Source organism: Erithacus rubecula (assembly GCF_903797595.1).
Source record: "Erithacus rubecula genome assembly, chromosome: 2".
In the NCBI taxonomy this organism is placed as follows: domain Eukaryota; kingdom Metazoa; phylum Chordata; class Aves; order Passeriformes; family Muscicapidae; genus Erithacus; species Erithacus rubecula.
In genome coordinates, this window is record NC_136685.1 from 13,981,331 (window position 1) to 14,053,419 (window position 72,089).

The following is a 72,089-nucleotide window of genomic DNA, read 5'->3' on the forward strand; positions in this document are numbered from 1 at the left end:
ACCTAGATAAGGTAGTTCTTTCCCATTTCAAACCACTAAGTTTTCACTGAATCCTTGCTGCAGTCTCAAGCTGTGGAAGTGTTTTGCATGATTAATTTTAGAAATGTTACACTCTCATAATCTCCTTAAATTTAGAATCATGTAAGTTGAAACTAGTGCTAGCAGCTGAGTAAAGTTTCTTGCTGCAGTGGTGCTAGATTTTAGGAATATTTTTCTGTACACATGGATGTTATAACAAATAAGGTAAAATCCAAGTTATAAGGTTGTTGGATTTCTGGTTTCTACAATATACACTTCTTAATTCCTGAACATTTTTATAGCAGGAATGCAATTTTTCTTTTTTTTTCTTAGTATGGCTTTTTTTTACTATTATTAAAGTGAAATATTTTATGTTACTTATTGTTTTAAAAGAAAATTGACCAGAAAACATGATGTTAATATCTAAGCAATGTTCTGTTGAATGTTTTCCATTATCGTATTTTCTCAGTCTACAGTGACTTTTCAAACCTTTTTCTTTTTACCCCATTAGATGTTGTTAGGATGAGGCAGTGGTGAAGGTGGAGGGGAAGGAGCAGGCAGCACATGCTGTGGGTCAAGGATCCTGCAGTCTGATGGTAACTCAGCTCTGCCAGCTCATTTCCCTGGCTGGCCCTGCATGTGGTGCCATGTGATCTCAGAGCTGTCTAATTCCCTCATGATCATCACATGTCTTTCTGCTCCCTTTGATCCACCACAGCAATGAACTTTTCTGTGACTTTGCCTCTCTCAGTATTTGTGAGTACTTCTTCAGGTGCCACACTGAGGGAATAAAACTCTGCCTCCAAACAATCATTAAGAGTATTGAAATACCCTACTTGAAATATCTCCCAAGACAACTCTCTCAAACAGATAACCAGAATTAATTACCTATACAATTATGACATTGACACTAGAAGGAAAACTGCCATCTCCAGTGTTCTACACCTCTAGGAATTCTTTGTAGGTTCAGACTTCTGATGCTTCCAAATGCCTTTGGAAGTGCCCTGGAATATCCTGTCAGGCCTTCAAGCTGCTGCTCTAGGATAACACAGGTTTTCTGCACATCCCAAGTCACATCAACCAAACCTCCATGAATGTCTGGGATTCCTTGCAATATCCAAAACTGTGGACAAGTGAATTCAGCAATCCAGCCTTAAATGTCTATGAACAGCTCATGGTGCTCTAATCAGACCATGGAACCTGATCAAACTCGCCGCACAGAAGACACCCAGTGGCTGCTGCACCATACTCCTCACCCTTCATTATCTGCATTCACCAGGGATGAGATTCAGCTGCCTGAGCTTCTAGTGCCACCAGAGATAACCCTGCACATCCTGCCTGCCTTCAGATTACTGCAAACCCACTGCAGAAGGGTTTGGATTTTCCATTGGTCTTGTGTCAGCCCCATCTAGGTGCCCTGGATACCACATGGAATCTCAAATATTTGTCACTAGACAACCTACATATCAGCAAGTAAAGCCTTAGCTTTCTGAAACGGGAGCTTAAACCTAGCTTAAACCTAATGGTACCTTTATTTAGGTGTGCTCATCTCCCAGGAATCTCAGCTCTAACCCCCTCTAATACAACCCAGAATAGAGCTCTTTTTAGTCATGATATTGGTATTGTCATTGTTGTGATACGTCATCCAGGGAACATCATGCACAAGGTTCTGTTTGCACCCTATGTCAGAATTATGCATCGTTAAAAATTTAGTTGTGATTTTCATTGTTTCTTCATGTGTATGGACTGGATATCCATTATTTCAACCCTTGGTTTTGGTGCTGTAAATTGGAATAAGAATGGTCGGAATTCTGGATGGTTTTTTGTTTGTTTGTTTTTTTTTTGTTTTTTTTTTTTGGTTTTTCTTTTAACAGCAATGCTACAAAGTAATAAGAACGTGCCTTTCCACGGTTGCTGGCAAGGTTCTGGCCAGCAAATCCTGGACTCACTGTTTTCTATGGCTAATGGACATGGTTTGCAAAGGCTGAGAGAATTAACCGCGTCCACCAAAGCTGTGGGAACAACTCGTGCCATCACATGAAGAGTTCACATGAGGACCATCGAGAGCGACACCGCAGCCCGATGGACACTCCAGGGCTCTGTGTCCGGCACGGGCCCTGCGGAGAGCGCACACGGCAGCCGCGGCTCCTGCCCTGCCACATCCCGATCCTGGCAGCGCCCAGGCAGGAGCAGCAGCGGAGCTGCCTTGCCGTGAGCTGCGGGGCCAGCGGACCTTGCTGTCCCGCGGTTTGCTGTGCATGCCCCGTTCACACCCGGGTGAGGCAGGGCACAGCCGCTGTCCCTCCCTGCCGGGTCCCGCACACCCGGTGAGGCAGGGCACAGCCGCGGTCTCTCCCCGCCGGGCCCCGCACACCCGGTGAGGCAGGGCACAGCCGCGGTCTCTCCCCGCCGGGCCCCGCACACCCGGGTGAGGCAGGGCACAGCCGCTGTCCCTCCCCGCCGGCCCCGCACACCCGGGTGAGGCAGGGCACAGCCGCGGTCTCTCCCCGCCGGGCCCCGCACACCCGGTGAGGCGGGGCTGGCGGAAGCGTCTCGCCTTCCGCTTCCCCTCTGCCCGGGAAGAGGCGGGCGCAGCTGCGGCCATGCAGGTCTCCAGCCTCAACGAGGTGAAGATCTACAGCCTGAGCGCCGGCAGGAGCCTCCCGGAGGTGAGGGCGGCAGGGGGAACGTGTCCGGCCCGGCTCGGACACGCGGGACTGGGCCGGACCCGCGCGGTGCCGGACGGGGACCGAGCCCGGCCCGGCCCGGCTGGGCTGCCCCGGTCCATGTGCGCTTGTGTTGGGATCCTTACCCAGAAACAGCTCCGCGTGTTTCTTACGCTAGAAATGCAGTTTGAGTGCGCGAACCTCTGACTGTAGCGGTGCTGGTCCACAGACCCACAAGCAACACAATCTTACAAGTTTTCTTGGTTAAATGGTTAAACTTATCAGTGGAATGGAAATCGGAAAATAATAAAGAAAAAAATAATTAGCGGTCTAAATGTCTTCTATTTCAAATGGTTGGGCAGACGTTAAGTGATTCTCGGATTGCTGTGTGAAAAATGAGCTCAGGAGTGATGTGTGCCTTTTCTTGCAGTGGCTCTCTGACAGGAAGAAAAGAGCTTTACAGAAGAAAGATGTGGGTGAGTTTTCCCTCGCAGGGTGCTCAGCAATACTCGGCTGTGCCACATAACGTGCAGATCCAGAGGAGACTCCTCACTGACTGATGCACACAAGTTATCCCTAAGTCACAATATAAAAACTACAGAATTAAACTACAGATAGTTATTTCAACTTCTTGTATAGATTCACATGAACACTCTGTCACCAGTGGTGTTTTAAATTTTAGACTTTAAATATTTGGGTTGTGGGTTGTAACAGAAACTCGATGGATGAATTCCATGTTGTTCCTTATGCTAAAATCAGGCCATAAACTCCTCTGTGATACTGTGCTAATCTTAGAGAGCAGGACCACATCATTTTAGCATAAGCTTTGTACACAAAATAAAAAAAAAAAAAAATTTTGAATCGTTGGAAGTATTATATGAGAAATTTACCCAAGAAAAAAATGCATAGAGGGAATGGGACATGGAATACCTTATACAAGGCCTTAATTGTGGAAGTGTACAATAAGGATTTGCTACTACATTATATGATAATTTGTTATACAGTTACTTTGGAGTAATAATTTGTTTTGCACAGAGGTAGTCTGCTTCTCAGGGTTAGCAGACTGTGTAAATCTGCTTATAATATGTTAATTATAATATTTCTGAAGGATATTCCCTGTACTTAATTAACTCAACATGCTTCCTTAGGAAACTTTTACAATGTTTTTGACTCATAGAACCGTTCTCATTCTACAATTTTTTTCCCTTTACAGATATCCGTAGAAGAATTGAACTTATTCAAGACTTTGAAATGCCCACGATTAGCACAAAGATTAAGGTCTCAAGAGATGGACAGTATATTATGGCAGTTGGTGAGTTAACAAACTGTCTCTCTAACAGAGGCCAAAAGTCCTAGGTAATCTTGGGTGCAGTCACTTAGTGTTTCAGGTAGAATTGGTAAGAGTTCATTTTAAAGTGTGGAACTGAACATCATACTGGAAGTTTACTCTTAGCATGGGATAGGATGGCTATCTTGGGAGTGGTGAGGTGGAACACTTCTCTTTGGAATACATACATTCTTAGAGTCATGGAATGGTTTGGGTTGGAAGGTGCTTTTGAATATCATCTAATCCAACCCGTTTACCATCATGGTTTATAATACAAATCAAAAACTAATAAAACAAATCTGTCTATAATACAGATAAATACTAAGTTCTAAATTACTTTTATTGCGTGTATGTTAAATAACTTCTGAACATCATTGTTTGAGTATTGTTTTATAGGAGGAGGATAATGCTGCATTTTGTAAGTGTCAAAATAGGATCCAAACATGAATACTTTAGTAGGTGTTAGTAACATGAGGAGCCTTGATCTTTCAGATTTACTGAAAGGTGTTGCTAGATGCTGTATGACATATCTGGTAGTTTGGAGAACCTGCCTACAAGTAGGGTGCTTTCAGAAACCAGGCTATAAGGTTGTGTTACTAAGAGGCACAGTTTTTCAGTCACAGAGGCTTTGGGAAGATGAGAAGACTTACAGTAGAAATACTGTAAAGTCTGTATATGTAAGACTTTATATGTAAAAAAAAAAAAAAGTACTTTGGTATTATCTTTTTGTTTAAGCTTTTTATTTCATCATTAAATTATTCTTTCAGGAACTTACAAGCCCAGGGTCCGCTGTTTTGATACCTATCAGTTATCCCAGAAATTTGAAAGATGCTTAGATTCTGAAGGTAAGTATAAGCCATGGCTGTTAGTACAGGATGTCTCTCATACATAATTCAGGTTGAACTCAAGCAGAAATTCTGCTCCCTGTGCTGAGAGGACAGAATGTACTTCAGGGGAACACAATAATGCAGAGTAAAACCATATAGTCTTCATCTCTGAATTTTCCCCTTTATTCCAATTTCAAAGTTCTTTCCTTGCTTGGAAAAGAGGGTGGGAGGGTTGTAAGATTTACCTTGAGCCAGAAAGTGTGGGGCTCGGAGGGTGCATGTGGCTGAAATCTGTGTTCTGTTTGGTGAATGTGACAAAGGTACAATGGCTGGGTGGTGGCAAGATCTCCCTTCTTACTGTTCTGTGAAGCAGTAAGGTAGGAGACTGCACTGTGGGTTGCTTTGTTTTCTCTCTGGAGCCCAAGCTCAGTAGGCGAGTTACAGATTAAAGAGAATTTCCTTGGGGGTGTTAGTTGGTTTGCTGGTTTGGTTTTCTGTTTGTTTTCTGGAAGCAAGGTACTTAGGGGTAGATGGTGGCATGGCCAAGGCTGTAATTACTCCTTGCTTGCTACTAATTTGGTGGGAGAACAACTGTGGTGAGGAAAATAAGGAGCCATGTAGACAATGGGAAAGGGAGAATCAGCTAGCAGTTAGAGCAGGGCAGGAGCTGCCACAACTCTGAGCTTTTAGGGTGCTTAAATTTAAAGAATTATGGGGTTAATTTGTTTTTTTAAGGTTGTTATGTAGGGGCTGGGTGGGAGGTTTTATTTCAGGTTTTTTTGTTTGAAGACTGGGATATTTGGAGACTGATGAGTGAAAGCTGGGATATAGGGGTGACCAAAACAATAAGGTGAGCACGTCCATTACAGAAGAATTGAACTGGTCTAACTTTCATGTGTGTGAAAATGATGTGAGAAATAAGAATTTTAATAAGAGCATGGGGGTGTTTGTTTGCTCTCTGCCTCAGGACTAGGGAGTCATGTAGGGTGAAGGAGCTCTGTTAGGATTTCAGAGAGGCTGGGAAGGGGAAGGTATGGCATGAGTGAATCCCTTTTTAAAAGAGTAGAAATCACTGTAATCATAAATGCTTGCTGCTAATTAAAGTAAATTTTTTTGAACTGGCATCTTAGTAGACTGCAGAAGAACATTTAATTTGAAGTCTAGCATAGAGTCACTTCAGGTAACTTTAATTAGTTATCTAATTTAAATAGAACCAATTTAGCTGAAGCAGCTACTCCCTAATGTTCCTAACTCAGCTCAATTAAAACTAGGCAAAGTTCAATACAGTGGTGTTCAGCATGAGTAGGAGCTTTTACATTTGTGACTTTTTTGAGCTTTACAACTTCTTCTGTGGAAGTGCTGACCTCTTGGAAGGACTGCATGTGCAAGTTTATGCATGTATGTCCAAAGTGATGTAATTTTTTATCATCATTGATGGATTACCAAAGCTCCGTGGACCACACACACACTGAAAACCATTTAATTAGACATTCCCACACCCATAAAATGCATGGTTGAGCATTGGTTGAGGAACATATCAAATATACAAGAACAATAAAAGGACTACAGGATGCTTCATATGTTCCTAAAGTTTTACAGAACTGCTTATGGTTTTGCAAATCAAGTTACATAATTAGAGATCTTACTGAAGATTAATGCCTGCATTATGCAGTGACACCTGTGGGGAATACTTACATGACTAAAGATTAGCATGAGTGTAAATGTTTTCAGGATTATGCCAATGTTTGTAAGTAAGTTTGCTTGCTTAGTTGACTCAAAATTCTCTTGCTCTCTCTTCTAGTGGTTACGTTTGAGATTTTATCAGATGATTACTCAAAGGTATGTTTAATAGTTTTCAGTGTATAAGTGAAAAAATTGTTTAGTATGTATATTAAAATGCATTTTCATATATAGTAAAGGCAGTCAATCAACACGGCTTTTTGGAACAAAAATTGTTTTTTTAGAAACAGCAAACAGGATAAACATTTTTTGGTACCTATAAAATTTTGTTTGTTTTCTTTGTGTCTTTGTACTATAATTTACTTCACCACTTTTAAAGTAGTTTGTTGGAGGGAAAAACTTCAAATAGTGATCTATCCTGCAAGCAAAATAATGTGAAAAAATTGAATTAACTGTTCTTTCTGGGCTAACATTTAGTCACCATCCATTGTGACTAGTGATGCACACATACACTATTTTTGGATAAGTTAACAACCTGATTTGTCAGTGTTTTTATAGACATGATGATTATGAGCATATGAATGAGGAGGGAAGTAATGTTTGGATTTTTTAGTCTTATTATTAATTTTATTTCTTTTTAAATGAAGTGCTGTACCTGAAGGAATCACCTTTTTTTTCCTGTGAAAAGACCTTGCCATTTCAGGTATAGGTTTGTTTTAATACATACTGCTGTTTGATCAGAGACATGATCATCTAACCTTGTGGCTTTTTTACATTTTTCCTGTGAGTTTTCCAAAGAAGTACATGAATTCAAGTAGCAGAAGATAGTGACTGATACTTTACAGTAGTTTCCCACTTGTGTGTTGGTGGAAAATATTTGTCTGTACATACCAATATAATAATTTTTGAGACTGAGGAACTTGCTATGTTCCCAAATGTTTCTGACTGGTTTTGAACAGAAAGATGTGTTTGTTTTCAGCTGAAATGGATGCTATACTTGAGGCTGAAGCCCTGCTTTTTCAGCTTCATACAATCTTTATGTTTTCAGTTTTATTTTACTAAAATTTAAGAAATTGTCAGGAACAAAAATATAGCTGTCATAATGTTGTGGACATGTTAGAAAGAGGGAATGATATTTGAGAAATTACACTTGAAATTTTTAGAATCATAAAAGTATCAATTGGAATGGGACCTTAAAATGTCATTTTAATATTTGAACAGTTCTGTCAAAATCTGCAGGCATGGTGGTTCCACAGATTTACTGAATAAATTGTTGCAATTCTCCTCTACCTTGTCTTAAAGAATTTTTAGTTCCTGCCCAGGAGAATCTGAAGTTGTTACTGTTGCTGTTGCAAAGAGGGATTTTTTTTTTTGTACTGTCTGCATTCTGTCCCTTGTCTGTCTTGGTAGCCCTCTTGGTGCTCTCAGTATCCTTTCATAGCCAGGGAAAATAATGTCTCTCCAGATCTGTTCCTGCCATTCCTGGAAGGTTGGTTGCTTTGAGGCTTATTTGCATTTTCACAGTGAGAGCACCTGTTTTCTTTTATACAGATTAGTACATAAGGCCAGTTACATTTATGTGCTTTTCTAAGTCTTAAAAGTCTTAAGTCTTTTTTTAAGCTTAAAAGTCTTAGGCTTGGACTAAGTTTTATATGGAGAGAGTGGTATCTTTTTTTCTCACAGCCTTTTGCCAGGAGACCTGTATTTCCACATAGTATTTTTGCCACATACCGGTGCCAATGCTTTTCCTACCCTCAGGTTGTAGTTTTCTGGTGGTGACCAAAATTAATTTAGTAAGAAGAAAAAACAAACACAATTTACAGTGAGCTGTATCCACTACTAATGAAAGAGAACACAAATATATTCAAGTCCAATATTGTAGAAATTCACGTTTAAATAGAAAATTATTAGTGGTAAGACAATTATTAGGAGAATGTTTAGATGCTTTTGGCAGCTATAAAAAACTTTATAAAATCTTTTTAGAGGGAGAGTAGGTGAGAAGAAAATTCACTTTTTTTGTTGGAAGTAAACTGCATCTTCTCTCTTCTTTGAAACATGTTTTTGATGACTTACTGGTAGTGAACTAAGAACATGTGATACCGATATTTTAAAATTAAATATGGTTTATTTTGTGTTCTTATAGTTTATGTAGCTTCTGTACTGCATGGAGATGCAGACATTCCTTTTTCTGCAGTGATAACAGAGAAAAGATTTGGTCTGTGTATTGTTTCCAACAGATAAGTAGTTTTGTTTGTTTGAAGCCTCCAGGAAAAAGCATAAAGATGTTAGACACACAAAGAATAAAGTGCAATGTGAGCAACATCTCTGTGTAGCATTAGCTGTGCAATGGTATCTGAAAATTCACATGAAATTTTAGTTGAAATTCTGAAATATGATACCATCCTTTGTCTTGGACCAAGATGAGTAAGGCCATGAATAGAAGTTGAAACACTAGGGTTTCTGATATCAGAAAAAGCACACAAGTAATGAGGGACTTAATAATAAATAAGCATGAAGTGCCAGTCCAGGTCTGTATTTTCTCCATGTCTCTCAAGGGAAGAATATGCAGATGTATAAATAAGGATGACAGATTTAAAGTAACTTAGGTACCTCACTTGGCCCAAGTTTCTTATCTTTGTTTGCATTGCTAACTATGTAATTCAGCAGTAGAAAATTTTAGATATTCACTATCTACTGCTTTTAGAAGATGCGTGTACTACACAGGCTAAACTGAAGTATCACTTTTCTAATCCAAGCTAAATAGGGATGAGGCTCAGAGACAAAGATTTGGCTGTGATTATCAGGCATGGCTTGAGTTAGGGCCAGGCCAGTGTTCCTCCACTGCACAGTGCCTGGCCATGGTTTGAGGTACAGCATGAGTGCCATAGGTGATGTGGGTGATCCAGTCTCTGGGTGGCAAGAATCCCTTCCTGTGTGTATGTGCCATGCTAGCCTGCTATCAGGAGTGTAACAGCAGGACCTGGCCTGTTTTATTTACTGAGGTAGACTGAGATCTCTAGTAATGCCTCCCTGTAGGTTATTCCAGGACTGAGATGTTTGTCTAAGTTTCAGAGAGAAACAATGTTCTTACTCAGTTGGCAAAGAGCAGAAATGCAGAACGATCATTGGTGTCATTTATTGGAACACTGCCATGTGAAGCTCATGTGCTCATGTGCTTTGTATATGTGAACCTACTGGTGTCTGCACAGCTTTGTATCTGGGAGAAATCACTAACTAGTGTCTTGAAGGAAGTAGAAATGTTCATTTTGGTGCAGCAGAATATGAGATAAGTGTGCTGCTTCTGACTGCTCAAGTTGCTTTCAGTGTGTCTCATTTACTCTTGTGAATATTCATATAATCTGTATTAACAAAACTTTTTTGCTTTGGCTAGTGAGAATGATGAAGCACTAGTTGATTCTATCATTTTAGTAGAAATTGTTTGAATAAGTTGTGATAAGCCTGTATGAGTTTGAAAAAAGTCACTGAAGTTTGTGATGTAAGACAATTTGAGGAGATCCTTGTCTGTTTTTGTATGTTTCAGTGCTTTCTGTTTTATTTTCAGATTGTCTTCTTGCAGTGTGGCAGATTTGTGGAGTTTCATTCACAACATGGCCATTACTACAAGACAAGAATACCAAAATTTGGTAGAGATTTCTCTTACCACTACCCATCATGTGACCTGTATTTTGTAGGAGCAAGGTATTAAGTGGAATATTTCAGTTTTCTTAGCAGTGTTTTCCAATAAAAAAATGAACATTAAAACATTAGAAAGTTAAAAAGTGGAAGTGGCAATTTCTTCCAGATTAATGAGGGAGACTGTGAAGAGTGGAAAATATGGGAAGATTTAAATTAATTCAGTTTCCCATGCTATTTTTAAGCTGCTTTATTCTTTTATTCTTAAACATGTATATCATGTATTTTCAAATTTGTCTTAAAAACTGCAGGTCAGTGTATTGTTTTAAAATCAAAACAAAACAAAATTGTTAAGCAGTTAAGGAACGAAAGGAATTTTTCTTAAGAAAGCAAAATTGAATAACTTTTCCTATCCTGGTTGGTGTTTTATTGCTGTGAAGTGTGAGTTAAATCGCATAATTTGGTTTCTGAAAAGACATAGTAGAAATCAAATTAGATCTTAGGGTTTCAAACAAAGTAAGTAGAAATTCAAGATGTAACTTAAATCACAGGAAGTTAAAAGATCCTGAGAAATGAGTTAATGTATCTTTTGCCTGGAAAAATAGTAATTGGTAGGATATTGAAGTATAATAAATAAATGGTGAAAGTGCACATTTTTCTCTGTATTTTGAGCACTGAAGTATATGTTTGTCTTGTAAATTGTGAATTCTGAAAATTGTGTGTTTGGCAAAATTAGGCTGTGAATAAGAATCTTTACAATGCCTCCAAATGTACACCAGTGTTTTTCAGTATTCGTAAAACACAAGAATAATTTTGGGTTTTTATTTTGTAGTTCTGAAGTGTACAGGCTAAATCTGGAACAAGGAAGATTTCTGAACTCCCTGCAAACTGAAGCTTCGTAAGTTGGGTGTAGTGCATGACCTCTGTTCTTACCACAAGGTGGAAGCAGACTTCCAACATGCTCTCCACCAGCACTGTCTCTGAACACTGCCCAAATGCTTTGCAGAGCTGAAAACAAACATATGCTGAGTCTGAGTCTCATTTCATTTTATGTTCTGTATTTTTTTTTTTGTTCTAGTTTTTATGTTTAATTTAATTTTCTTTTGTGGATATTTTAAAATTGCTTAATATGGACTAAATAGGTATTATATAACTTGGTCTTACGAGCATTTCATTAAAACTTTGCCATTATTACTCAATTTAGCCATCATATAGAGATCTACCCACAGGGTATGTACTTTCCCAGACATGTCTTTGTCCTTCTGCTCTTGAAGTAGCCCAAAGAGAATTTTTATATCTCCAGCATGTGTCTGATTCTTTTGAAAACCCTACCAGAGTAGGAACTGAGCTTTTTTCATGTGGGGAGAGGCAGATGGAAAGAACAGACTTCACTAGATAGAGTGGCTTGTTGGTGGGCAACAGCTGGTGTTCAGTGGGCAGAATAGCTTAATGGATGAAGAAGTATTTGGGAAGGCACAATAAAGAACTGAGTAACAGGAGAAAAAAAGGGGGGAAATCCTGGAATGGGAGAGGTAAGGGTATGGAATAAAATCTGGATTAGGAAGATGAGACTTAAATTGTGAGAAGGTTTTGAGGTGAGGGAGTTGAGTGGATGAGTTATGGAATTAGATGTAGAGAGCTTTGAATGGAGGAAGCTGGAAAGGACTGGGATAAATGGTGCAGAGAGAAATATTTGTACTTTGGAAGAATTGTTGGTGAAATAAAGGGCTCTTGGGTGCTCTGCTGAGAAACAAGATACTTGGGTGAGGGAAAGGAGATCATTGGTCAGAGAAGATGTTGGTGATGTAAGCTGTAGAACATAGGTAATCACAAAGGTCTTTTTACATAATCAGAATCAGAATCAGAGATTTATTTAGGTTGGAAAAGACCTCTAAGATAACCAAGCCCAAGCATTAACCCAACACTACCAAGTCCACTGCTAAACCATGTCCCCAGATGCCTCATCTACACATCCTTTAAATACCTCCAGGGATGTGATTGAACCACTTCCCTGGGCAACCTGTTCCAATGCTTGGCAACCCTTTCAGTGTAGAAATTCTTCCTTGTATCCAATGTGAACCTCCCCTGGCACATCTTGAGGCCATTTCTTCATGTCCTGTTGGGTTGTTTAAGGATAGAGTGGAGCAGAGTGATGTGGCAGGGCTTAGTGGTAGGTGGTGGATATGGGCAGGAACACAGAGAGCCTCAGAGCCCAGGCTGCTGCTCAGGGCACGGTCATATGAATACAGATGAATTTTCTCAGGGGGGTCTTGAAAACTCCAAAGATGGAAATGTCTCAGTTTCTATGATGAACACATTCCAGTGCTTAATTATCCTTATAGCACAAAAATATTATCCTTACATCCAGTTGGAACCTCACCTGTGTGGAGTAATCAGTGCTGTCTCTGGCTCCAGATTGTTAGTAAGCTCCCTGTAAATTATGTGTCCCTCCCTCCAACTCTTGCTTTTCCAGGTTGAACAGTAGTGTACATGATTACAGAAATCTTATTATTTGTTCAGGTGTTAAATTGTTCTGAGGTCATTAAACTTGCTTCTTTTTCTGTTGTAGAGAGAGTAATGTCTGTGATATAAATCCTGTACACTTCTTGTTTGCGATGGGGACAGCTGAGGTAAGTATTTGCATTCCTTTTATGGAAAGGACAGTAGCATTTGTTTCATTTTTATATTACTTTGCAGGAGGATAAGAAGAAATCATGGACCTAATTAATGTAATTGATCTTATTTGCTATGTTAGATATAGATATGTTAAAGATGACTTTTCAGAGCACAGTGCAGATAGAATATCAGAGTTACTTGGTTGCTGAGCACTTGAGATTTTGCAGATGGGAGCAAAAATAACGTTCTCTCATTTTGCAGCGTAGCCATCTGTAGAAATTAGCTGGCATGTGTACCCTATTAATCTTAAGAAAATTATCGTTAGTGATTTTGATTTAGATTGCATTGAAAAAACTAGAAATGAAATATGTGCAGTCTGTATGTCATTATTAAAACAACTCATGTCAGCCTAGGAAATTTTGTTAATTATTCATTAGATTAGATAATTCATAATTTTATTTAAATATTTTCAGACTACCAGGCATTGCTGCATAAACTTGAACCATATTTTCTGAATTGTTTAGGGCAAAGTGGAATGCTGGGATCCTAGAACTAGAAATCGAGTTGGGCTGTTGGACTGTGCTTTAAGCAGTGTGACAGCAGACACAGAGTGAGTAAAGGCTACTTTTTCAAACTGTGTTGTTCTGGATTTTTCAGAAGTTTTGCTTTTAGAAATAAATCCCACTTTGCCTTAAAATGACCTGCCTGTTCTCTTGTTATTGCTAGTGTGAATAAAGGATTTTCTTAGTCATAAAGGAGTTCTCTTAGGCACTATTTTTATATACAAATACATGTTGTAAATGTAAAGAGGCAGCTTTTTGAAGTAGTATTTCTGAGTGGTACCTGTGAATTATTTTACTATTAGCTAAGAATTAACTTGGCTATTTTTTAACATTAAAAAAAATTTTTTGCACGCTTTGTTGAAAGAATGCCTAACTGTAAACATTGTGCTTTGCAGGATAGAAGGTTTACCATCCATTTCAACACTGAAATTTGATGGGGCTTTGAATATGGCTGTTGGAACATCTACTGGGCAGGTAGATTTGACTTCATCTACCAGAGTTCTTATTAGATTCTGCTCTTGCAATTCCCAGTCCAATTCTATCATACATTGAGTTCAGTATATATATATTACTGCAGGTATTTATTAGACCCTAAATTACATGTATAGAGTAGTATTAGTCAAACTGCAATTTAATTTTATCAAATGCTTGTGCTCTTCAGAATTTTAAATCATCATAGCCTACATACTATGTAGCTTCAGATTTGCATTTTTCTTATGACTTGAGTCAAGTATGTAGGGAAGTTGCTGCTTTTTGGGACTGTGAGTACCATCTCAATGCAACATACGTGCTCTCCCTTGTCTTGATGGTGGCTAAAAACCAGAAATTACTGTTTTTCAACTGCTATTTTTAGTGTCTTATATTGATACAAAGAATCATTGCAATTCATTTATTGTTACCATCATATTTGTAAAGGGAAGTGTAGGGATTGTTTCCTGCCTTCATCAGTATTTTCATGGATTTAGAAAATTGTAGCATCTTCAAGAACAGATATGTGTGTGTGTGAGAATTGTATTTGCTATGTTAGTGTACATGTCAGACAAATTTTATTGTAGATTGTTTTCTGATTAAATAAACTGATAATATTATTTTTTCCCAAAGTGTGCTATTCACACTTTACATATAAAAGATTTAATTTTCTCAAGTTCCATAGGAAGTTTTGGAGATAAAATAACAGGTTTCTGGAAGACAGGGCCTGTGCTCTCTACTTCCTTAACATAAAAAATTGCATTCTGGGGTGTTTCACTGAGAGAAAGTTACATTCACTGAATCTGGAAGGGAGTCTGAAAATTTAATCTTGTAACAACAGCATAAGAATCTGGGAGTGAAATATTACTAATTATGAAATACTGAGAGTATTGAAACAAAAAAATGGTTTGTTTTTTCAATAGAAATTAAAAAGTCTTTAGAAAGATGGTAAGATCTTAAATTTATTAATTTTTCTAGATGGAAGCATGGTGATGTTAAAATAGCTGGTTAGAATAAACCGGGCTCACTTGTAAGTTATTTTCAGAATTTAAAATTATTTTTTTAATGTAAATCCTGCCTATGTATTTAAGTAAAATCTCAAGTTTAGCTAAATGTTTAGTGAAGATCTGATGGGCATGACTTCCTCATGGTCTTACAGTGTTATAAATTTAATTTGTCTCTTATTCTTCAAGGTCCTATTGTATGATCTCCGGTCTAGTAATCCATTAATAGTCAAAGATCACTACTATGGCCTGCCTATTAAATCAATTCAGTTTCACCATCAGTTGGATTTAATTATCTCTGCAGATTCTCGAATCATAAAAATGTGGAACAAAGATACAGTAAGTAGTTTATGTTGCTCCATTCAGGTTTTTTAATTTTTACTTGATTTGGTTTGAAATTTTTTTGTTAGTTAGTTAGTTAGTTGTTTTGGAGTGCTTTTTGTGCAGCTTGATTAATTAGGCTGAAATTCAGTTCAAGAAGTTGAGGTTTTAATGTCTCCTAATTTGCATAGCATTTTGTCCTGTCTGGCTAAATCAACATCTGGGAAGTTATTCAATAACCTGTCAGGTATAAAGGTATAGTCTTAGGGAGTTTTTCACTGTTTGTACATGTCTGGCCAAGAGGCTTCTTTCAGGAGAAGGATCTAAACATAAAAAGTAGTATCTTAGCCATTGGCTTGGTTTGTATATTTTTAGCGTTCTTGAATACATCCAGTTACGTTTTTTCACCAGAGAAAACAGTCATTCCAATTCTCTGCTCAAAGTAGGGTTTATTTCAAAGGTAGATCAGTTAGTTAAGGACCTGTTAAAATCAGATACTGCTTGTTTTCTCAGGATCCTATTTGGATAATGAAGCAGATACTATGCATGGAGCCAAATACCAGTGTGTCTTACACTGTATTTGGGGATTATGTTGCAATGGGCAATGCCTTTATCCCTGCCCTTTTGACCTCTAAGTGAAATTGAAATCTCTGATTTTCATTGTGCTTTTTTCTTTATGTCATGCTGTCCTCTTTCTTACCTTTTTTGTCAATGAACCTTATAATGAGTCTATAGGGCAACATATTTTGTTACCCCATAGATTCATAGTAGCAGTATTGTAACTTATTTTGGTTTGAGGGGATGTCTGTAGTCTCCCTGTTCCTTCTAACAAACATGCTCCATCCATGCTTTTCTAACTTTATAGTGAAACATAAAGAGAGTTGTAGTAGAGGCTTTTTTTCTAATTATTTCATGCAGTCACTTCAGTATTGTTGTGCTGCTTTATGAACTTTCAACAGCTTCTTTTTTTCTGTGATCACAAGTGGTTTTTTGTAAGCTCCTCTGCAGTTAATTCTTATTGTTTGAAAGAGCAAATAAATTATTGGCTGTTATTTAAAACAGCTGCAGTGGCCTCTCTCCATTTTTCCTAGGTGTGTATATTTCCCTTCTTGAGAATGAAACACTGTAAGGTTTGTCAGGTGGCCTCTGGTGGGAAAAGGGAGGGTTTCTCACCGCTGGAAGGCAAAGATAGCTTTGGACTCTTTCCTAGAGTATGTTCCAGCTGGCTCCACCTCTCCCAGATGCTGGTTCCTGACTATCTCTGGCTGGGAACCAAGTGCAGAGGCAGACTGGGGTGGAGAGCATATGGCTTTGATACCAGAGTAGCCCCATGCTGAGACGTGCCTTGGGGTGGGGAGCACCAGGCTTTTGTCTGCTGAGGCCGGGTGGAGGAGGACTCTTCTTAATCATCAGGGAGAGACCAGAGGTGGGTGGGGTAACAGCATGTAACTGGGAGAGAGAGGAAAGGCCCAGAAAGGTAGGTGGGATTGCTGCAGGGAAAGAAAAAAAAGAGGAACAGGATCAAAATTTGCCTTGTTCCTGTCCGTCATTTAGAATTGTGTAGGCATGTAGTTTCATGCTTCAGGTTAGGTCGTCCAGTTGTTAGAGACTCTTCCTTTACTGGCTGTTTTATGTGTTGGCTTATATGAGCACCTGTATTTTGTCTGGGTTTTTCAGACTGTGTTCCATTCTTAGTATTTTGAGAATGTTTCCTGCTTTTACCTCTTTCTTAAGTAACTTTTATAACTTCAATCCTGATCTAAGCTACATACCACTGCATACTCTTGGTACTTGTATTTTATATCAAGACCTCTTTAATACTGAGTTTATAAATCATAGATTAAGTGCTGAGCTATATTTCATTTCATGTAGACATTAGTACAGTGCAAGAACCAAGTTCCAGATTTAAATTCCACTCCTAATCCATTTTTTCAGCTAATCATACTTAGCAATGTAAAATTATTTAAAACTACCATGATCAGAGTTAAAGAAAGTGAGGGTTACACTGATAACGTGTCAGAAACTTGTGGACCTCAGCCCCACTTTTGCATAAAATAAAGTGAATCTGAAATATATTTTCAACACAGAAGTATAAGCTGAGAAATCAGAGGTGCCACTGTACATTGCTGTGTCTTCAATTACGAGTAGGCTGCACTTCCTTGTAAGAGATCAAATCAGAGATAAAATATAATACTGAGTTCTTTGTGTTATGTTCAGATATTAATGACATTTTATTGTTCTGCAAAATCTGTTCCATCTTTATTCCATGGTGTTTCTTAGCTTCTGTAGCAGTTATTATTAATGTTTAGATTTACTGAATTTAATTACATTGCTTGAAGTTCTTTATGATTTATTTTCTTCCTACAATTTCAGGGAAAGATATTTACTTCACTGGAGCCAGAACATGATATAAATGATGTCTGCCTTTATCCAAATTCAGGTATGTTAAGTATATTAATGTCTTGCTAAATTCAAAAGGAAAAGCTTCTTAACCCAAGGTGTGGTCTCTATTTCTGTTTAAGTGATACGGTTTAGGTCTACTTTTCTCCTTATGGCAGAACTCAGAATAAAGGTTTATTTGTCAGTTAGTATCCGTGCTTCCTTTGCATCTGTATTACATTGGAACCTCTTTGCAGTTTGAAGCTGCTGTGCTGTTAATTGAGTGATTGACCTCTTTTACTCTTTCAAATATCTGAAGTGACTCATTTCATAAGAATAGGAATTGTGGCCTATTGTCTTGAGTAAGTCCCAGATGAGTTAGAGCTTGCTTTCTAGAAGTAGGAAAAATGTTTTTACAGCAAGTTTACAGTTTTTTTTCAAGTATTTCAAGGATTTGATCTTTCCTTAAGTACAGCAGTTAAATTATGCCATCCCTTAGTTTTAATACTTTGGTTTGAAGTGTAGATTCCTAAGTACACAGATTTGCATGGTTTTTGTAACTGTTATGTTTAGAGACCAAAACTGAGGATCACTTTTAGACAAGGTTTCCAGGGCTTAATTTTTGAGTAAGAATATTTTGCAAAGTGGTGGTTGTATTTGGTTTATACTTCAGATTTGGTTATACTTCAAATTGCAACTGGACTTAATTTTCTTGCTTAGTATGTGTTGCTTTAGTTCTTAAGAATGGTGTGACACCTACTTCCTTTTTAGAAAGCAGTACTGTAAAAGATGAAATAGGTTAGGACCACTAGGATGGCACAGAGCAAAAGTCTTGAAATAGACAAAGACAGAACAACTTTGATTCATTTGAGCTTGCAGCTCAAATTTAAGATTTTAGATAACTGAGTTTGAGATTTCTAGCAAGTTAAAACTTATCTTTGTCTTTTCTGCCAACTTCAGTTAAGAATATGTTGAATTTTTTTTTCTTTTTTCTTTTTTTTTTTTTTTTTTGTGAGATGACCAATTAAATTCTCTTCCCTCATAAGGCAGTGGGCATTTTTGACCTTATGAGCAGAGTACATGCCATGTCCCCTGGTTGAATGTATGAGTTGATGTGGTTGTATTTGAGAATTACTGTGTGGTAACAGGGTGGACTCTGCATCCTGGAGACAGAAGGTAGCTACAGAGAGATCATTGGAGTGAATTGTTTTCAGCATTTCACCCAGGTTTCACCTGTGAGCTTATTGATTCCATCTAAAAGAGAACTTGGCAGCAAATTAATGTCCACACAGCATCAATGAAGAGCTCATCACAGGGAATGGAACTGAAAAAAGTTATTTGTCAATGTAGAATCACAGTGTAATTTAGGTTGGAAGGTACCCCTGGGAGTTGTGTGTTTCCTACTCAAAGCATGGCCAGCTTGAAGTTAGATCCAGCTTTGAGTCTGATCAGGTTGCTCAGGTCAGGTCAAGTTTGATTATGTCAAGGATGGGCATTACTCAGCTGTAGATGCTCTGTAGCCTCTGTGGAATGCGGACATGCCTCGTGCTTTTGCAGAAAAGATTTTCATGAGATTCTGCAGGACAAATCTTGTAGCACAAAGAGCTGAATGCACACGTCTCCCTAATGTTGTTGTTGGACATTGCTTTTCACATGATTGAGATCAAGATTGTGCAGTCCAGTTCTGTATCCCACATCCCGTGCTTAAATGAGTCCTGCTTTTCTTAGTCTTTGTAGGGGAACAGGTTGATGTTTTTTTAAGAACTGTTGTGGGACGAAAACTGGGTTGTATTTTAGTCGTATGGAGACAGGCAAAAACTAGAGCATGTTGCAGTGGAAATTGAGAGATCTAGGGTAAGAGGTGGTACATCACATGTTTTTAATATATACTGTTGGACCAGAATTTAAGATGCCTAGAACCACCTCATGCTTGTCCAGAATTTAAGGAATAATCATGTCTGAAGATCTGAAAATAAGGAAATACTTTCATTAAGACAGGCTTGCAGTTGTGGAAAGTTGGAAATACAAGGTGATTGCAGTATCAGTATGGGTTTGGCTCTTACTGGTGCCCATTCTCAGAGCCCTGCTAGATGCACAGCACAGGAAACCCAGGACATCTTTGCCAGCTTGTGTTTTAACACTTTGTGTCACTGCTGCTCAGAAGGGCAAAACCTCCTTTTCACCCTTATTGGAGAGATAAGGATTTGATGGGTGGACTGTTCAGGGGGTGAGGAATTGGTTGGACAGTCTCATCCAGAAGTGCAATAGTCAACAGCTCAGTGTCCAAATGGAAGTCAGTCACAGCTGGTGTCCCTTAGGACTCTGTATTGGGACAAATTTTATTTAATATCTTCATTAATTATGTAGATAGTGGGATTGACTGTACCCTCTGCAAACTGGCAGACAGCACCAAGCTGAGGGATGTGATACCATCCAGGGATAATTGGACAAGCTTGAGAATTGAGCCTGTGGGAATCTCATCCAAACCGAACTGTTCTATGATTCTATAATTCTATCAGTTATGGTAAACTCAAGATCAGTATGCTGTGAACTTGTTTTTTTTGGTGATAGTTTTGTCATAGTTGGGTATTTTTAATTAAATTGTTTTACCAACCAGCATCAGTATTAGTACTTTTCCTAGGATGCAAACCCTCTTGTATATTTGACCAAACTACATGATGACAACTTTAGTGGATCTCTTAGTAGTCTTAATATCTTCCTCTGATCACACATGAGCAGAATGGGGCTAGGGGAAAAAAAGATTTACCACTTACCAAGTAGCCTTTAGTCAATTTAAGTTGTAGAATATAAATGTAACTTGACAGTATCTTGAGTGTATAGGAATCTGTGCCTTATTTGTTTCAGTTTCTGTAAGAAAAATTAAGAAGTAGAAATCTGCATTTTCTAAAGCTGCTGCTCTCACCTATTAACACTTCATACTCCCATTTTCATTCTTTTACATTCATGATACTGTATTGCACACCATTTTCCAAAGGTCTTACTAAAACTGAAAAAAGGCTCTCCTTTATTTCCCTTCTACAGTAATCAAACTAGGCTATTATGTAGATTTTTAGGGTATGGTCTCTCTTCCCATAAAAATTGACTAAAACTAACAAGCTGAAGCAATAAAAATGTGTGGGATAGACTTCAACTTTCAGAGTTGTTAACTTTCTTTCATTCTTCTATTCCCTTGTATACACTCATATACTGTTCCAAAGTCTGGTCTTGTTCTGCTTTAATTATTGGTGGCAGACTCTCAAAGAGGAGGTTTTATTTTACTGTCATCTTTGAAGCACCTGCAGAATTTATTTTTGTCTTTATTTCTAATGATTCCTATTCAGTCAATGGAAAGATGCTTTGTCTTTTGGAATAGTATTAAGTATGCTGGTAGGGGAGCATGAAACTTGTATATTGTATTGGAGTACTCTGTGTGTGTGTGTGTGTGAGTATTCAAGTATCTGCTATAAATTCTTGCTTTTTCCTTAAATTGCCTGCAAACCTCTCCAGGCAGTTTTTTGCCTGTTTGCTGACTAAGCTTTCACAAATATCTTGCTTTCCTGGGAAAGCAAGCCCCCTGTTTTCTGACACTGTAAGTCCAGCTGCATTGTATATTTATAATAAAGGATTAGGTAGGAAGGATTACTCCACCCATGTTAATTGCATTCCTCTAGTTGGGTGTAAATTATATTTCTACCCTCTGGGTGTGTAGTAATTGACCCAATTATTCATAGTCTCAGTGGCATATGTTACTGTTCTTTCAGATCAGAATGTTATCTAATTTGATGGCACTTTTCTTCTTCATAATCAATCTCTGGTATTACAGCTGATCTGTTGATCAGCTACATTGAAAAGACAAAATTGAGATAAACAAAAGTACATGGCAAATGTTCTTACTGCGTTTTTATGTAGAAAGAAATTGAGAGTGTTTTTCATTTTGAACTTACATGAAGTCTTGTGGCAGTAGGAGATTTTTCACAGATTTTAGTATTCCTACAGTATTTTTTTATATTCAGAGTATGTAAACCCCTTATTCCTTGGGTATCCAAAATACCCAAATATCTTGGGTATATTCATAGATACTTCAAATTCTACATTTGCCCTGCTTGGTTATAGCACTAGTACTACTCCTTTTGAAGCCACAGTATCCTATATCTCATTTTGGGTTGAGAAGCTGCTGTTGTCTTTATTTCCCAAGATAAAATATGAATGAAGGTATAAACCTTGTTATAATTTATGCCTCTGTTTAGGTGTGTGTTTAAAAATAAAACAAATAACCACATGTACTAATACCAATGTATTAATAATGCAATTTTATGTCTGATGTAGTTTTTTACTGCAATACTAACTGGACTTGTTCTGAACACTGTTAAGGGATGAATTGTTTATATTTGTTATGAAAGTTGGCAGCCTGCACTTGTCACAGCTTAATGTTACTTAAAGTGGTGCTGAACAATTGAGATAGAGGACAAAAGGGAATGAATATGCAGAAAATTAAGTTTTATTAATTAAGCAGATATTGCACCTTTCTTACCATGGTAATTTCATGCAACAATTTATTACAGGTCTTGATTAATGTCCATTGCAAGCCAAGAATATGTACTTTATGAACTTTTAAAAGAAATAGTATTATCCTCTTGTGATCAATATTTTTAAATGTGGAAATCTCTTTTTAGGAATGCTAATGACTGCCAATGAAGCCCCTAAAATGAATATCTATTATATACCAGTAAGTAATCCAAGTTGTTGCTGATATTGCTCCTAAAGACACAATTGTTTGAAATTCATATCTACATTGTCTTGAGTTGTCATAATTAAGTAAATTTAGGTTAACCATAATTTATTAATGTAACATGTTGAATTACTTAAAAAACAACCGGTAATTTTCCATTTGCTACCAGTTTCAAAACTGATTAGTGGCTGCAGAAAATTCAGGTGAAGCTGTTTTTATAACTGATGAAAAAGAATTCCTAAATAGGGACTATGTTTTTCAAGATAATAACTTTGTTTTGTTGTGAAATACTTCATTTGTGTCTTTAATATGTGGTGTACAGTGACATAGTCATAGCAGTAAATATTCTCCTCTGTTCTGACAAAGAAATGTGATTGTGTTACTTCAGGTATGGCTCTTGACTGTAACTTCTGCTCAATGCCCTTCTTCAAATGCAGCTTTTCACAAGATAAGCTTTCTTTGAAAGGCTTAACTGTAGGTTTAACTGTATGCTTTATCTCTGTAGGTTGGTTTTAGGGAGACTTAGCAGCAAGCCTTCTGGTGTCAGGGAATGCTACAGAAAATTACACCTGCATTTCCCTCTTGGTTTAGTTTCTACAGTGCATTCTCTAGAGGTTTTCTTGTCCTGATAGAAGATAAATAGTAGGATTTGTAAATAGCTGCCCAGACTTTAAAAATACGTACATTTTATTCTCATTTTTTACAAACTATAAAATTTATTAATATTGAAATATATATTTAACTATTTTTAAATGAGCCAAAAGTCTTCATTTAGCTAATCAATTTTAAATGAATGTAAATGTAATTTTTTTCAGTTCATTCTAGTCATCCCCCACTGCCATATCCACTATGTGATCTTGATAGGATCTTGATTAAGTTCAGGTTGGAGATTTATGAGTTGACATTTCTCTTTGTGGAACAGAATATATATACATGTTTTCTTTGCGTGTCTAAGCACAAGAGTATCCCCCTCTAAGCAATTGTGTAGTCTGATATATTAATTTACATTATTAGATTTTTGCATTTAGAGAGGTGTGGCATTTTATACATGAGTTATATCAGGTTGTTCTTTGGATGTGAATTGCCTGTTTCTGTAGTTCAGCTCTAACCAGCTCACATTTTGTTAATCGCACTGTTCCATGCTTTGGATAACAAAGGGGGACAATAAATATTTCTGTATTTATGACAAAATATTAGCTGTAGTTAGAAGCTGAACTCTTTCTTTCTGTTTATCTCATCCTTTGTAAGGTTGAGAGAGTAGCTCTCCAAGCATTTTTTTTCTCTATAATCTTTTTTAATTAATGAATTAGGGAATAGAAACTCACATATTTTCAAAGTCTGATGCATTTTTTAAAACTGGAATGGACTAGTTAATAAATTTAAATAATCCAGATGGAAAAAGCATTCCTTCTGTCACTAAAGGTAAGGTTCAACTTCTCTCTGAAAATTGTGCACTGAGATTATTTTTTATGCAGGTGTGCATGATACATGAACCTGACAGCTGTAAGTCAGCTATTAAAGGTTCACATCCAACTTAGCCAAAAAGTTATTTCATTGTCTTGATTGTCACCGGTGATGAATGTTTGTTAGAACTTGAGTATTCTTGCACATATTGTAAATCAAAATGAAAAATACTTACTTTTTGCTCTCACTGACACAAATCTTATTCTCGTAGAATCCTCTGTGAGTATTGAATTTGTATTTCTGAAGTCAGACAATTAATTTTTAGTTATGAAATATCAGCACTCTGTTTTAGATTTCATATCATACTTAGAGACAATATTGCAAACTTAAATGCTAACTAATACTATCTAGTATTTTTACAGCATGCAGGCTATTCCAATGAAGTTTAACATAAATCTTGCCCTAAACCATCTTCCTGTGTCACCATCCCCTGATTTTTGTTATCTGAGTCTGCCTAAACTTGTTTGGTTAATACCTTTTTATGGGTTTTACATTCACAGTGACATGAGTATATAAATGGACCCAAATGATAAATGTTAAAGCATAAATCTAAATAGAAGTTTTATTTTTAAGGTATTGTTGTATACAAAAAAATTTAATTTTTTTTTCAGAGGCTACTGCGCAGACTAAATTTGCTCTTCAGATCAGCTAAACTTCTCCAGTTTTTGTCAATGGCTTTGAGTTTGTTGTTACTTTTTTAGCTGACAATCTGTAGTTCATTTCAAAACATGTAATTCTTACCTTAGACAATAGAAAAGTTAAATAGTAGTGAGAAAAAGTTACTTTGAAATAGAGACAGAAATCTCACAGTCTGGTCTGACTTTTTTACCCTGTGCCTTTTTACAGGCAAGATTGAAGGGTCTGGCACAGCCCAGTATTGTGTAATTTTACTGCATTTCCTAAAAATCAAGTATGTAGCTCACTAAATCTGTTTTTGTTGGCTGCTTTGTTTATTTTTTAATCTACCTTTTAAATGAAGAAAATATAAAATGGAGGACTTGTGTCAGCCTTCAACTGCTCCAGGACATTTTTTATTAAGGAAAACTTAATGTTAATAACGCATTCATGTTACAGTTTTATTCCTTGATCTTCCAGGCTAGTTATTTGAGCTCAGAGTTGCACACCTGTCCTTTGGTTTCTCTGTCGGTAGATGATTAATACATGGTTTTTTTTCTATCCTTGGAAGACTTACTAATTTCCTTGCACAGGCAAAGTTAAGTTTAGTTACATGGGTCTTTGGAGCAAAACTTTAAAGAAATTTATTATTTGATCTCTTTTCATGGTGTTATTTTCTACCTTTTTCTAAGAACTAGAATTCGCAGTTTTTATAATAGTAAATTAATCTTCTCTTTATTTGTTTAAGGTAGACTTGAATACAGCTGGAAATTTGTCCTTTGTCTTTGAGATGTTGACAGGAACTGAGTTATAAGTCTTGATGAATTCCATAACAGAATAAATGCCTGGGAGAGAGGCTGTTAACTGTAAAGGACAGTAATGTAAATAAAGTCCATTCAGTTGTCTGTGCCCATCATTGGCCTGTAGCACTAATAATTATTCTCTTGTGTTAAATGCTTATTGGAACAGCTATAAGGAATTGCCATGGCCATGATGGAGGAGGATACTTAAAATCCCAAATGTATAGTGCTGTGCTCTGAAGGAGACAGACATTCACAGTGGTGGGAGTCTTGCAGAGCAGTATGTGCACAGATGGGAGCAGACAGACCCAGCGTCCCTGTCCCTGGTTGGAGTTGGCCAGACAGTGCAGGACAGTGCCCAGCCCAGCATACCCAGCCTCTCAGCAGGTTTTATTAGTGTGGGCACAGTGCTGTGCTAACACAGCTCATGACTGGTGAACTGGAGCTGGCTCGTGTCTGGCCAGCTTGGAATGTGCTCTGGCTGAGCTCATGTCTGACTGAATATCTGTGTACGTGTGCCCGCTCTCTCCATTGTTAATGCCAAAGCTAAATTTCTATTTCAAACCCCAAAAAATTACTGTGTCCTGAACTTCAGCATTATAAAAGATTATGATACACTGAGTATCATAATATTGCCTGTAAGAGAAATGGCATGCATCAACTTTTCCTACGGAAGTTTCATCAGGATAGGTATGACAGACTAGGAATGTCTGAGAACACTGCATTTCATATTAAAAAGTAAAAAATCACTGCAGTCTTTTCCTTTGTGTGCAAAGCTGTAAGTAGAGGAAATGCAAGGTGATTTTTTGGTTTTCTAGAAAGGATAGGCATGTTTGCTTTTAAATAGCAAGATACCTTATATAGGTACACAGTGCAAAGTGAGCAAAAAGTAAATTGAATCTCACCATTGAAATGAAATGTTTGTGTTACATAGGTAACATCTTGACTGGCTTAGCTTAGAGATTTTGTTTTTGTTTTATTTTGTTGGGCTGTAATGAGGGCAAGTGCCTCTGAATTCCTGACTGGAATTGGGCTGTTTGCCATTGGTTTAATAGCTAACTTGCAGTTTATGAAAACATTTGGAACCTGCTTCTTGCCAGCTGGCTTCCTGGTACATCACTTTGATGTGTGCCTGGGGAAGGTTGAAATGAAAGTTGTGTGTGCCTTGGGATAGTTTTTAGACTACTGACTCAGAAACATAAGTTGATTCAATAGTGCAACCAGGTCCTGGCCAAAGAAGTGAAGAGAGGCAGAAGTTCCACTGACACATGGTGGTCCATTGGCCTGGGATCTAAGATGAGTCAGATTCTCTTTAACCTTAATTGAGGCTGTCATGTTCCATGCAGTACAACTTCTCTTTGCAGGTTGTACAGAAAATCCCCCACATGCCAGCTCCTGGGTGCTCTGGGTGGAGAGCAAGGGCCATAGGTGTTAGTCTGAGTGTTTACTTCTGGTTACACAAACATGTCTGATCTTAGCACAGATGTTGCAAATCAGTCCGGTCTCATTTATTGGACTTGTAAATTTGGGCTACATAAATATACTGAAACTGAAACTTGCTGTATTCATTAGGTTGTTAAGAGAAGAGAGCAATTAAGCATGTAATTAATTGAGTGTAATATTCTGTGTTCTGGATTTTTTTTACTTTTCCTGCAGTCTTGGCAGAACACTCCCTGTTGAGGCTAGAAGCAATGTACTTTTGGTGTAGTGAAGATATTAGCGCTTTAAGAAAAAATAAATCCTGGAGCATCTCTGGCTTCTTTTCAGGTGGTTTTGGAAAATAATTTGATATCCTAGCACTCTTCTAGTTCAGGGCTGTTGGAGTTGTAAACTGGAAATGTTTCAAGAGCAAGTATTTCTTGCCTACTCAATGATTCAGTGTCTCCAAGAGTATAAGGGTTCTGTTTTTAATACAATACCTACTTTGCACATGTGACTGTCCTTATTGCTAGAAATATCATGAATTTTATCCTCTTAAAATTGAGTGGTTTTTCAGCTAAACCAGCCATTGCTGGTACTTCTTGTCTTTCACATATTCTTTAACTAAATTTGTTTTCCCTTTACTCTTTTTTTTTTTTAACCTCTAGTCTGGTTTAGTTACTGTTTTAGCATCTTTTTGTTTTGAGTATTCATAAAAAATGTTTATCCTTAAAAAAAAAATGTTTTCCTTGGATTTAGAAAAAAAATAATTTTAGAAAATGTGAGAAAAAGTTTTTCCTTAGTGGTTAACCCTGAAATAACATAATCACTGATTAAGGCAACAAATCCTATTAGCTTACATGTTTTCATTTAATGCTGTGGATATTTGATTAAACAAATCTGTAGAGGGAACTTGGACTGAAGGAAATACAAGTGAAAGCAGTTTTTTAATACCTTAGTTCATCCCCTGTGTTTCTTTCTGGATATTTGTTTGGAGTAGTTCTAGAATGTAAATTAGGGATGGATATGCTTTGATCATAGGTATCCAGATGAGCTGCTTCTAAATGGTTGTGTTGACCAAAGTTGTGTTCAGTTCACTCACAGATAGAAAAAGCATTTATCTGAAATAGGTAAGTATTTTCTGTCAGTCTGTGACAGGGTGCCCTCACTAGTTCTATCCAAGAGGTTATGACTTGTCTTTACAGACTGCCATTTTTCACTTTATGAGGTTTGGGAAGTTTCCCCTGTGTTGTACTCTCCACTTAGTTCTACAAGCCTTTCAGAACAGTTTTATCATTCTGAGATTTACATTCTTATCCATTAGGGATCTGCTGACTTTTTTTCTCTTTTGGGTCTTTATATGATAGGAATACAAACCTACCTGTCCACACCTTGTATCTCATGCCTTTGGGGCCAGTGTTCTGTATAGTCAGCTGTCATTCACATAGTTTGTGGGTGAAGTTAGAGTTACAGTGAGACCTTCTGTATAGATTTTTGGCTTGTGTGGTAAAAGCTATGAAGCAAATGATGCAATTCTTACTATATTAGTGTTTGGCATTTTGACACTAATAGAACAGATTAGCAGTAGAGGGCAAGATTTTGATTTCTTTTAGAATGTTTTTTTGTCTTCTGACTGGCATTATTAGGTCATTCTGCATAGGTGCTGCCTCAAATGTTGTCTTGAAGATCATATGATGGCCCTGTGTTTTTTAGAAGACAGTTGTTCATCTTGTTCAATACAGCCCTTCCCTAACATGTTTTTGGTAAAGTGGAAAGCAACCATGAAACTGGCTTGTGCTGGGAGATTTTTTTCTCTCCTGAAACAATATGTAATGTCAAAAAATATTTCACAGTCTGGGAGTATAGTATTGTAAAATAAAATGGTAGTTGTGACATAGGATGGAAAATTTTGGTCTTAATCTTAGTTTGTTCATTTTGAAAACTGTAAAATGACTGGAAAGAAGGATTGTTATGAAGTAACGTATTACAGTTGAGCTTCGGGGCTGCCAAGTGTCAAAAGAAGAAAGTTTCCATTAATAAAAAGGTACTTGAGTGTATCTCTGGCCTTTAAACTAGTTCTGAGTCTTGATATGTCAATCCTGGAAAATTGTGTTTTTCATCCAGAGCAGTCTAATCCTTTACACACAATAAAAGAAAAGTCTGGTGAATGATACATGACCTATCTCACAGTATTTACAAGCATAGGAAAAAAGTTGTTTATCTTCACAAGCAGAAATGTGAGCTTCCTACTTTTAACCTAAACCCTTTCAAAGTGAAAAATAACACCCTGGGCTTACTCCCAACAAAGGATATCCTCCATTTCCCATGTGCTGGCTGAGAGACACAGCACTACTTGTCACATATATATAGAAGGAAAACACCAATGTGTGATAATCAGGAAACAATTTCTGATCTTCCTGTAAAACTCGTTTTAGATGTTTTCTGGTACTAATTATGTACTAGTTTGACATCATGTCTAGATTAGGAAGTTGTATGAGCCCTGCTTAGTGCTGTTGTGGCTGTTAGTGTACTAGGCAGCACTTCTTCAGTATTTTTTGGACAGACAGCAGCACACTGACTGTAAAGTCATACATAGAGTTTATGTCAAACTCTTCACAGAGCACAGGAGAACATTCTTAAGAGCAGAAGTTGTATGGAATTATACTGGGTGATTGCTCTGACCATTGCTAGAAGAATCACATGCTTTTCAGTGTTGTGACTGTTTCTCAAGCAGTTGGTGGTAATGGACCTCCTGTTCTTGAGTTCTTATTTTAAGAAACATGTTTTGAGGGGGGAGTGTGCTCTCCTTTTGTTAAGTCTTGAGTATCTGAAAGATATTTTTTATTTCTTAACTTGGCCTTTGGGCCATCTACTCTTCACTTGATTTCTGAAAATTTAGAGGTGCAATTGCTTGGCTTCAGTCAGTGAAGAGAGAGGCAGTCACAGATAATGAAAATGTGTAACTGCTGAAATGAAGTTTTGTACTATGCTACATGTCTATCAGGAAGTAATAAGAACCTAGAGTGTTTTAGCTTTTGGATCAAAAAGCCAAAGCATGTGAGAATTTTCTCCATGCAATAATTTCAACTAAGTCTTTATTTCATTACATTTGAAAGTACAGGGTTACTGTACTTCTGTGTTGCACTCAGAATTGAAAGATGTTGTGAGTTATAACTATTTTGTGCATAAATAGTAAGTTATGAACATTTAAGATTCCTATCGCAGAAGACCATAGAAGGAAGTAACACTATTACATATATGAAAGCTTTTGAATATTTATTTGGAAGCTGCTGTCTACTTAAAATTATTTCTTGAGTTAAACAAAATTTCTTTAGCATTATGCTTTGCAATGAAGTTGGTTTATGCTGAGCTTATATTCATTATCTGTCTGGAGGAGCTGCACATTCCTAACAGGTAGTTGCTTTTCCTTCCCTTTGTGTTGTCTGGCAGTTGTCTGCATAAACTCACAGAGAAGTCTTCCTCCCAGTTTTGCAAAAAGCAATTAAGCTGCAGTGGTAGGGAGGTATTAGAAACTCACACATTATTAGATTTCTGGTTGTTTGTCAGTCATGTAAGGTAGACAAAGAGCTGGTTTTGCCATTACCTTTGCATCTGTAGCATTTATCAAATTTCCCTAAAATGCAGGTTATCCTCCAGTATGTTTTGTTTTAATGATTGTATTTATGCTGTAACATTCCTTGGCATCTGGTGTGTACTGTAAGAATTCTGTTGTTCCCAGCCACTTAAAAGCATGAGAGGCAAGATCCTACACAGTTGAGGAGTCTTCCTGTCCCATCAAGAGAAATTGAGAAGGGGACATGCTGGAACTTGGCACTTCTAGCTTATTTTTGGTGGCTCTTACCTGTTAATTTAGATTGCCATGGGGGGCTATTGCATACATACTAAAATCAATGCATGTGTTACTCTAATCAATGTTAGTAGTGGAAGTTTTGTCAGTTGATGGCCCATGCTTTTAGTATTGCAAGAAGTGCCATTATGTTTTGAGAAACAGATTTCTGAACATGTTGGAACAATTAAAAACTGTGTAGAAGTTCTTTCCTTGTTTAAAAGGAAGGTTCAGACAGTTATGAAGTTTCCCACTTAACCATTGCCTTGTCTGCCTCTCCTGCAGTCACAAATGCAAGGGAAGAACTTTGTGAGGAATTTATTCCTTCTAATGTATCATGATAGGGTGGAATTTTTTGTTAGACTTTGTAAACTGTCAAGATAGTATTTGTGGGGGAGATTGTGCTGGTTCAGTGACACAGGGTTACTGAGCAGTAAATTGACTTCATTAAGGTTCTGATGAGTCCCAGAACCAATGCAGAGGAATTGGTAAGAGCACTTAGTCAAATGTGATGGGGAATGGAAGATGTGGATGGCTGAAGTAAAATGTGGTTCCTGACTTACTGTCAGCATGGCATTAGATCAGCTGATGATACAGGATCTGCATGATCATGATGATACATGATCATTTTTTTTTTTCATGGATAAAGAAAGAGAATCAGCACGTGTCCATAGGTAAATAAAACCTGGGAAGCTGAAGTCATTGCACAGTATTAAGGCAGTTTGCCTCTCTTTTTACAGCATGTATGCTATAGAAACTGCTGTGTTAGAATAAGGACAGACTTTTGGTAACTTCTGAATTGCTTCCAGGTGATATTTTTGGGAAGGTGCTTGAGGTAAGTCATGGTTGTAATGCAGACTTTGAGAAGCAACTCTCCTCTTACCTTTTGGGCTTCATTTGATTAGTTGACTTGATGTGAAAATAGTGTGTTCTTGTACTTCAAGTTTCAATATATCTTTCTGACTTCACATTGTGTCAATATTTAAAACCTGTAGGGAGTCTGATAAATAACAGATCCATAGCAATACTGATGAAGTGTTTGTTTTATGTATTTCAGAACATGGTAGGGACTTTGGTGGAAGCATCAGACTCTACTGTTAATGCCATGGCTGGTATACCACAGATGAGAAGTGTCCCTTTTTAGCTCTGTCATGTGAGGAAGAGCTCCTCTGGCAGTCTTATTTACAGTTTTAAGGAGTAACTTTATTTGCTTGAGGGTGGTTTTTTTCCAACATTATGAGCAACATTGTCTCCTTCAAAACATGGTGGCTTCACTCAAAGCACTCACTGTGAAAGCTGACCTGTGACTGCACTGTAGTGCTTGTCAGACCAGAGAATATGAGATTTAAAAAAACCAAAAACCCAAACCACCACTGTAAAGCCAAGCTGCTTAGAATTAGAAAAAGAAATACTTACTATCTGATAACTACCAGGATGGAAAGATTTAGTATCTCATTCCTAGAAGATGCGTGCAAGTTCCTGCAGCAGTTTTTGTTTAACACTGGGAAGATAATAAAAGCAATGTTTCCTTTAAAATGCTCTCTCAAGAGAAAAACTTCCAAATAGTTGATTTGGCAGCTTCCATAGCATAGTGAAAGGTAGGAAAACCAACTATTCAACCTCTCTGATTAATGAATGTGCCAAAAATGTCTGGATGCACTGGAGTTAAGATGAGAGAAAAAGCCAATTCATTATATAGTTCAGAGAAATTTATGAGTGTGTGGGCTTAAAACCAACTGCAGTGCTGTTGTCAGTAATATGCCAAAAAGGGAGAATGAGATATTTAGTCTTCTCTTGGTCATGTCTGTATTCCACTGAGCTCCTTGATGTCTTTAAAAGCACAAATCTATACCATATGATATAGGGTGAATAAAAGCATGAAGTTATGAAGAATATATGGGAGATTTGTTTGGAGTTTATTCCCCAAACCAATTTAATTTAGAGAATCAAAAAATCAAATAATTTTATTCAGCCCATTAAATAGAATTATGAGATTAACAGGACATAATTGGAGTTGACTGTAGAGCATTCATAGGAATAATGAAGATTACAAAAGAATGGCAGAATTCAAAATGACAAATTGTTTGGAGCATGTTGGTTGCTGTGGAAACGCTGTGTATGGAAACACAGTAGACAGAAACATAACAAGATACTGTGACCCCAAGGCTCCTTCCTAACCCCAGCTGATCTCTTGGGCTGGCTGTGGTTGAAGGCCAGAAGCACAGCAAGAACAGAGAGCTCCAGCTTTCCACATCTGCAAGATAGAAATAATCCATCGGGCTTTTTAGAGGTACCAGTTGCAGTTGATTTAATGTTAACTATCAACAAGGTACAATGAGGTGTTCATTCTTCCCTTCTCAATGCATCTAGATGGAAACTTTTCAAAGTTATTACATATTGAGATCTGTGTAATTCTTAAAATTAGAGAACAAAACATTGAAAACAATTCTCTTAAAATGAATAGTAATTAATATTTCATGTAATTGCATTAATTAAATTTGGCTATATAATTAGGGAGCTAATTATGTTTAAAATGCAATTGCACTTTTCAATCACTGCCCACACCCTGGGGATCATCGTTTTTTTTTACCTCTCTCATTAGACCTTCTATAATCTTTCACCTGTTGAAAGGTGTGATTGAAATGGAGAATATGCATGCATAGATGTGCATTTGCTTTCTCCAGCAGTTATATCCTGTTAGAGGTTTTAAATGCTTTATATTGTGCCATTTCATTAAAAAAACAAACAAAATTAAGATTTTATCGTTATTATTTGTCTTCTCCAAAAACTTGTTTTTGTCTCCAGTAGGTAAATACCTATGTGAAGTCATTGAGTCAGATATATAAAATATATTTAATTTCAAGAAATGATAGTCTAGAAAATCATCTCTTTTTGTTGAAATGTTTTAAGTTTTATTTTTGGTTTTGTTTTTTATTGGGAATGTAGGAATGGAGGAGCCACTTTGAATTGTGAAGTCAAATCCCATCACATCACAAGCACACAGATTTTATAATGTTTTCCTTGAATATTTCAGATTTAGTCTGAAAATTAGTTGTTAGTTGTTCCCCATTATCTCCATTTAAAAGGCTGTTGAGTCACACTCCTCTGGTGCTTAAGCTCAGCTCTAGTTTACATTGTCTCTGTGATGTATTTATTGTGTAAGCATTACTGTTTCAGAAATCGTCCTTGCTGCCTTTCACAGTCCTTGCTACAGTTTGCATTCACGTATACTGGAGTTGTACACAATGTCTCCACCAACTCATTAATCATTTTACACAATGTATGTACACAGAGATCTGCTGAAGACCTTAAATATATGCTATTTTTGTTGTAATCACCATTATTCAAATAATATGGCCGTGAATTAGTTAGTATATTTTTGCTACTTAGTAATGGTCTTAGTCAAAATGCATAGAAGATACCACAAACATAGATTTTTGCCAGAAGGTTTTACTTCTAAAATCCAAAAGAACAATGATAGGATATATTTTCATGCTTTTTTTGTTACAAACTGTATCACCATGGTGTGGCCTTAGAGTTACTTCTTGTGAAACTAAAATTTTTGTGCATCTGACTGCTGCTGTCTCATGCAGCCACAGCAAATAATGCCTCTGCTTTCCAAAGCCTCTGGAACTGTGTGGTTGAATGATGTCCACATACATTAAGTTAGTCTTCTAGAGGGAATCCAGACAGTCTGAACTTTCCTAATTCTACTGAATAATATTAAAATCTAATTGATCTAATTAATGCAGTAAACATTTTGCATATTTTTGATTCCTAAAATAAACCAGTGAAGATTGAAAGGGTTGAGTCTTACTGTATTTTGACATCTTGTTTATTGCTGAAGAGTTTATCACTGCCTTGTTTGAAATCTTCCAGGAACTTACTGCTTAACATCCAGAAAAACAGATTTTGGAACCTGTTTTTACTCCCTGAGAAGCAAAGAGCAACTGTTCAGTCACTCCTGTAGAATTGGTCTCAAAAACCTTCAAACAGGTTCTTAACAATACTTGTCTGGATGTGCATTCATTGTAGTTTAATTTAAATCTCTTGACATCTGTCTGTGGGAGCTTCTACACATCCCGGTCTTCTTTTAAATTGCTGAGCATGTTTAATACTAGTTAGGATTACGACAGGTTTTTTTTGCTCTCAGGACTCTGCAGAGCTGACTGTCAAACTATTGAGTGGTGTTTAAAAGTGTACAAGTGCTGTCTGGTGTTCCAAATTCAAGATATGGAACATCTCTTGTGGGCTGGGGATAATACCTATCCTAGGGTGCATTAATTTTAGGAGAATTACAGACCAGTGACAGGATTACATTTTCTACAGAAGTGCTCAGGAATTAGGCATGGCCATAAGAACTATTGTTATACATTATACATGCAAGACTTGTGGTGCCACAAGACTACGAAGTCAAACATCTTGTAAAATAGAGGACAAAGAGCTGTGATTTTTGAAGTTATTTTACAATATTTAAAAAAATATTTTTCTGTGAACATTTTTCTCTTCTATTTCTTGGTCACTTTGGTCTCAGACTTGTCTCTGCTCAGTTGAGTGCTAGAGCACTCGTATTTTGTGTCTTCTATGTGTAAAGTGAAGAAATATTCTAATGTATATAAGAAAAAATTGATATTAGGTAGCACAGTAATGTCTGTTCTTACCTGTCACTTAAGTTGCATGCAATTACCTACCTCATAACATTTTCTTATTCATGCTGTGAATTTCAGTGTGTTTTTCTTTGTGAGGTGTGGTAGGTTCCTACCTTTCCACTCCAAACTGTCAAGTGTATTGATGGACCTACACAAACTGCACAGCTTTGCTTTGTTGTGGTGGCTGTAACAGGGACTGCAGACAAGGCTGAGGTGGTGCCAGTGCTGGATGGCAGCAGCTCCAAGGGGTCCCAGGGGAGTCCCACTTGTGTTGCAATGTGGTCACTGTATGGAATGTCATGGACTGGGGCAGACAGGCCAGTTTCACTTGTTCCACCTTGTCCCTGGAGGTGCAGTGCAGACCAGCCCTGTCAATTGTTGTTTGTACCTGGGCAGAGGAATGGTGGGTTCTTGGAGCCTGGCATTCTGGAGTGCTTTTAGCATCATCCTGGGGTCGCTGTTGCTTGACAGTGGAGCATTAAATTCTGGAGTTAAAATGCAATAGCAGTTAATTCTGTGCAGGTTTACTGTTGCAGGAGAAGGGCGTGTCTTGATTATGTTCTTGTGGCTGATATTGCTTGCCTTTTCTGTTTTTGAATTTCTTCCTAAGCTTTAAAAAGTGTTTCATTTTAATGCACAAAACAGAGCTCCTAAAGTGTCCTAGAATACCTAGAATAAGTGGTTTCAGTGGAGTAGGAGAAGGGGAAATAAGGTAATAAAACATACACAGATATCTCTGTAGGGTTTTCCTTTCTGTCAGTTAACAGGCGAAATTTGAATAATGGTTGGACTTTCTATTTTTTCCTGGTATTCTGCCACTTCTTTTTTCCATTATCTCATTTCCCCCACTTTGTTTTCTAAGATCTGATCATCCAACTCACTCCATAGATTATTGCGAATGATCAGCTTTTTTGACCTATGTGTTTCATGGCACAGATTATGCCCCATGAAGGTTTTCACACTCAGTATCAGGTGTTGAGTATAGGAGAGAATGTTGTCCTTAAATTTTATTAATAGAGAAGTTTTGTTTAGTTAGTAAGCAGCTTGGGAGTTTTTTTTAATAAGAAGGACAAACTGCTTCTAATGCAACAAAATTATGTAGGTAAACTTAAGGTTCTTCCACACCAGTCATGTTTTTTGATGGTCTGGTAATGAGGAACAGATAGCTGATTTCTTAAGTGGCATGAAGACTTTTAATAGATCTAGACTGCTTCTTTTTAATATAAAAGCTTGGCATTTAAATAAGTCAGTTTGGGGAAAATAATACAAAAAATTAAAATCTGGATGGAGACAAAAGCTTTTGAAATGTTGGCAAGAAGTCAATCTGGATGTTATATATGTCATTTATTTCTGGTGCAGACATGGGGATTTTGGTTAATTAAGTAGGAAAAATGTTTCTTGTTAGTAACATCTTGGGAATTTCCTTGGAAGCTCTTGGTAATTGGAATGAAATATGCAGCATAGTAAAAAAATGCCCTTTTTCATTTGGCATGTTATGGTTCTCAGCTAGAGCTGAGATCTTAGGAAGATAAATCACATTTAATACAAAGACAATAGTAGTCTAGAATAAAATATTATTCTCTGGAGTGTTACAGACAAGAATATGTTTGATAGAATGTTATGGTCTAGAACACAATTTTACAGGTTTTTTGTGTATAGTCTTCAAAAGAGGACTTTAGAATTAGGAAAAAGACTTCTTAAATGAGCAGCATTATCTCATGCAGTTATTACACAATCCCTTTAAAACAAAGTATATGTTAAATAAATAAAATCACTTCTAGTTGTTTCCATAATTAAATAGGATCTTAAAATGTTGTTGTATCACAAGCATTCCTATGCTTGACTGCAGTGCTTTTAACATCAATTTTTAGCAAACAAATCAGAAACCTCATTAAAAGTCTCACTATAGGATTTAACTGGTCACTTAACATTCTAAAACATCATCTGATTTACACTAGAGAGAGAAGTGCAATGTTAGATTTTTCCATGCTGCTAACTCACCTACTAAAATAAGACTTCTGGAACAGCTAAGTGTGACTGCCTGAGTCAAGATGGAAAGGAATTTCCATCAGAACAGCAGGAGGGAAAAGTGGAGGGAGCTGATTTTTAACTTGGGAAATTGGAGGAAGCTTATATGGAAAAATACATTGATAGTGCTACCTAACATTGTGCAAACAAATCCTTTGCCTCATCATGGAAATATGCAAGTATTTTTAATATTTCCTATTATCTGTTCTTACAGTCTGGGTTATTCCTGAATAAATACATGAAATGTATCTGTGGTGTTATATTTAAAATAAATAGGTCAGAGTAGGATTTAACATGATTGCATAGTGAACCTAATGGGTTCAAGATCCAGAAGCACTTTACAAATTAGTTGCTACCTACTGCCTTTAGTTTGCAATTTCTTCTATAATGTTTGACTCTAAGCTTTTAATAAATTAATCAGACTGGGACCACTTGAAACAGTTAAACTTGAAACCTCCAGACTGGCTGGTCTCAAATGACCTAAATCTAAACAACACTTACATAATCTATAGTACTCTTTGTTGGTAATGCAAGCAATAGGTTTAATTGTCTTCTCTTAAGTGCTGTGGGATTAATTTGCTGTTCCATTACAGCATAGTAGCCAGGAACCTAACTGTAGGCTTTTTTTGTAAGAAAATGCAATGTTACAACTTTCCGTAATATCCACAGGTTTTAGGACCTGCCCCAAAATGGTGCTCCTTCTTGGACAACTTGACTGAAGAACTGGAAGAGAATCCAGAAAGCACTGTTTATGATGATTACAAATTTGTTACCAAAAAAGACCTTGAAAATTTAGGTAAAACACTTATATTTGCTCTTTGGCTGACTTCTTTGTTCAGTTTTTGAACATTTACAAATCTGAGTTTTGTAATTTCAGTGTGATGTATGAGGACTGTTGTAAATTCACTGACAGTAGTTTCCTCTTGTTTTCTTGGTTATTAATATTCCAGACTGATGTCTCTAGGTTCTTTGATTCCCACCCAATTCAACAGTAGACACTTTTGTTTATCATATTTTTATCCTAAGAAGGTGATATTTGCTGGTATAATATCTCTGGGAATCTGCTGTGTGTGCTTTCATATGCCACATGGAAGGCATAGGAAGAGAAGTTGGTTTAGTTTTCAAAATATTTTGAGGTGCTCAAAATAGAATTTTGAGGCTGCCCTATTTGAATGTAGCAAGTTTCAGAAAATGCAAATCATTCTAGGGCTAATAGTTTCAAGAAATTGAAACACTGAAAATTACATAGCTGAGAAGGTAAACAACCTTCTCCTGAGGCAGTTGTCCTTTTTCTGTTATGTGGTTTGATCAATGTTTTGCTCCAGTTTACTTAATTTACCTCTGACTGTGAGTGTTGGGTTTGACCCAAGACAAGCCTCTTTAATTAAAATGATCTCTCTATCACACTAAAAATGTGGACTATGGACTTTCAAAAAATCCTCTGGAATTCTTTGTGAACTTCTGTGGAGTGTGGTGCATGTGGGCATTTTAAAAACATGCTCAGTAATGTGTATTATGACAAGAAACATGGATTTGGTTGCTCTGAAGAAGGTTAAAATTTTTTGCTTGCCAAAATGATTTTTATTCCCAGTTTTACTTAGTCTTGATGCCATGATTGTGACCATTAGATTGGTTTTTGCATTGGCAGTGCTTCTTTGTCTTAAGGAAGTGAACTGGCTGGCTTGGAATAGAGTTCTTTTTACGTAAAAACTCTTTGAAATTCTCTGGAACTTTTTCCTCAGGCCTTACTCATCTCATTGGATCATCATTGCTGAGAGCATATATGCATGGCTTCTTCATGGACATAAGACTTTATCATAAGGTAAATAAGGCTGAAGTTTTTATATTTATATTTTAACAATAAAATATATGTGCTGGGGGTTTTCTTTGTCTTTTTTGTGTTTGTTTGTTTGCTTTTTTTTTGTTGTGGCTGGGTTTTTTCCATCCCATAGTGGACTGTGTCCTGTATTAATGGTATTTTCTTTTTACTTTCTCCTGCTTGTTTAAAGGCAAAAATGATGGCCAACCCCTTTGCCTATGAAGAATATAGAAGAGAGAAAATAAGGCAGAAGATAGAAGAAACACGTGCACAGAGAGTTCAACTGAAGGTGAATCCTAGAAACAAATAGTATACTTTGGGGAAAACTGTTCATAAAGAGTAATATTTTCCTAAGTGTATCTTAGAGATGTAGTGACTTAGGGTTTGATTCTGTTTATCATTGGACACACAAAGAATTTATAGAACTTCTTGAATGGAAACATAACATTCCCATACATGTGATTTTGAAAGGCTGGTACCAAACTAAAAATGCAGCTCTCATCTCATTTGCCACTTGAGCAGATAATCCACTGGTAAAACTTTGCATTTTCTACTTCTGTCATTAAATTACATAAGGCATTTAGACATGACACTCTGGAAAGAGATACATGAAAATTGTATTGTGTTTATAACTAGTAACTTTGTAAATTGGATCTGTTCAATATAAAAGGAAAAAGAGTTGCTTTTGAAGTTCTCAACCTGATGCATTAGAAGTTAAAAATAATGTGTAAGTTCTTAAATCTTCTCAGAGTGCAGTTGCTTTACTGGTATCTAGAGATAGTCAAAGAGCTCTGCAATTGTAAGAATATAAACCATGTAGGTTGCATGTGTAAAAGGCTAATTTATTAAATGCTTTCCTCTTTGTAGAAACTCCCCAAAGTTAATAAAGAACTTGCACTCAAACTTATTGAAGAAGAAGGAGAAGAGCAACAGTTGAGTAAAAAAAGAAAACAAAAGGTGAGCTCTTGTTTTGGTGAATTCTCTAGCTGGGAGTACAGAACTCACAATGATTACAGATTCTTTATTTTTTGTTGTTGCTGTTTGGCCAAACAGATTCAAAATACCATTGTTTCTGTTTCTTATAAATTACTTATTCTGGTAGGTGACTTTAAGATGGAATTGACTGTAGCTGGAGCATAAAAAAAGAGCATATAGTAGCTTAAAGCTAAAAATGATGAAATACTATGTGAAGGTAATACAGGTTTCATAGGACTCTAGAAGCTGGTTAATGCAGCCTCAATACCACAGCTGTTAAATCAAGACTTGTTGTTTGCATTTGTTTTTGGTATTTTGGTGATGACAGGATAGATGCTGTCTATGAAATTTAAGACCCAATTGCCTTTTTTTGTGCATACAGTTAAATTTATTTTATAGAATAGCTAAACATGCAACAGGAGTTCTTCTCGATGTTAAAAGTAATCCATTTCTCTGCTAAGAGAAGTTTTAATTGAAGAAATTGGTGAATGTTTAATGGGAGGGGAGGCTTTTTATAGGTAGCCCTTAATAGGTGCTCATTCTCACAGGAATATAGCAATCATGAAATCATGGCAGACACCAACTGCATGTGATAAGTAATGAAATCTCGTGTGTTAAGGTTTGTAGGAAGGATGAACTACCACTAAAAAGATAAGTGGTGGTGGAACTTAGATGCAAACTTAAGCAAATAGTATAATGAAAATGAGAGTTCAGTAGCTGGGGACAGATTTGTCTTGGAGTACACGGAGATTTTGTTATTAAGAGGACTAAATAGAGTGTATATAAAAATGTACATTCAGGTTATTTTTGTGAAACAGTATTAAGAGTCCTATGACAGGCAGTTTGTTTTAGGCTTTGGGATTTAATTTTTGGCTGTGGTTGGAAGTTCCACATTTGTGTCATTTTTGTGATTGAAATTTAATCTTCTTGTTTTCTGTATCCTTAGTTCCACCCTCCTTTATGATGAAAACCTATGCAGTAGTGGGATTAATGTGCTGGTATAAGTTGAGCAATGTTAAAAAATAAGCATTTTCTAATAAAAAGCTATGCATGCAATGATTTTAAAATGATAACTGGTCTTCTCATAAGATGAATTAGTAGCTTGAACTGTTCTGAATTCACCAGTAGCATAATTTACACTGAGTTCATTTTACTTTGACATGAATTAAACTGCCTTTTCCATTCTGTGTATGAAAGTAGTGAAGAAAAAGTGTTATAATCTGTAAAACATTTCCTCTGAAGTATTTACAGTAAAATAATAGTAGCATTGCGTAAAGACATGTACCCTTATAATTTGTTTTACATGTTGTAGGCACATCCCCATCAGGCAGTATATTTGCCTTGGAGGTACTGCTGATTAGTCAGTAGATATCAACATGTCTCCAGACTAGCTGGCTGAATGTATGAGAAACATTTATTTGAAAATATTAGTAATTGGGTATTTAAAGTGTCTGTACTGTGCATTAAAAAAAACTTTTGCTTACAGGTAGCTTAAAACAATCATTGTTAAAATACAATAAGCATAAATCTTGATTTTTATTTAACCTGGAAGGATAAAGCAACAGGCATTTCATATGCTGGTTATTAATTCTGTTTAATTAAGAAAAAGTGTTACTTATTTTGTTAAAGTCTATTTCAGAATTGTCTGACTTGCTCATGCTTTGCTTCTGTTCCAGAATCTGCCCAGCCTCCTCAAAGATGATCGTTTTAAGGTCATGTTTGAGAATCCAGATTTCCAGGTGGATGAGCAGAGTGAAGAATTTAGGCTACTTAACCCACTTGTTTCTAAAATAAGTCAGAAAAGAAAGAGGAAGCTAAAGATCTTAGAAGAACTGGAAGCACAAGGAGCGGTAAAACATTTTCCATTTGGATTAAGAAAACTCCATAAGCTTTTTTTTCCTCTGTTTCAAGCTTTCAAACTGTTCACTCCAGAAATTGAGGCAATGCAAGAATGTCTTATTAGCTACAATAATTAAGTGTAATTTATAATGTTAATCAACTTCTTTGATGTAATACTGTTTTTGCACAAGCATAGGTTTGAAAAACATAAAATATGCAGATGATAACAACCTTGTAATGTACTTTTAAGCTTCATTTGCTGTTCCTGCTTTTGTTCAAAAGTTGTAATTCTCTTCAGCTGTATCTATCTACAAGCTGTCACAAACTCTGCAGGAATGATTTGGAAGGAAAATTAGTTAATGATTTCTTATTTTATACTATTTTTGTCTGCAGGAAGAGGAGGAAGAACCAGAAGGAAAAGCAAGTGATGCAGAAAGTTCTGAGAGTTCAGATGATGAAAAAGGCTGGGTTGAAGAGGTCAGGAAACAGCGCAAGCTTTTACGCCAAGAGGAAAAACTAAAGCGGCAGGAAAGGCTCAAGGAGGATCAGCAAACATTACTGAAACCTCAGTTTTTTGAGATTAAAGAAGGAGAGGAATTCAGAAGCTTCAAAGACTCTGCCAAAAAACAGAAATTAATGAAGTAAGACTAATGTTCCCATTTTAATAGGTGGGGGTGGATGATTCTCAAGTATTTCTCTACAGTGCGGGCCCACGATGTTTTGGCTTGGAAGCACTTGCTAGTAAAGCTACATTTGGTGATCCAAGGGTATAACTTAAAGTGACATATAACTTAAAGTGAGCTTTGTTTTATAGGTAAACAAATACACAAGTAGCACAGAGACACAACACAAATGAAATGAGTAAGATACTACCAAGTCAGACTGGGGGATCCATTACTCAGTGTTGGTGAAGTGCTGTTCTCACAGCTAACAGTGATATCTTGTGGACTGATTATATTTCTCCACCATTGTCATTATGAGGTTAACAGGCTGGATGCTTTTCATCTGAATATCTAAAAGGATTTAGAATGTTACATGAGTAGTCATTGTTTTGGGTTTAGGATCAAGATGGATCAAGATGGTAAAAGAAATACTGTTTTGTCTGCGTGTTTTTATGGCATCTAGAAATTTTCAAAATCTACACTGTTCTTGTAGTGTCATGACTTAGTATTTCTGTTTTTCTATTTGCAATACAAAATACCAGGGTAGGAGGGTATTTTTTAAGTGCAGGTTTTTTTGTTTGGGTTTGTTGGTTTTTTTCATTTCCTTAAATGGATGATCATCTGAAATAATGGATGCTTGGATAAGCATGTCAAAGTAAAGAAAGAGGACTTGGCTTTGAGGTGCTCAGTGGCTGCAAATCTCATTGATTTAGTTTTTCTAAAGGGAGTTGAGCCCTTCAGAAGATGAGATTTAATAGCATTTTATTGTTTGGAGCGCAGACACTCGTTAAACCTTTCAAGACAGTGGCTTCAAAGTTCTTGCAGCACAGCTAGGGCAGAGCAGAATTCTGACTAATGGTTAGAAATGGTTTGTTGGGCTAGATGGATCTTGTAATAAACATTTTGGTTTTATTTAGAATGAAATTATACAGTCAAAGAAAAGAAAGTGAATAATATAATGGGGCTGTTTCTTTATGTCACTTATGACTACAATCTATGATGAAAATCTAAATCTATGATTTATGATGGAAATTTTCAGGAGATACATGAAGAAACACTTGATAAATTCAACCTTTTAACTAGGATGATAATGTAAAATGTTAGCAAGACAGTGTTCATATGGTAGTCAGATGGTCTATGATTTCCATGTTGTACCTGTAAGACCTCTTTTAAGTAGAAATAGTGGTGTTTTATAAATGGGGATTTATAGCAGTCCAGCAGAACTAATTACCATGTTTTCCTTAGCTGTTTTATATCAACAAGTAATTTCACACAAGGATTTTTCTTTGTTCTTTTTATTGAATATACCCACTTATTCCGAACTTCTAATTTCCTTAGATAATTCCATTAACTTTGTTCTAATTATTTTGCTTTTTTATTTTGTGCCAGAAGATGAAGCAACTTTTTGTCAGTTTTTCTTCTTTGTCAGGAGAAAATCTACTCTGGATACTCTGACAAAGTTCTATAGGTTAAAAATATTTTTTTAATGTTGTGATTAGGTTTACAATCATTTTAGCTGTAACTTGAAAGGAGCCTGAAACACTGGTCAAATGACACTATTTTCAGTGCAAGTGAAATACTTCATTAAAAGGTTGTATAGCTGCAGCCTACTTATATACTGGGCTTTTGTGCAAATTCAGCTGCTAAGCTCTAAAGCAGATTCTCAAGGGCACTCAATTTGAAGAATCTATCTTAAGATTTGCTGCTAATACATCTGGTAGATGCACAGATAGGATATCACATAAAATGTTAAAAAAAAAAAAAAAAAGAGAGGAATTTGAGGACAGAATAGGATGACCAAAAAAATGAATGTGGTAGCATCACTTCTTTGTTTTCTGGGTTGCTGTCATTGAATTGACTTACATGAGGGGTTTTTAGCTTTGTTTAAGCAATTAGCTCTATACTCAGTGATCACTTTGTGTTCATCCAAGCATTGTTCTCAGTATGGAGTTTGGTGTTCCTCAAATTCTTAGAAAAAATTTGAAAATCAACAGCTGTTGCATTATCTGTTTCATATAATGCATATCTGATATGATTTTGTAGTCATAATGATTTAGCTTGCGTTGTGAGCTAACTTGTTTGGTTAAATAAGCATTTTTACATAGCAGAATTTTATGAATAAATATGTTTAGTGCTGGCCTTATTCAGTGATAAGTAGTCAGCATAATAGTAATTAATTCAAGTAGCATATTGAAAACTGGTAAGGCTGTAGTGGCATGTACAATCTGGTGAGGCTGGCATGTTTGTCTTGATTTGAAATATCCAAGTTACAGAATGATGGTCTGTGACCAATATAATTAAGTACCTTAATACCTTCACTATGCATTTAATGGCTAGATGTTCTTTTTTTCTCTAATCATATAATGTTCTACCTGAGGAAACAGTTTATGACTTATATAAAACTGGGTGTTTCTTTTGACATGTTCCTGACTCAGCACGGCTCCAGGCCCAACTTTTAAAGCAGTGGTGTGTACTATAAATTCCTTCCTAGACCAACAGTCTACACATTTCTCTGTGCAGGAAAGCTGCAACATTTGGTTCTATAAAATAACCTGTCTCAAATCAATCTACATTTAATTTTCCTGTTTTGTACTCTTACACTTTCACAGCAAACCTGCAAATCCTTGCTTTCTTGCCCTACAACATGAGTTTCCTACCTAGTAACTTGAAAGGAAACCATAAAAGGAAAGGATTTTTATCTGTGTGCTAAGAGATCTTTTGATTTACTTGATATCCCTTTAAAGAGTATGTTACTGAAGTTAAAACATGTCAAAATCAAAAACTATAGTAGTCATATTTTATAAAAAGTATGACAGTTAAGGTATGTATCTTCAGAGGTGGCCAAGAAAGCCAACAAAAATATAGTTAGCATTGCTAAAGAGGTATTCCTGTTTTACAGCAGGAAAAGTCCTGAAAAAACTGTCTTTTATAATGAGGGGAAAAAATTGCATGGGTAATTTTTTTGTTTGGTTTTTACACTAGGGCAGGGGAATTTGCTTCTCATAATGCTGTGAATGTATCCCATGAACTAATTTGTTGAGAAAGATGTAAAAAGCCCAGCCAAAACAAAAAAAACAGCTGTTGTTTGTGTATCAGTATGTACAATTCACTGTCAATTGAGGTCTGCACATTTTCAGATAAATAGAGCCATACCTATGTTTTTTCAGTAAGATTACAACCCCACATCATGTTGCTAAAATCTACTCATTTTAATTTTTTCTCCTGACTGAAGCAGTGTCTAGGCAGTCATGCTAAATAATTGCTGGGTAGTAGCCATATATCTCCAGTTCACTTTCAAAGGGGAGAAAAATGGGACTTCACTTGAATGTAGAAATCCCACCACAATGTTGGTGACTGATCTCCTGCCACAGTTAGCTCTAAGGCTTAGCTTGTCTTTCCGATTCACACAGATGGAACAAGTTTTTACATGTACTCAATGAAAAATATACTACAGAAAAAAATACAATCAAAGTACCTAGTCATGAGAAATAAAGTAGTTCTTGACAGTAATTTTTCATTGTTAATCTGAAAAGTCTTTGTTACATAAAATGGCTCATTAACCAAAATTCAGTGGACTTCAGAGACTTCACGCATAGGTCGCAGCCATGAGTTCTTCATGCCCAGTAAATGCCATTGACTTTGGTGGCTGCTATTTTTTAAAATATATTATCTCTATTTTTATGATTATTTATTTTCCATGTTTACACTTGTACAGAAAATGTCTCTTGGCCTGCTTCAGAAAGAGCTAATGAGGCACTAAGAGCATCTCAAATTGAAGAAACTAAATTTTTTTTACAGTTAGGGGAATGTTTTCTAAGCACATACAGAGTGAGTTTGATCATACAAGCCATGTCACATTCTCAGAGGGTGCTACCTGTAGGTCCTACATAGTAGGAGAAGAGTGAGCCATGCCAGGGCTCACAGGTGCCTTTAGGGAGGCTGGCTGGAGCCAGCCCTGTCCCTGCCTGCCTGCCTCCCCCTGAGCTGGAGGCTGTGTGGGAACAAGGTGTTTTTCCACTCCTCAGCTGTTCCAGTTTACAGCCCACCTTAACTGAAGTCAGCAAGCATCATATGAAATACCAGCTCCCAACCTGGAGCAGCTGGGGCATGTCCATGTGTCTTGCTTTTGCAGGGCATTAACTTCCAGTGAAAGAACTGAAAGCACTGTCAGTTTTGACCACACCACCTACCCCTTCTCCACAGAAATTGGAGTCTGGTGCCTGAGGGACAGGCTCTACACCAGTTTGCTTACAGAAATTCAGTGATAAGCACTGTGCTTGAAGGCATATGCTTCCTGGCTGGGCCCAGTCTGTCTTTATCACACTCTCTTGTTTATATTGTTTTTTTATTCAGAAAACTACTTAGACTGTTGTGGGCACAGTGTCCAAACAGGCATTTGTGTTTGGATTAAGTACTGAAGTGATTGTTCCGAGATTAATTCATTCCAGTGTATAGTCAAGCTTACTTCCTGCCCTCAAAAGTGTTTCCAATTCAGAAATTATAAAATTTCAAGGAAATGAAATATATCTAGCCTTACATTTTATTTGTGCAGTTTAATATCACCAACTTTTTTGGACATTTCATAGAAAACTATAGCAGTAGAAGGGTGTGGTTTCTTTCTCAATTAGAGTCATGTTACTTTTTCAGCAGCAAAAACAATGAACTTTGCATAAATTAAAAGTGTTTTTAATGAAAGCAGTATCTGAAGGAAAATATTTGAATTTATCTTTATTTCTGTTTCCTTAATGTTTATTTTTTTAGTTATGACATTTCAGGTTTTTAGAGAAATTGAGATTAGTTTTGACTGCACTATCAACTTCTGTTATTGTAAAAACATGGTAAAAAAAGACTAATGTTAGTTTTTCTCTGCAGGAAAACTCTTGAAGATCGTTTAAAGCTTGAAGAAAAACTTGGCACACTCAATGTGTCTGATACCACAGTAGGCAGCAAACAGGCAACATTCAAATTAAAGAAGGTGAGATATATATATATATATATATAAAATTTTTAAGATAATCCACAGGTAACTTTAGTTTTTGCATGAAAGAACAGGAGCTTAAAACCATCAAGCAAATGTCCCTCTTCATTTCTTTATAAGATGCCAACTCTTCAGGTTCTTGCCAAGAGAATGAAAACCTCCAGTACTACTCTGTGTTTATCCTGTATAACTCAGGCAACACTCATAAAGTCTTAGGTTCTGGTGGAAAATAATTGCTTGCATCTTTTAATTGTCATTTGCAGAGGTACCACCAGATGCTTGTGGTTGTGCCTGACTTCAGTGCCAGCACTGATCAGATCTCAGTCTGCAGATCCAAATGCAATTTAGGGTGCTGCAGTTCAGGCTTTCTCTCAGTTTAGCATGTTGAGTGGTCTCAGCATGATAGAAGCAGAGCTCCAAACCAGCTTTGCTATTGACCTTATGAAACACAGGTCACAGGAATGAGCTCTGCTCATATACTGCTTGTCACATTCCATATGGAGTGTGTAGTTGACTGCTGCTGTTTCCCTTTCCCAAGGGTTTTGATTTTTCAATTCTAAAGAATTTTGTAGATTGCATGCTGGTGATTGCTTTATATTATGGGGACAGTTAAATAAATGCCTGTGTGCATCTGCTACTGCTGCAGTACACTTAGGGATTTTTATACTCAAAAATTGCTTTAAAACCGAAGAGAGGGTTCAATTTAAAAGCAGATGACCCATATGAATTGATACTTGACCTGACAAAATTATTTTGGTTAAAATGGTTTTCCTCAAGTAGATATCTTTGCTATAGCATATTTCTCCTTACCACTGGTCAAATACTGTTCTCACTGGTAAAACACTGTCACAAAAATGGCTAAGTAGTTATATAATTGTCAAATTGGATATGCCTGAGGGAAAAAAAAAAAAGCAGATTTGTTGACCGTTTATGCCTTCCTTACTTTACTGATTATTATCTGTTTGTATATGTCGTTTTTAATCTTTTAAAAGGTTCTTACAGATGTCCTCTTTGTTTCCTATATTGCTGGAATTTAAAATGTGGTGACTGTGGATTAAGTTGCAAATTCCTCTGCAGTGCCATGTTGAGTAACCTTTCTGGCGATTTTGCCAACTCTGTAACTGATGATGTCTTGTAGCTTATTTAATTGGCTTTGCAGGGCTTCAAAGCACAGTATTTTTTACAGTAGCTTTAACTTAAGAAGTGCAAAGTCACAAGATTTCTTACAGTTGGTGGTGCACACTAAACTGTCAACTTTTACTGACAAATACTTGGGAGCAAGGTAGACAGACCTTACAGGAAGAAGACAGACAGCAGTGGTTTGGAATGCCACTTTTACTTGATTCCATCAGATAAGATACAACTTTGAAGGTTTTCTCTAATTATGGTGCTTCAAATGTTTATGGATTTTCCCAGACTGTTTACCAATATTGCTTTATTGAAATATGTAGACATTAAAACAATTTTTAAAAATCTATTTTTAAAAAAATAATGCATCTGCAGTGGAGGATATTTTTTCCTATCAAGAGAGCAACAAAGTAAGACTTACAAGTCTTCTCTCAAAAAAACACTCTGTGTATATCTTCTGAAGTCCCAAAGAATGAAGGAGGGAGAGCTAGGAGGAAGTCACAGTATGCAGTCTTGGCACTCCTTTTCAGAGGATGAAGAGTTGGAATTGACAAGCCAAAAAAGGGATTTTGGTGTCACTTTAAACATCAGCTTCCACTCTATGATGCCCTTTCCTCAAAGGGCAGGTGTACTTAGGAGTCAGTGGAAAGATTTAGTAGGGAAGAGAATTGTCCTTCCATAGGGCTGGTGTTACTTCAGCTCTTGAGTGGAACTGAGGCTGGACTTGGCTCCTGCAGGTGTGGTGTGTTGGCAGCCTCCTGATGCCCAGCTACCACTGACAGAACCAGTGATGAAACTGTTTGTCAGTGATATTTCACAGTTTAGTTTTCAGAAAATTTGAATATGGTTCCTGCAGTGTGGTAGTTTATTTTTCAATTTCAATGTGCTTTATCATAGCAAACAGATCTAAAAAAATAGCAGGATACCAAAGTACTTACACTACTAGGTCAGTATGGAAGATATTTAAAAACTCCAAACCTTAAAATTTCTAATGCAGATCAAGGTCATTCAGTTTCAGTACACTATGAGTATCTGTCAATATGAACTTAAGTAAGATTCATTAAGACTCTTTCAGAAGAGGTCTGGAGACAGAGAGAAGCTACCTGTATTTTCTTGTTGCTCTGTTTGCAGTGAAAATGAGAATTAATAAATTTCATCAAAGTCTAAAGACCAGTAGCTTTTCCTGCCTTGATACCAGTATGGGCTGATTGCTACATTTGGTAAATTGGTTTGTATCTCACCTCAGCCAAAATGCTGTCCATGCAAGCAAACCCCTAGCTCAGCTGAATGGTGAGACTGGGGGAGGTGAGCTGGTATGGATGCTGTTGGTTAGAGAATGAGATGCAGTGGGGATGCAGCTACATCCACAGTGGTAATGCTCTCACACTGTCTGTGCAATTGTCCTGGGCTGCTTGAAATTGCTCAGATTGCTGGAGTGCTTTTTGACATGGACAGTTGCCTGAGCTTGGCTGGTTCAAGTCTGCTAGTTACATTTTATGCTTAGTTTAAAGACAAGCTTTAGTCTTCCAAAGAAAATAGTATTTTGTGGCTCTAAGAGCTATTTCATCTACATGGTACATCAAAATATCTTCCAACATGTTTTTGATTAAGAGAAGAAACATTAATAGATCATGTGCCATAGGAGCAGAGATTTAGAATTACTTTAATGTAGAAAGTCTTTCTAGAATTGCATACAGAGTATCAAACACTTTCAAGAACTCCTAAGAATACATTTTAGGAAAGTGTATGTTCAGCAAATTTAACTAATTGTTCTGTCTTTTTAAAATTAAATTGTGCAATATTAAGCCTGACAGATTTCAAGAAGCATTTGGACAATACTCTTGGGCACATAGTGTGATTCTGGCCAGGGAGAATTCTGTAGGGCCAGGGGTTGAATTCAGTGATATCTGTAGGTCCCTTCCAAATCAGTTTATTCTATTCTGTGATTGTGTGATTAAACTTGAAAACACTGGTTAATGAAAGTAGATACTAAGTAGCCACAAATTTGGATTGGTGTTCTTAAGGGTATTTACATATAAATTCTGGAGTGTAGTGTTAAGCATTGGGGTTTTTTTATCTGAAATACATTATTCACTTTTTTGATATCTTTATGTTAAACACTGGCTCTGAAAGACTTGGAATGATAATGCCTAAGGTTATCTGGAATTAACAGTTACAGTCTGACACAAGATAGCATGGGGCAACTAATGGTAACATTTTCAGATTCTGGCTTGATATATTGATACTGGGACAATGAGGTGATGTGTCAGTTTACAGGAACCTGAGTCTATTTTTGTTTCAATATTCCAGTCAGAGCAGCAAAGGAGGCAGCAGGAAGCTGAGAGACGACATCGTCAAGAGAGGAAAACTCTTCGGCGCTCTGCCAATCATCTCAAGAGCAGACGTGGAAGAGGACGACTATTTCATTGATCTCTGCTCTTTTTTTAAGAAAATTTTACCTAATTTTTCATTTGAAAAAGGGCTTTTTCAGATTGGCACACAGTACCAATGGACTTGTATTTTGATTCATTGGTGAACACAAAACTAGAACTTCCTAAACCTTGTGTTAATTAATGAAAAGTTTGTGAAAGTTAAAGTACTGACCAAAGGACACTATAAATATGGTCCATTATGAACTGTATTTATTCAGAAATCACCAGTAACTGGTTATTGTGTAACCCTGGATGTTTTCTAAATAAGAATTTATGTATACAATGAGGCTGCCTGTCTTTTATTTAACTTAAGAACTGTGAGTTTCAGTTTCTGAAATCTTTGTGACTGCTTAGATAAAAGATCACGGGTAAGTTATTTTGTCTAAAAAATTATCTTTACAGGGGCACAACACATTTTTTTGGTTCTTGAGGATGACACACAATTGTTTTTCAGAAACTGACTTTGTCTTTATATTCTTGGGTTGCCTTTAGTAGCAAATGGTACAAACGGTTGTCAGGAGGACGATTGAGAATGCCTGATTTGGGTTCCTCTGGGTCATTCTGTAAGGAAACCTCTCTTGCCACACCAGTTTACAAAGGGGAAGCTCAGAAGGAGGGTAGTCCTATTAACTTAGATTTTGTAAATATCCCAATCCTCATGTTTCTGTTTTGGAAAGTCAGCCATGGTTCAGAATCGATCCAGTGTTATATGTTCATATAACAAGCACTTTAGGACAAGGCCAGCAGTTTCCTATGCTTCAAAAAAAGAGTTTAGTTAAATAAGTTAAAAAAACCCTTGAGCCTAACTATGTCACTATTTAGAAAATAAATTAATTTTTACCTTTGATTCTAAAGGAATCGTTTTATTGCTTTTTAAAAGCCTTTATGAATTGCTTTTTTTCCTAGATAAAACCTGAACTTTAGATCCAACAAGAATTGATGAATCTCCCTGTCACTGTTAATCTTTTTAAGAGACTTGCAGGTTCTTAGGTGTTTTGCTATGTAAACCAGAGAGGTATTAATCTGCTCATGTCTCTTGGACAGTATTTATAGAATCTTTGGAATTACTTCAGTAAAAACCTTGGTTTCTCATAGCCTTATATTTTTTTTGGTTTTGTGTTGTTGTTAGATGATAGGAAAAGAAGCCATGTGGGTAATTTTTTTTCTCCCTGACTTAATTTTACCTGCTTTAATTCCTTCTGATTTTAATTGTACTGTTGCCTTGACTTTAAAAAGGCCCTTTCACCTGATATTTTTACCTTCAAAAACTTTCATTGTAGTCTTCACCTCTGCCCTTGCATTCAACTAAAGGATGAGTCTCTCAATACCTAGTTTTTTACCTCTAGCTGTCAAATTTCTGCCTTGTCCATAAGCTTCTCATGCTTTTTATTTTGCACAGAACTATTCAGTTTTCCAATGTCAGCCTCACCCATGCTGTAAGTACCATTATTACTTCTCCTTAGGCACTGAGAAAATATGAATGCAGTTGTGGTTGCTTTGGGGTATGTCCCACTTTTTGGAGTGCTGTCCTGTGACATTCAAGACTTTGAAATCCAAATGCAAGTTAAAATTTGTACTGGTGCAACATCTTCCCCCTGGAGCAATATGTTATCTCTTAGAAACTGTCTGTGTGTGATTCTGGTGTGCTCACATCATACAGGGGCTGTAGGAATGTGGAAAGGTTAACAATGGAAACTGGCCTCCATTGTTGTTGATAGAGGGAGAGTTGAGGACTGAGTGGACAGAGCTGGCATTGTAAGAACAGGAATTTGGCAGAGTTTATTCCTTCTCATGGTGGGCCTAAATCCCATTTTATTTGATGTAGAGCTGCCTTTAATGGTTGAAGGCAGCTGTATTTCAGCAATGATTTTTGTGGGCTGTCAAGAGCAGTAAAAGCTAAATGTGGTTGATCTGCAGGGTGGTAATGCATTGGGTTTGAAATGGTTTACTTTCAGCTTAAAATGAGTGTATTTCTTGTGTTTTGAGATTCTTCTGACTGACTGGTTTAAGTCAGTGTTTTGCTTTTCATGCACTTCCATTCATAATGTAAGTATTAGTATAATATTGACCATGTTTTTAGGTTGAATTCTATGTGATTAAAGGAATATGCTTTGTACTGTTAGATAGAAGTGCAAAACACCTCCTTTGACCTGCTGGCAGTGCTCTTCCTAATGCATCCCAGGACACCACTGGCCTTATTGGCCACAAGGGCACTGCCAGCTCATGGACAGTTTGTTGTCCACCAGCACCCCAGGTCCTTCTCTGCAGAGCTGCATCCCAGCAGGTCAGCCCCAGCCTGTGCTGGTGCCCAGGGTTATTCCTCCCCAGGTGCCAGATCCTGCATTTGCCTTTGTTAAATTTCAAACTGCTCCTCTCTGCCCCTCTCCAACCTGTTGGGGTCCTTCTGAAGGGCTGCATGGCCCTCTGGGGTATTGGCCACTCCTCACAGCTTTGTGTCAGGGAACTTTTGAGGAGGCTTCTGCCCCTTCATCCAGGTGATGAGTAAGTCAAACAATATTGACCCTTGGGGGACACCACAGTGACAGCCCCCAACTAGACCCTGTGCCACTGATTGTGACTCTCTGGATCTGCCATTCATCCAGTTCTAAATCCACATCACTGTCCACACAGGGACCTGGCATGAAGCATGTTTAGATTGTTGAGGCTGATTAAGCACTTTAACAGCAGGTTAAAGCTGTTCTTGAAAAACTCTGGGGAAGATTGGAAGTTTCAGTAGAAGCTGGCATATTAATGCAACATCATTGCAAATGAATTAACTTCCATCATGCAACCAAAGCAGGCATATTTTAAGTGTCAGCCTGGGTTTCATTAATGTTTTTCAGTCAGCAGTCACTTCATTTTCCTTACTGCAGGAATCAGTATTTATCCAGAATTGCAATTCCTAGAAGCTGAGCAGCTACTGGGATCCTTTGTGACATTTAAGATTCATACTCTTAAGGTAAGTGTGATCAGCTGTAGCCTCATGGAAACACTAATTGTTTCATACATGTGAGAACTTAGAGGTGAGAATCACTTTAAAAAACTCACTATAAATAAATGTACAGATAGTGGTTATATGTGAGTAAAATGCTGGTGAGATGAAGGAATGACCTAGGTCTGATTTGTCAGCTGTATTTCAGTACTTTTTTACTCCACAGGTAAAATGATTTATATCAGTTAGGCTATTAGTCATTCAACAAACATTGAACCAAAACTAATTATCTAATGTTCTTTCCAGAAATTCTATTACCAAGCCAAGAATCATTCTGTGTTCCTGTGGCTGGTATAATTGTTTGAAGTTAAGAGCATCTACCAATTTAAATGAAACAGTTAAAAAAATTTACTGTACCACACACTGCTGGTTTTTAATATCTGAACAAAAGAAACATGATTTTAAAATACTACCCTGCATACACAGCAAGTGTGTGTAAAATGTATATGCCTATTTTTACACTTGTGGGGTTTATTTATGGAGCTTAAAGCAGGTTTGAGATGTCAAGCTTCAAGGAGGAGTTGTGAGAGAGGATGGAACAGTTTTCCGATTATTCCATCTTGTTTTTCAGCAGCCTTTTATATTTGTATTCTTCATGAATCCAGGTTTGAGAATGTGCAATATAATGTAATTCCAGGGAGAAAGAACCATATTTCAGATGCAGGAATACAGTGAAGCAGTGCAGCTCCTTGCCTGGGTTGTGCAATGTCCATGAAAAGACTTGTGATGTTGGATTAAACAACTGCAGGTGTAGATGTCTGTGTACCTTCAGGTGTAGTGGAGCCTTGCCTGTGGAAGAGGGATGGTTTAATGAACTTTAGAGGACCTCTCCAGCCTGATTACTCTATGAATGTTGTAGGCATAAGGAGGAAACATGTATCATTAATTGACTGGAGTAATTTCCCCCCTTTGTCTCATCTTTCCACTGAATCACTCACTAGTTTTATCTTTTTATCTCTTTCTTAAAGATTAAGTACTTCTTTTGGCACTTGTCCATAGCTAATATATTTTGTCTGATCTTGAGAAGTATGGGGATTTTAAACTGAATGAATGCACATAAATCTATTAATAAATTTTACCTCTTGATCATTATCTCTGTATTTCAAAGCCCATTTTACTTAACAACTAACTCTTTGTGTTGAACATGCAGTAGTCCTATCACCAAAACGAACAGTTTGTAGTAAAATCTGCAGAAAATAATCAGATTTAGCACCACTTATAGTTTACGCAACTGGAAGAGAAGGAATTCCTGAATTTTAAAGAATCTCTAGGTCATGGAATCATAAATTCATTTGGGGCAGAAGGGACCTTAAAGATGATCTAGTTCCAAGCCCCCTGCCATGGGCAGAGAACCTTCCACTAGCCCAGGTTGCTCAGAGCCCCATCCAACCTGGCCTTGAACACTTCCAGGGATGGGGAATCCATATATGCTCAGGGCAACCTGTGCCAGTGCCTCAGCAGCCTCACAGTAAGGACTTTGTTCCTAATATCTGACCTAAACCCACCTCCTTTCAGCTTAAGGCCATTCTCCCTTGTCCTGTCTCCACGCTCACTATGTGCCCATGTGCAAAATCCCTCTGCAGCTCTCTTGAAGGCCTCCTCTAGATACTGGAAGGTGCCCTAAAGTCACCCCAACCCTTCTCTCTCCAGGCTGAGCAAACCCAATTCTCAACCTGTCTTCATAAGAGATGTTCCAGCTCTGTGATCAAATTACTGGCTCTTCTTTTTTTTTTTAATTTGACCTAGATCCTTAATCTGCATTAACCCTAGCTGCAAATTTCTGTTGATAAGTGACACATTACTTTGTGTTTGTCCTTTAAGTGATATTTCCATACAAAATACTTGTGAGTGTCCTCTAGTACAGACTGGTTTGCACTCATGTACCAGCAGAGCTAAAATAGGTGGGGTTTTGTACAAGTGAGTGAAAATCACGACGACCAAATCATCCATATTAGTGTAAATTCAGAAATGTGTCTGCCTGTTGCTGACTGTTTTTCAGCATCTCCATCTTCTGTTCTTTGCTTAGTGTTTTAGATTATGGAGCATATCAAAGAAGAGAAGATTCACCCTGAGCATGTTCAGAAAGGAGTAATTTTTATCTTGCTCTTTGAAAAGGACTGGGTGCTGCACTTTCTTTGACAGCTATATTCAATTAAAGTTGAAGGACAATAATTTTGCAATAAGATCAGGTACAAGTTGAAATGCTCTCATTCAGTGGGGTTATGCTGAGATTTGGGTCAGCTTACCTGTGCAAGCAAGGCCTTTTTCCCATTTAATTCTTCATTGAGTGGGGACAAAAGTGAAAATTCCATTTCCTCATTAAAGAGAAAACTAGGCAGTTAAAGTGGGAAATACCAGCCCAGCCCTAATCAGAATTTATACTCCCAATTCCTGGAACCACCCTTCCCTTCCCTACAGCAGTTTCTGACAAAGCTGCTCTCTCTCTCTCTCTCTGTCTCTCTCTCTCTTATTATCTCGTTTGAACATCTGGCTCTTTGTTCTGGAGTGCCTCTCTCTCTACACTCTACTTTTTTCTGTTAATATCAGCATCTCTGGTACAAATTTGTACAGATAGAGCACAGATTTGAGAACGAGCACTAGAATGGTAATAGTAGACTGGCTGTGTATGGGCACATCTTGAGCAGAAAGATGAGCCTGGAGATCCAGAGAGCTGTGGCTCCAGAGGGGATTCAGAGAGCTGGTGCACACTGCTGTACATGGTACTGGCAGTAGGCAGTGCAGTGGTGCTTTTGCCCCAAAATCCACTTCTGCTCTGTGTGTATCTGTACTGCTAGCTCTCCTTCACTAAGGTCTAGGTGTTTTAACTGGGATTGGTGTGTTTTGTATTTTTTTTAAAGAATTTTACCTGCAACATTATTGTATAATTGCAATATAGAGTTATATACATGTAGTTACAATATGTACAATTACACAAAGCATTTAGCATTCTAAAGCATACAAATTATATATTTTCTGATTTCAATCATGAATATTATGTCCTTTCTATTTACCAGCATTTATTCTGTAAATGCATTTTCTTCTGTTTTTTAACCTTTATGATATTGCCATAATATGGAGTGCATACAGCATGGGTCATAAAAGACCACATGCCTACCTGTGAGGATTTAATCATCTTATGCAAGTGACAGTGTTGTGAAAAGTAATTATCTTGTCTGCTGGGGTTCTGCTTATATTCTTGTAAACTGAATCAAAAGGGAAGTTTCATCATAGGTACTTTGTTTTTTCTCCTTTCCCAGATGTAAACTGTAGGTTGCACAATGGGACTATGACACTTGCTCTGAAAATGAGGCAATATTTTAAACAGATCTCCACAGCAAATAAATATCCTCCATCAGAGATATTTTAGACAGGTTTCAACAAATCACTTTTGCACAGTGTCATGGTAACTGCATTGCTGCAATTTAAGTATCACTAGAAGAAGAGTGTAGATGATCATTCTCCAATTCTTAGGACGGGGCCTGACACTGTTCAGTTCACAAGTACAGGCACAACCAGGAGCATTGTGTAACATCTCCCATGTGCCTATAGTTGGGGACTGGTGCCATTCATCTGCAACTTAGCCTGTAAGGGAAGACATCAGAATGATTGGTAACTTCAGAGGCAGTTATTCCAGCAGAATTCAAAGGTGATAATCCTTTGTTCCTGTAATCTGTCTCCCAAACCATGAAAGGTTCCAGCTAAAAACTGGAAGATGGAAATTTCTCCAGAGCAGAGGTGAGGCACAAAGCTATGTCAGGTATTCAAGAAATGCTTGCCCCTGGAGTGGTGGAAAGGAAAGCTTCTTCAGTGATGGCATTTGGGATAGATGTGAGGGTAGGGCTGCCAGGATATGCTGGATAATGGTGACCAAATCAAGGAGGATTTACTCCCAAGCAGAGAGAGAGCACTGCACCTCAGGGTGCTGCAGGATGAAATGACTGAACAGTCAAGGCAGGTGGCTCCTTCCCTCCAAGGGATCTCTCTTTCCCTTCTAAATGATGTGTACATGATGTTGACTGGAATGATTTCTAGAAAGTAATGCTCAAAAGTGGATGTCTGCCTTGGCCTCTAGTGATGTTTACATGCTTCCTCTTCATTGCAGAAAAATTGACCTCTAGTGTCAGTTATGCCACTGTTTTCCTTTGTCTCTGAAGATCTGGGGAATCAGAGCTCTTTCCTTCAAAGAGGCCCTTCCCATGAAAGTGAAGGAATTTCTCATAGAAAGAAATAACTTAGAAAAAGTCACTGTTTGGTAAGGCAGTCAGTAAAGCAGCTGGAAAGAAAGGGAGAAGAGAGGAGATAGGGAAAATAATTTGGGATTTGGACAAATGTTTCACTTAATACATTCTAATATTTAAAAAAAAAAACAAAAAAAACTTATCAATGAAAATGTCAAATTTTCAAGAGCTGAAACTAATCTGCTCTAATTTGGGGTTTTCAGTGAAAACTTTCAGTGTTTGATTTTGTTGCCATTTTCCCCTGGAAGATACTGTCCTGTCCTGACCTGTGATTTCTTGCACTTCAGGGTCTTTTAAAAACTGGATTCCTCCAGCCAGCATGGCAAGGCTGGTACAGCTGGTCAGGTAGAAATAGCAATGTAAACTTTTTCAAACATTTCTTCTGGCTCTGCTGCCCTCCATCTCCTGCAACATCTGGAATTATTGGGGGGTTAGATATTTGGGCACTCTGATCACAAGGGCTAAAGTTCTGGGCTGTCTGAACCCTTTTTATCTTCCCTTCCTCCTATATAAGCATGTTTTTGACACCTCTTTTTATATTTTCTCCTCCCTCTCCAGTTGAGGAGGGTAGTGATAGAGGAGCTTTGGGACTCCTGGTGTCCAGCCAGCATTAAACTGCCACTGAGAGACAACCTCTTCATTTTTTCAGTCTGTCTTAACTGGTAAGTTTTGACAGCAAAACAATTTCTGCACTAAGTAGGCATAGTAAGAATGAAAATTATTATCAATGCTGTTTTTCCCTAGTGTAGTTGGAAGTTGGTGACAACTAACAGATAGGAGTCAAGTGGAAATTATTTCTTAATCACAGGAAGCCTTGGAGCTTCTGAATTTGGGACCTCCCTGCTTCTGGCTTACTTCATATATCACCCTCATCTAGATTATTACACTGAGTAATGCATTTTAGGGCATCTGTACAACTAACTTCAATATACAAAACAGGCAGAAGAGCTAGATGGTCTTAAGGAGCTGTTATTATGTAAGGTACTTGTGCAGCCAACCAATTTCTACTTTATGAGCTTGTGTTACTCCCACAGGTCAAATTTTCTGCTTCTTGGCTAGGACAAGGATTGGGACTGTCCTGTGAGCTTGCTCAGAGTTCAGGGTGCTCGAATCTCCAAACACAGTTCAGAAAGTCCCAGGACAAGTCTGTCCTAAGATTTTGGCAACACCCATGCCTCCAGCCTTCCCACTACTGTGCATTCTCTGAGCAATCTTCCTGCTCTTTCCTGAAAGCCTTCTGTATGTCACTGCATTTTAAAGCTTGTTTATCTAGAAATATCTTTAGTATTTCACCAAGGTACCACAGGTTCCCAGTGGATCCTAGGCAGTGTTCCTCACAACCAAGCTGAAAAGTGATAAAATCAAAACTTTCCATGACAGATTTAACTTTATTCCATAAATACTACAGGTCTATAGAAGTAAAGTTGGCCACTGCATTCAGAGAAAGCAGTATTAAGCCCTAAGGCAGAAAGACATAAATACACCAGGGACAGTGACTATTCTGGGACACTTCAGTCAGTTTCTAAATCAGATGATGTGAATGCCTCAAAGCAAGAAATTTGAAAGCTATTCCATTTTCTTTGAACACTGTTTTGCATGGGGATTTCAAGCATTGAAAGATAGAAATTGTTATGTCAATGGGATCTCACGTGTTTTAACTGGAGAAGCAGTGATAACATGTGAGCAAGCTGTGGTGCCATACTTCAAATCCCTCAACAACAGACCTGTATCTCGGGTGAACTAAACCAGCATGTGATCATTAAGCTCTTAGTTGGGTGCATAACTACCCAGAGGCAGAGAGAGCTAATCTGAATGATTGGTACATAATTTTTATTGGCTCTCATAGATGCTGTTTGCATTCATTATAGAGAACCCATTGCACAGGATGAACTATTATTGAATCATTTCTTAGAATTATCAAGCATAAACCAGCTTTCATCCCACATGCAGGCTTTGAACTGTTACTGAATAGTTTTTTAATTCATTTTCTTTGGCTTTTGTTCCACCTGCAGATCAAGCGACATGCTTGCTGGCATTGGAGGAGCTTTATCTGTGTTGAGATGATGCTGGCTGTATATTTATTGTGACAATGACAAGGTGCTGCCTGGCTTACTGGTTGCCTGTTGGTTTGGGTGCTGTTGAGGGGAAGGAGTCTGTCATGCTGGGGTCAGGGGAAGTGGCTGTGTGTTAGAACTGCCTGGCTCAGAGCTGCCTGGCCCCTGATGGTGGCTGGGCAGAGTAGACCATGGTTTCTGCTCTGCCTCAGAGACCAAAGTCTAGCAGGCTGCTCTGCTTGGAAAATCAGATCTGCTGTATGCTTTTCACAAACCCTCTTCCTGGTTGCCAGATAATCTCCCAAGGCGGAATGAGGATGCAGGGAAACACTGAAAGCTGTGTAAGATTTCTTTCACACACATTCCCAAATCAGAAGATGTGAGATGAAGATGGTGTCTCAGAACTAGCATTGCAAATCATGTCATGCAAAGAAAGATATAAGCAAACAGTGGGTTACTGCATATTCCCTTATGTCCTCTTTAAAAATACCTGAAGATTTATGTGAACTATAAGTTGTTTGTTTTTTTTTTTTTTTCCTCCCAGGGTCTTACTCTGAGGTCTTCTGTTATTAGCAGACAAGTGGTATTGCCAGGAAAGTTGTTGAACCTCTAACTTTCAATAGTGGTCATCAGCCTTAAGAGTGTAAGACTGGAGCTGCATCTTACCACAAATACCCAAGCCTGGAAATCCCTTCTCAGAGGCAAAACAGCTTCTAGGATCTGACTAGGTGCTGTGAAAAAACCTGAGAATGCTTTCCATGGCCATATCATGCTTGTTATGAGGCTGAGCAGTCTGAAGTGTTTGATGGCTCCTGCCCAAGTCAGCCTCATAGTGTCTGCCACATATGAGTAACACCCAGTCTGTGAACCACAAGTAAAACCACTTCAGTGTAGCTCCATTAAGGTATGTTCTGCAAAAAAATTGAAAAGAGCTCCCTGCAGTCCACAAATGCCTTCTGCTTCTACAAGTCCTCTCCTTTTCCTATGCAAGATCTTTCCTTAATGCTTTTGAAACCAGAGCAACAAATGAAAATATTTCCAACTTGTTTTAAACTGTTGCTGATAACATCTGAAGTGATTAGAGAGTATGTTTCTTTCATTTGTTTATTTTTCATTCATTAAATGGATGGGGCTTTAAGCAACCTGGTCTGATGGAAGGTGTCTCTTGGAACTAGATGATCCAGAAGTTCCTTCCCACCCAAACTATCCTATAATTCTATAAAAACACAGGTATAGAGCAAAAAATTAGACCATAAAGGATGTGTTTGTGGAATAAAATCTTGTTGGAAGAATGCCAGTATTACTGCTTGTAGTCTTGAAGGTGGTATTTCTGTCAATGTGCTGGAAAAGAGCCTGACAGGACACTTTTTGCTGTTTCTGATTTTTTTTCTGTTTAAAACTGTTGTTTTGACCTGTTTAAATGCTGACCTGAATTCCCCAGATTTTTTAGGCATTCTCTTGAAGGATTCAGGCACCATTCACAACAGGCCAGAAAACTGTTGCATCTTTCACAACCTGACTGGAGAAGTCTCCATGTCTTCACCCCTGAGCAACAAGACTTTTGGGGATAGGGCTCAGCAAGCAGGACAGGTGTCCTTTACAAAAATTTCAGCTTGGATTGCAGAAGGAAACAAAGGTTCTGCAGCCTATGGTTCAGACATCCCCTTGTGAAGCATTATTCATTTGTACAGCTGAGGAGACTTCCAGAAGCAATTCTTTGTCATGTCTCTTCTTTCTCTCTGCCCTAGCTATGACAGAACTTTGGATAGATTTGTCAACTGTGCCTGTGAGCCAGCCTTTGGCTTTCACTGAAGACAGAATAGGGAAAAATTGAATTTTCCATTTTCTTGAAATCAGTTCAAATCAAGCATTTTCAGTTCCTAGCCCACCTACAATAATTTTTGTTCATTTTTCTGTTCAGCTCTGCAAGTCCCTTCTCTCTTCCCTCCCCCAATAAAATTTACATGTTCTTAATCCAAGGATTTACTTACTTAAGCAACTACAGAGGATCCTGAAATGGCTTCTCCTCCAACTGCTTTTTCTCCAGCTGGAGACAATTACCAATTTGTCCAATTCTCACCACATATATTATTAAGATCAAAGGCAGACCTCAAAACATTAGTAACTAATTTCAGTGTTATAGTTCTAATAAAATAAAAGCAGGCCACTATTAGGCAACATCTCTTTTGTATGTGGTAACTTCTTCATTGAATTTTGAGGTTTTCTTCCTTCTCAGATAGAATTAATCATAGTTGCAAGTATCTATGGATTACTGCTGCTTTTAAATTTGAAGCAGGGTGGCAGATGGGAGTAATTTGGATATGTCCCCAGCAGGAGCATGGAGACAAGAAGAGTGTCAATAATTTGTTTTTTCTCATTCTAATAAAATTCTGCATCCAATGATAAAAACTATTACTGCAAGAGTCTCCTTTTATCACAAAGCTTGCTAGCAGAGCTTGATCTATTCTATACCAGTGCAAGCAGGAGGAAAAGAAAATGCTGCAGTTCAGTCTTCTGGAGAACAGATTTGGGCAAGCATGGAAGGAGGTAGAAGCTGGATTTACTGTGATGCTCTGCTGTGAGAACCTAGAATGCAGGAGCTGTTCAAAGGGTTTGGAGAGGGAAAGGTGAGCACTGATTCCCTCTGTGGTGCAGATCATCTAAGCCTTAGACTTGCCACCAGTTAGCACAAGCAGACAGGAAAATCAATGATGATGAGAGGATTCGGTCTGAAACCACCTCACCTGACTTGTGTGCAGTGCTCAGTCAAGGCTGGAGTAGCACTGCTCTTGCCAGCAAGATTCACAGCCTAGGAGGAGCTTGTCCCTGGGGCAGCTGGATGGGGCTACCCAGGAAAGAGATGTTAAAGATAAAAGACACAGGCACAGGAGCAAGACCTAGAAACTGTGAGAACCTAAGATCTATCTTTCCATCTCTGCTGGGGTGTGAACTGGAATGCTGCACTGAAGATGATCACTGACATTTCCTCCTTCATAGTGAATGTGGCAGCTGCTTTCTGGGCTGTCAGTGACCTGTTGTGAGTAACCTCTCCTTGGTGTGAGCCTCCAGGAGCTGGGGACACTATGAGTACCATGTTGCCATACCTCCATCAGCAAGCAGTGTGCACTGCAGCTCTTGGCTTGGCCAGGGTGATTTTTGTCACTGAATCATTTTGCAGCACCATTCTCCTCATTGTCATCCCCTCAGACTGTCAGGCAATGGATGAGGTGACATGGTGGCAGAGTGTGTGAGTGCCTTTAGCTGGTCTCAGTGCCTGTGTGTGACAGGCTAATCCCCTGTGCATGGGCTGGGTAGCTGGGGTGCTCTTGTGAGCCCCATCTGTCTGGATGTGCTGCAAGATAAAGGGGATGTCTTAAACCACTGTGGTAAAATTTGTTAGTGCAGTTCTGCCAGAGCCTGGAGTTAAAAGAGACCTTTTCCATGTAGCAATGCCAGAAAAGATGATCACAAACAACTGGCTGTCACGGGGCTGCTCTGAAGTCCCAGTTTTTGCAACACCCCAATTTAAGCAGTTCCATTCCCCAGTGACTCTGAGAGTACCACTCAACTGGGAAAGAGTCCTGCTCACAGGGAGAGCTTTGCTGGAGGAACTTATGTTGTGGAGCTGCAGCTGCTCCATCAGTCAGCATGGAGCAAGGCAGCCACTGCCAGAATCTCTGCTCTGGCTGCCTGAATCCACATCCTTGGGTTGGGCTCTTCTGCCCCTCCAGGGTCAGCCATGGAGCAAATTGTTCTCTTGAGATTTTTACTGGGATGTGAGTTTGATATCATCTGTTAGACCTTTAATCTCCAAACAATGTTTATTTTTTTTTAAGCTTAGATAATACATGTACTAATAATTCTGCAAATAGGTGTGGATCTGGATTTTCCCCTTTTTCACAAATGCAGCATTATAGACTGGTTGTGACCTACCACGGCCATGTTGTGTGTGTGATATCTTATGTCATTATAGTCCCAGAGGGTTTCTCAAAGCCTAATCTGAAAGCTGATTTATGGCAGCCCACCTTGACCCACATGAGCCATTAGCTCACTTCTGACTCTTTGCTAGGTTTCCTGACTTTCTGCCTGATGTATTTCAGAAGCAGAAGGGAAGGATGGGATTTCTGCTGAATATAGGCCAGCTCTTCAGCCAGTCACTGGAGTGTTGCCAATTCTTGCCAGATGGAGATTGGGCACTGGCTTTGTCAGATGAAATGTTGCCCAGACAAGATTCAGTGGCATCTGGCTAGATATTCTTTGCTTCCTAAGAGATTTTCTATTACTTATCCCAAATGCTTTGGTTGTGGATCTGATGATATCTGACTATAGCTTTTCCTCTAGCTGCTTGCAGTGAAGCATTTATGTACACACAATCACAGCAGATAAATCTCTTAGAAAGACATAATCATAATCCCTTTAATCAGCACATTGTTGTAATCCCTTGTAAACAGACTTGCTTCAGTAAACCTTTTACTAGGTCAGTGTCCTCACTGATCTTTTCCCTCTTCAGTTTTGTTCTGTGTCAGCCATGTAGCAGAAGGTGTTTCAGAGAGATCAGGAAATTAAGTGTTTGTGTGTACAAGCAGGAGCTGATAATATGCTGGTAATATGATGATAATATTGCACATATATGCTATTTGGTGATAAGGAATCTAAGAATAGCAGTCAAAGATATGTAGGAAGAATGCAAACACATATTCACTGTGGTTTAATACATGGCAAATTCCAGTGGCTCTGATCCTAGGGCATTTCCAGCATTTACAACATGCTTTTGTTTGTTTCTCATTCACATTTGGTGCTGCTGACACTGCAGAAGTTACTGTTGTGTTTCTACTCACACACAATGCTCACATGTTACTGTAAATGTACCTGTGGGAATGAATTATTGAAAGAGCAGGGAAGGTGAATTACACACCTGCCTCCAGCAAACTCTCCTTCTTTGAGTTTATTCAGTTGCTGTAGAATCAGTAAAAACATTGCTAAAGGAAAAGTGATTCATCCAAAGAGCTCTGACAAGAGGTCAGCTCTCACTCCAAAAAATGAATGGGAATATCTCAACAGAGGAACGCCAGTGGTGTTGCCTGCCTGGAGCTCATGCTCTGGCCCTTCTCACCATCCTGATGTTAACGCTTTTGCACGAATTTTTTAAAGGAGAGTGTTTCTAAGTCTGTGCTAGGGCTTTAGCATGCTGACTACTGCATTGGAGGCAAAGCAAGGAGAGCAAGCAGTGTCTGAGAAATTGGTGGGGCTCTTCTAAATTGTCAGATTATATTCTCATATCAGTCAAGGGCCACAAACCCCAAGTCTGCGGCTTCCTGGAGAAACCAAGGAAGTTTGATGGGAAAAAGGAGTGCCTCAGGCATCCCAGGATTTGCCTTAGAAGAGAGGACAGTGTTAAACCCATTAATGTTTGCTTTCTTTCCCAATTTATAGGTCAGCTTTAGCAGGCCTGCACGCACTTGAAAATTGAGTGACAAGCTGCGTCCAGTCCCGTGGGTCTTACTCATGGGGCTCGTCCTTACTCATCACATCGGCCCCCGCAAGGCCCGTGAGACTGCTCCTGCTCCTGAGCCTTTTGGCAGGAAGGCCTCTTCATTCCACTGGGGAGCTGTTTGTTTTGCATGCTGTAAAACTGCAGACACCACTGGAAGGCAGCAGGAGTTTTACCTGTGCGAGCTCAAATGTGCAAAGGGTCCCCAGCCCATCCGGGACAGCCCTGGAGGCTGGGGCAGTCCTGGTACCCCAGTGAAGGTCTGCAAAAAGATGCTCTGCACAGAATTTTTTAGTGTTTTTGCTTCTCATCCTGGAATCTCCAGAGCATTTTTCCTCTTAGGACTATGGCAGCAGATAGGGATTTAATGTACTTTTAGTTGCTGTAGGATGTATGTCATTTAAGTCAATTGAGGAAGGTGGGAATGGAGGCAGAGTGCCCATTCACATGATGTGTTGCAAAGGATATTTCTCTCTGACCCTGTTTTACCCCATACAAGCAGAAATGTTGTCACACTCATCTACAGGGCAGTTGAGATCCAGGAATGGGAGTAAGCCACAATGTGAGCAGCTGAAGACTACAAACTCTGCACTGGGCTGGTTCCAGGTGCAGAGATCTACAACACTGCTGATCACAAACATCCTGGGCATCCATTTCAGTGTGGCGTCTCATCAGCAGTGTCCTTGGCTGTGGGTGCTGATGCTAGCTGTGTTTCCACTGTAGAGATGGGTGCATGGGCATTGCCCAGTGCAGAATAACAGTGGTGCTTCCTGCTCTGCAGAGCAGACAACAGTGGGACACAGCAGCACTGGAAACCTCCTCATTATCTCAGCTTCCTGTTAAAGCAAGTGTCTGGAAGGAAGGATGTTAGACCACTGGACTAGTAGAACTGAACAGCTTCTACCTGCACTTTCCTATGTCATTTTGAAAGCCACTTAAAATCTGCTTAATTTTGTTTGATTTTAGAAACAGGAGCAATTCCCTGTTTCAGAAGAGAAAAAGTTTTGTATTGTGGCTTAACTGTGAAGAAAATGTTTGTGAGAATTTAAGAAGTTACAAATATGAGAATCTGATGGGCTGTGGCTCTTGGGGTACTATTTGGTGGTGGTAAAAGTGTCACAGTGGCAGAAGTCTTCCAAGGTTGATTTTTCTTATTTTGAGTTGTCTCCAACAGACACACACAGTTCAACTTTTTGTAGTTAGAGTGATTTTTGAAGTATTCAGCCTACAACCAAGGAGAGATTTTACCCTGCTATGTGTAACTTACAGTGATCTGTGCATAGGCAAATTTTCTCATGGTGGGCACAAGGCTGCCATGACAATACAGTCCTGCACCATGGCCATCACTGACAGATAGGCACAGCACTTGGTAATCTCTTTAAAAGTACCAATTTAGGGTCAGATTGCTCTCAGGAACAGACATCCACAAGTGCCAAGAGATGAGCCTGGAGAGCAGTTGGCTGGTTTGTCTCCACTGCCTTTGCTCCACCACTGAGGACATGGAGAGAAGGTGAGGACACCTCAGAGAATTGCCTGGTAGCCTCAGATGACATTGGAATTTCACAGTTAGTGATTTTGATTTGTCATCTGTGTTTTTTAATCAGTGGAAGGTGTTTTTAAGCAGGGACCTCTGTCCCATTTGGTAAAACAGTGCTGATCAAATTGGGGTGGGGAAAGGCTTCGCTGCAGAGACATGGCTGGACCTCAGAGCAAAGAGCCAGAAGGGAAGGTACATAAGCAACTTTGGCTGAGGGATCACAGGATCCTTGGGACCAGCACTGGACTTCTACAAGGCCTTATTCTCAGCCTCAAAGCTGTTGGTGCTCTTTTCAAGACAGCTGTCCTGCAGAGTGTGAGCCATCAGCTTATAAACTTGAGTTTCTTCTGAAACTTCCTAGGAACTGATTAACTGAGCTAAGAGGGCTCCATGAATGCAAGCATTTTAACTGAGGAGTTGGACTTGGCCTGCCCATTTGAATGAAGTGGTGGGTGTATTTCACTGAATCTTGGCTGAGACTTTTTGGGTGCTTTAGCTCCCCATCATCAGCTCCATCTAGCATTATGGATTATTCCTCTTAGCTGCTCCAGCAGGCAGTTTGATGTCTCAGCTAGCCAGCCCATCTGCAGCAGCCTCTGCTGCTCTTTGAGGAACTCAGGTGGGACAAATTTGCCAACACAATTAGTCTCAGAGAGAGATGGCCAGCTAGGAGAGGCTGTGTCTTTTGAAAATGCTGCTCATTTTTCTAAAGGGAACTGGTTTTGCAGTTAGTTGTCAGGGAGTGGCTCTATCATAGCTGTTAATAGTTCTGCTTTGGCTTGCTTAAACCCGTGTTTTCAAGGGCTCTTCTATATGCATATATCAGAAGTTTGCTGAGAAAACAGGGATGTTTTTATAGGAGCTCTGAAGCATCTTCCACAGGCTATTTTGCACTGATTTAACTACCACAGTTTAAAATTTTTTTATATTGTCAAATGGATTGGGTTGTTGAAATAATCTTGAACATGGTTTTGCTTAAGTAATTTTCTAAAACAGTCTTCAAAGCATGCTACTACATTGGTGAAGAAATTTGAGAATAGATTTTTTTTGTCTTTCTTTTACCCTCTTTCATATCAGTAAAATACTTATTCAACACTTTGAAAGAGAATTTGGTAAAATCTCAGATCTTGTCCTTTCTATTTAAGAATGTGCCAAATAAAAAAAAAAAAAAAAAGAGATTGGTTTTAAGAAAGACACGAAGTAAAAAAATTATTCACCTTGGTTCATATGCTATAAAGCAGCAGAAAGACGTCATAAATTACAGATACTTTCACATCATTAAACCTATTTATCTTTTCAAGGTCAACTGCTTCCTTTTTGTCAGTGCACTTTGGTTATGCTCTTTTATCATCTCTTTTCCACTGCCAGTCCACAAGACTAAACATGCTTTATATTTTTCACGGTACATTTCCTTACTTCCTGTTCTTGCCTCCTCACGCTCAGCCCCAGAGATCTGGGACAGTCTGAAGGCAAGACAGAGCTCCTGCTGTGTTCAAAGATAGCTTCTGGTCTGGAGGGGTAGTTCACTGGGTTGCTAATTTTGCTATGAATTGGATTCATAGGCCTCTATGAAATAGAAATAGGCTGTTCTTCAGTAGCTTTCTAGTAGATTTGATACAATTTATTCATGGTCATATCAATTCAATCCCGTTTGCCATCACAACTGAGCTTAACCTGTTCTCAACCTGATCTCTACCAAGACACTCTGAGCCTTTGGATACATCTGTCCTGCCTGGATTTTCTCCTTGTGATGTTGTTTCCTGTGTTGTTGCTGTAACAGTTCTTTTTGCAAAAGAACAATCCTGCTCTTCATTAACCAGAAGAGACAAACCAGTGCCCCAGCAGTGAGGGCACAAGCAAACCCTCCCTTTGCTGTCAGCTAGGCTGTTTGAAGATACACTGACTCTTCAGGATGCAGGTGTCAGCTTTCTGCAGCTGACCATTTCCAAAGCTCTGATGCTGGACAAGACCACAAACAACCTCTGATCATCTTCAGCCACAAGGATTTGAAGAGTCAGCACTGCTATGTTATAATCTGTGTGATTTTGGGAATAGCAGGCTGGGGAGTCCTGGTGTAGAGGGTTCCTTCTGCTGGGATCACAGGTGTAGCTGCTGTAAGAGGGTGCTGTTGTGAGACACCCTGGCAATGAAAATGCCTTTTTCTGGCAGAGAGAACCCTGTTCTCAGCCTGTGTGTGCACTCAGAGGTGGACTAGACACCCTCTCCTCTGGTGAAGAAGGTTTGCTACTGCAGCTCATGGGGTCTCTGTGGAGTCTTGTTGACCTGCTGCTGTGCCAGGATCGTTTGGACCAAAATCAGTTTGGACTTTTAGGCAGTGTTCATCCCACACCTTGGGAATTAGCCTGGACACAGTTTCACTAAGAGGTTTGGTCATTGCCACCCTGCTGCAGAAAGCTAAACTGTACAGATCTGTTCTGGCAGGTCCTTGTCCTCAGGATCAAAGAACAGACCTGGACCCATTTTATTTGTTGGTATTACTGTCCCCTTTGTGCCTCTCTCTATGTCCAGTGTCTGCACCCAGTTTTTCTAAATCCTAAAGCATTTGCATTGTAATGCAAAGCATGACCTGAAATAACACTGACTATTTGATACCCAGGGAGACATCTCTTAGAGTTTTCTGCACCCCAAGGTCACCCTGTGCATTCCAGTGCTCTCAAGGCACACAGGAGATGAACTTGATTAGACAGGTGGCACTGGAGTAATGTGGTCTCCAGTCATATTTCCTAGTAATTTCACAGGAGTTCCTGTTCTCAGTGCACCAAAAAGTAGTAAGACAAAAGGAGGAAAACACAGGGAAGCAATAAATAGGAGCTGAAAGTTTGAAGTTCTTTTCTGGCATGGCAGATTTGCTCTGTGGCTTTCACCAAGTTTCTCTAAGCTTTAGTGTCTTGGCATTGAGAATGGAGAAAATATGTTACTTTGGTGTAAAACCAAAAGCGGAAATCTCATTGAGGATCCCTCAGCAGAGTTCATTAGATCAGCAGATGGGAACATTTGTGTGGCATTCATTATTTGCATCACAGACCTCCCATTTCTGTCCGATCAGGAGGTTTTCTTGCCAGGGTGTCTTGTTGGAACTGCCACTGGCATCTGGGCATGGGCTGTGCATTTTACCTGCTCTCTGAACATTGATCAAAGCCTCTGGGAGGAGAAGCCAGCAACATACTAAATACATGTCAGCTCAGCTGTTCTCACATGCAGAGCTTTGCTTAGCCTGCAAAAGCTCATTGTCTCCAAGCCAAGTGATTGAAGGAGTCAAGGCCCTGTTTAACCTTTCGGGAAGAGCTGATGCTTTGACATCCACAAAGAGCTGCTTTGTTTGAGGAGCTAAAGGTTCTTTGCAAGATTAGGCTCAGGTAATACAGCCCAGCACATGGCTGCTGGCTGTAATGAGTAGTTAGATGGTTGGGGCAGGGATGTGGGACACCTGGGCTCTGCTGACTCCTCTGCCTGAGGGGATCTGAAACTGCACATCCTCCCAAGGACATTGGCCCAGCCACCAGGAATGCAGTAGAATACACTTGAGCTGGAGAAAGATGTTCCAAGCACTCTGTCCCTCATGTTGGATCTTTTGCTTATTGTAAAGTAATGATTAATGCACAGGATAAAACCCAGTCTTCAAGCCCTGAACAAGTAATTTCAGGCACAGGTTCCTGTTTCTGTAAACAGGAAAAGCTGAGAGTTACCCACACTTTAGAGGTTATTTTGTGATGGCAGACCTCCACTTTAAAGTCTTGTGCTGAGATAAACTCTGGGTTAAAAAGATAGTAGTAGTTTTCCCCAGTTTGAGCCTGGGCTATCTACTGAATGGGGTGAAAAATTCAGGGTAGACCAAATCTTTCCAGGAAATATTCTACCTGAGATCCCAGTCCCCATCTCCCAGCCAGTGTGCCTGTTTAAGGCAGTCAGGAGTCAAGGCAATATGAATTTTACCCTACAACTGTCCAGCACTCAGTACAGCTGTTGCTTTATACGTCTGTTCCATTCTGTTACAAAAAAGTCTGTAACAAACAAACATGTAACACCTTTCTCTACTCTTTACTATGTAAGCTATATATATACAGCAGTTATTTTGTCTCTTTTTTTTCCCCTCCTAGTTATACTGGTGCTGTTTTCAGTGCTTCTGACTGTGCTGGAAATGAATTTGGACCAACAGACATTTCTTATCTGGTAGCCATCACATTCAGCAATTTTGTGTTAAAATAATGTAGTTAACAAAAGGAAACATTAATTTCACCACCTTTATTTAACTTTATTTCCTTTTTCCCCTCTAAGATTGTTACTGTGGCTACTCAAGTCCCCCTCCAATTGATATCCATCATTCCTCAGCCTGGGAAACAGGTTGTGGCTTCTGCTTGCTGGAACAGGCAACACGTGAGGCATTTCTCCAGTGTCATGCCTGGTATTAGCAAGGTACTCCACAAGCTACTTTGGTGTCTTCACCTCTATAAATCTGTCCAGTCTAATGAGGATCATGGGTTATTTAGGGGGTGGCCTGTTAGCTATGGTGCTAAAGGCTTGTCTTTCTTCTACATCCTTGTGTGAGCAATGCCTCATGTTTGCTGTCCATATGGACATTGCATGAACAGAGGAATCTTGGAAGAGCATTTAATGCACATAAGAAACTGATTTGACTTGCTAAATTCTGCAATAAACACTTTTTTTTTTTTAATTGAAAATTAACAACAGAATCATCCAGGTCCAATATAATGTAATGAATACATTGATTGTAGGTAATTAATAACACTCCTGTTTATTCCAGAACATGGCTAGAAAGCCAAGTGTACCATTTTCACCTACTGAGGGAGTAAGCTTCAACTGTATTCATGTCCAAAGAAAACCAATAATTTTTTGGTGTGTTTGAGCTGTG

General features: G+C 38.2%; 1 protein-coding gene and 1 long non-coding RNA gene across 2 annotated transcripts; both read left to right on the forward strand.

Annotated features, from left to right (window-relative positions):
• The first annotated feature begins 2,534 nt into the window (after nucleotides 1-2,534).
• Nucleotides 2,535-51,733, forward strand: NOL10 (nucleolar protein 10). The gene is made up of 21 exons (XM_079330068.1): nucleotides 2,535-2,687; nucleotides 3,115-3,160; nucleotides 3,898-3,996; nucleotides 4,779-4,856; nucleotides 6,640-6,677; nucleotides 10,081-10,217; nucleotides 10,984-11,049; nucleotides 12,721-12,781; nucleotides 13,292-13,377; nucleotides 13,726-13,804; nucleotides 14,992-15,141; nucleotides 17,497-17,563; nucleotides 22,176-22,228; nucleotides 37,723-37,849; nucleotides 38,796-38,875; nucleotides 39,063-39,161; nucleotides 39,740-39,829; nucleotides 41,524-41,697; nucleotides 42,080-42,327; nucleotides 47,221-47,323; nucleotides 50,765-51,733. The coding sequence occupies exons 1-21, from the start codon at nucleotides 2,622-2,624 to the stop codon at nucleotides 50,882-50,884; spliced, it is 2,067 nt and encodes a 688-aa protein (XP_079186194.1). The 5' UTR covers nucleotides 2,535-2,621; the 3' UTR covers nucleotides 50,885-51,733.
• Nucleotides 51,734-53,491: 1,758 nt separating this feature from the next.
• On the forward strand, nucleotides 53,492-54,970 carry LOC306798688. Its single transcript, XR_013773438.1, has 2 exons — nucleotides 53,492-53,845; nucleotides 54,484-54,970. It is a non-coding gene; the product is annotated as an uncharacterized lncRNA (long non-coding RNA).
• The last annotated feature ends 17,119 nt before the right edge of the window (nucleotides 54,971-72,089 follow it).

What these genes read in the sequence shown, in the direction of transcription:
- NOL10 (XM_079330068.1), top strand. Translation starts at nt 2,622, where the DNA reads ATGCAGGTCTCCAGCCTCAACGAGGTGAAGATCTACAGCCTGAGCGCC. An exon ending in ACAGTATATTATGGCAGTTG is followed by an intron (nt 3,997 to 4,778) that starts GTGAGTTAACAA and finishes TTATTCTTTCAG; the next exon opens with GAACTTACAAGCCCAGGGTC. An exon ending in GTAAAAAAAGAAAACAAAAG is followed by an intron (nt 39,830 to 41,523) that starts GTGAGCTCTTGT and finishes CTTCTGTTCCAG; the next exon opens with AATCTGCCCAGCCTCCTCAA.